Source organism: Phoenix dactylifera, unplaced genomic scaffold, assembly GCF_009389715.1.
Source record: "Phoenix dactylifera cultivar Barhee BC4 unplaced genomic scaffold, palm_55x_up_171113_PBpolish2nd_filt_p 000942F, whole genome shotgun sequence".
Taxonomy (NCBI): domain Eukaryota; kingdom Viridiplantae; phylum Streptophyta; class Magnoliopsida; order Arecales; family Arecaceae; genus Phoenix; species Phoenix dactylifera.
In genome coordinates this window covers 66,629-138,412 of record NW_024068301.1, presented here as the reverse complement: position 1 = coordinate 138,412, position 71,784 = coordinate 66,629, and the positions used below count along the sequence as shown (strand labels likewise).

The 71,784-nt window shown below is 40.2% G+C and overlaps 4 protein-coding genes and 1 non-coding gene across 6 annotated transcripts; 3 read left to right on the top strand and 2 right to left on the bottom strand.

Moving 5' to 3' along the window:
• The first annotated feature begins 13,927 nt into the window (after positions 1–13,927).
• TRNAR-CCG lies at positions 13,928–14,000 on the top strand. The gene has a single exon. It is a non-coding gene; the product is annotated as a tRNA-Arg (tRNA).
• Positions 14,001–33,317: 19,317 nt separating this feature from the next.
• Positions 33,318–35,270, top strand: LOC120107645 (glycine-rich protein DOT1-like). The gene is made up of 2 exons (XM_039120999.1): positions 33,318–33,751; positions 35,264–35,270. Exons 1-2 carry the CDS (start codon positions 33,318–33,320, stop codon positions 35,268–35,270), a joined length of 441 nt encoding a protein of 146 aa, XP_038976927.1.
• On the top strand, positions 34,401–52,881 carry LOC120103882 (dihydroceramide fatty acyl 2-hydroxylase FAH1-like). Of its 2 annotated transcripts, none has more exons than XM_039120994.1 (8): positions 34,401–34,600; positions 42,511–42,578; positions 51,260–51,352; positions 51,457–51,653; positions 51,768–51,873; positions 52,171–52,317; positions 52,404–52,565; positions 52,715–52,881. In XM_039120994.1, the coding sequence occupies exons 2-7, from the start codon at positions 42,528–42,530 to the stop codon at positions 52,521–52,523; spliced, it is 714 nt and encodes a 237-aa protein (XP_038976922.1). In that variant the 5' UTR covers positions 34,401–34,600; positions 42,511–42,527; the 3' UTR covers positions 52,524–52,565; positions 52,715–52,881. The 2 variants fall into 2 exon arrangements, with proteins under 2 accessions (XP_038976922.1, XP_038976923.1); XM_039120995.1 differs by having other exon boundaries at positions 52,667–52,881.
• LOC120107644 lies at positions 38,145–39,200 on the bottom strand. Its single transcript, XM_039120998.1, has 2 exons — positions 38,707–39,200; positions 38,145–38,640 (listed from the first exon to the last, which is right to left on the bottom strand). The coding sequence occupies exons 1-2, from the start codon at positions 39,198–39,200 to the stop codon at positions 38,145–38,147; spliced, it is 990 nt and encodes a 329-aa protein (XP_038976926.1).
• A 2,139-nt stretch (positions 52,882–55,020) lies between the features above and the next one.
• Positions 55,021–59,892, bottom strand: LOC103720544 (tubulin beta chain-like). Its single transcript, XM_039120997.1, has 4 exons — positions 59,360–59,892; positions 58,211–58,283; positions 57,413–57,681; positions 55,021–56,472 (listed from the first exon to the last, which is right to left on the bottom strand). Exons 1-4 carry the CDS (start codon positions 59,751–59,753, stop codon positions 55,802–55,804), a joined length of 1,407 nt encoding a protein of 468 aa, XP_038976925.1. The 5' UTR covers positions 59,754–59,892; the 3' UTR covers positions 55,021–55,801.
• Positions 59,893–71,784: the final 11,892 nt, after the last annotated feature.

Sequence of the window (71,784 nt, the reverse complement as noted above, 5' to 3'; positions counted from 1 at the left end):
AGGCGGATGCGGCCTGGGCGCGGGCGGAGATACGTGGACCTAGGGGTACAGGGCACCCGGAGTGTCCTGCACAAAAAATGCGATTAAGGAGAATGACGCTTAGGAAATCGCGGGAAGATACGCCTTAAGAGCCGGATCGGCTCCGGATTCAATGCGCCCGCATTTATTGGAGCCACCTGTATCGGAACGACCGGGGGGCCGCAGTTTGGCTATAAATATAGGTGCAGGTGCGATGGAGCCTGCCAAGTCGGAGCTGTTCAAGTTGCCATGGATCGTGGACCTTCTCTCTGGCGCATGGCTGAGAGACTCCTGCCGAAGGAACGGGAGGCGCGCCCCTCGCGACTTCAGCCAACTAGCCGTTTCATCTGGGATCAGCAAGGAGGGTCTCCCCGGTGGAACTCCGCTCTAGGCGTTTCATCCGGGATCACATCTCCCCTCCTTGAAGTTCAGCCTCCCGATTGAGCTCTGCACCAGACGCCTGATCCGGGACCGCGCCTCCATATGCTCTTCCCCCTCGTATTCCTTCTCTCCCCTAACACTGGGGAGGACCGGAATATCCCTTGGAGGTGGCGTTCCTCTGGAGGCAGTGGGAGCTTCGTCGGCGGCGGCTCCTCATCCTCTTCGTGGGGCGTGGATGGCGCCTCCGGTTGGAGGCAGTGTGGACTTCTCCTTCGTCCACTTCTTCTTCATCCGCGCCGGCTCTTCGTCTCTTTCGTGAGACGCCGATGGCGCCTCCGGTTGGAAGCACCCACTTCCGACGGGATTGCAACCGCTTCAGATGGAGGTTTCGGGATCCCAGATCTTCAGCTCCTCGGAGTCTCCACCTCTTCTTTACTTTCTTTACCCCCTAATTCTCTCCTGGGAATTCCTTGTAATCACACGAGCATGCCGTTGTAACCAGAAATTATTGAAATGCAAAGCGTTATACATTTTTGAACTGTCTTCCTGGCATCGTCGTTCTACTGGTAATACATCCGCAGGTTAGCGGAATTCCAGCTCCTTAGAATTTCTCGACCATCTAGGGCCTCCAGCTGGTAGGAGCCAGGTCGGTTTACCCAGCGAACCTTATATGGGCCTTCCCAATTTGGCGCTAGCTTTCCACCTTCCGCAGGTCGAGATGCTTTAGCTCGCCTTAGCACCAGATCTCCGATTCTGAAAAGCTTCGGTCGGACCTTGGAGTTGTAATATCGGGCCACCCTCCGCTGATACATCGCCATCCGAACCTGCGCCATTTCCCTCGCTTCTTCCAAGAGATCCAGGTTCCCTCGGAGTTGTTCCAAATTGGCCTCGGGTCGGTGCGCGGCCACCCGAGGTGAGGGGAGTCCGAGCTCCACGGGGACAACGGCTTCCGTGCCATAGGTTAGGCTGAAAGGCGTCTCCCCGGTAGGGGTCCGATGCGTGGTCCGATACGCCCAAAGGACATTCTCGAGTTCTTCGACCCAAGCTTGCCCCGTCCGACCGATTCGCGCTTTGATTCCTTGGAGGATTGTCCGATTTGTGACCTCGGCCTCGCCGTTGGTTTGGGGATGCGACACAGATGTGAACCGATGCTCGATCCCGAACTCCTCGCAGAAGTCACGGAAATGCTTGTTGTCGAACTGTCGCCCATTATCCGAGATGAGGACCCGAGGTACCCCAAATCGGACAATGATGTTCTTCTTCACGAACTTCCGGACTTGCACCTCCGTGATAGTGGCCAGCGGCTCTGCCTCCACCCACTTGGTGAAGTAGTCGATTGCAACAATCAAAAATTTCCGCTGAGCTGAAGCGACGGGGAATGGTCCGAGGATATCCATTCCCCACTGGGCGAAGGGCCAGGGTGCAGTGATTGGCGCCAAGGGGACAGAAGGGACTCTCTGGACGTTGGCGTGGCGCTGGCAGGCGTCGCATTTCCGCACATGATCCTTTGAGTCCTCCAACAAGGTAGGCCAATAATAGCCTTGCCTCATGATCTTATGCGCCAAGGACCTAGCCCCCAGGTGCGATCCGCAGATGCCTTCGTGGACTTCGCTGAGGGCGTAGGCCGCTTCCGAGGGGCGGAGGCACCTTAAGAGGGGGGCGGTGAACGAGGTCCGATACAGCCTCCCTTCATAGAGTACGTAGTGGGCGGACTTCATGACGAGTCGCCGAGCTTGATCTTCGTCCTCTGGGAGGATTCCTTCGGCGAGGTAGGCGACGAGCGGGTCCATCCAAGATGGCTCCGGATCAATCGCCATCACCGCTCCGGCCTCGCCGATGCTCGGGGCATCCAGGGTCTCCAGGTAGATCGCCCTCGACAAGTTGTGCGCGTTTGCGCCCACCAAGCGGGACAGCCTGTCGGCCCTGGCATTTTCGCTTCTCGGGACCTGCTGAATGTCAACACTGCCGAGGTCGGGAATGAGTGCTTGCACCTTCCAGACATAGCTCTGCATGGTCGGGCTCCGAGCCTCGAACTCCCCTCGGACCTGCCCGACCACCAGCTGGGAGTCGGTGAAGACCTTCAAACGCCGGATGCCGAGCTCCTTGGTGAGTTTGAGTCCTGTGACTAGGGCCTCGTATTCCACCTCATTGTTGGTCACTGGAAATCCGAACCTCAAGGCATACTCGGCTATCACTCCATCGGGACTGGTAAGGACCAGCCCGGCCCCTCCACCTTCGGGGTTCGACGACCCATCAATGTGAAGCGTCCAGATTGGGAGGTCGAGGCTGGGTGTTTCCGGCGGCCTAGGTTCCGCCTCCTGCACAGTGCACTCAGCGAGGAAGTCCGCGAGCACCTGGGCCTTGATGGCGGGTCGGGGCTGGTAGCGGATGTCGAACTCACCAAGTTCTACTGCCCACTTCACCAGCCGTCCCGCATTCTCAGGATTGCTGAGGATCTGCCGCAGTGGTTGATCGGTCAAGAGGGTGACAGGATGAGCCTGGAAATAGGGGCGAAGCCTCCTGGCCGCAGTGAGCAGCGCGAAGGCGATCTTTTCCGCCTTCGCATACCGCGTCTCGGCATCCCGTAGGATCCGGCTGATGTAGTACACAGGCTTCTGGAGCTTTGCCTCTTCCCGAACCAGTACTGCGCTGACTGCGGTTGGGGAGACCGCCAGATAGAGGTAGAGCATCTCCCCCTCTTGCGGCTTGGACAGCAGGGGAGGAGACGCCAAGTACTCCTTGAGTTGGTCGAATGCCACTTGACATTCGGCCGTCCAAAGGAAGTCTTTCGGACGCTTCAACACCTTGAAGAACGGTTGGCAGCGTTCGGCCGATTTTGCCACAAATCGTCCGAGCGCGGCGACCCTTCCAGCGAGCTCCTGAACCTCCTTCACTTTGGTCGGAGGGGACATATCTTGGATGGCCTTGATTTTGTCAGGGTTGGCTTCGATCCCTCGCTGGTTGACAATGAAACCGAGGAACCTCCCGGCCGAAGCGCCAAAGGCGCACTTCGCTGGGTTCAGCTTCATGCGAAACTTCCGCAGGGTGGCAAAAGTCTCCTCCAGATCCGCGATGTGCTGGTCGGCATGGCGGCTCTTCACCAGCATATCGTCCACGTACACCTCCATGTTCCGGCCGATTTGCCCTTTGAAGATTTTGTTGACGAGGCGCTGGTAAGTGGCGCCAGCATTCTTCAGACCAAAGGGCATTACCTTGTAACAGTACAGCCCCCGGTCTGTTATAAAGGCAGTTTTCTCCTCGTCCTGTGGAGCCATCATTATTTGGTTGTAGCCGGAGAAGGCGTCCATGAAAGACAGCAGCTGATATCCGGAAGTCGCGTCGACCAGTTGGTCTATCCGTGGAAGCGGAAAGCTATCCTTGGGGCACGCCTTGTTCAGGTCGGTGTAGTCGACGCACATCCTCCACTTTCCGTTCGCCTTCCGGACAAGTACGACATTTGCCAGCCATTCGGGGTAGCTGACCTCCCTTATGAATCCTGCCTCCAAGAGCTTGTCTACCTCCTGGTCGACCACTCGGATCCGATCCGGGGCACAGTGTCTCTTCTTCTGCTTTACTGGTCGGTGGGTTGGGTCGACGTTGAGGGCGTGAGAAATGACCTCTGGGTCGATCCCAGGTACATCGGCCGCCGACCAGGCAAATACATCAGCATTGGCTCGGAGGAATTCCACTAACCTGAGCCGAGCTTCCGAGTCGAGGTTGGCACCGACCCGGACCGTACGGTCCGGGCGACCCTCCTCAAGGGGAACTTCGATCACACCCTCGGCCGGCTCCCCGTGCCGCAAAGCCACCTTGTCTCTGGCGTCAAGGGACTCGACGCTTAGGGCCTCCACGGGCTTCTTCCCTTTGAGAGTTGCTAGGAAACATTGCCGTGCGGTCGGTTGGTCACCTCGGACCTCTCCAATCCCGGCCGCCGTGGGGAACCGCATTAGCAAATGGTATGTAGAGACTACCGCGCGAAGGGCGTTCAGTCCGGGTCGTCCGAGGATAGCGTTGTAGGCCGAGGGAACACGGACGACCAAGAATCCGAGCCGCACCGTGGCTTCTGCGGGTGCAACGCCCGCAGTCACAGGCAGCTCAACGACACCTTCGGCCGAGATAGCGTCTCCAGTGAATCCTATGAGGGGGGTGGATGTTTTGTGCAACACTTGTCGGGACAAGCTCATCTTTTGGAAGGCCTCGTAAAACAAAATATCAGCTGAGCTTCCACTATCCACAAGAACACGCCTTACATCATAGTTCGCCATAGTGAGGGAGATCACCATGGCATCATCATGGGGGGTCTGAACCCCCTTTACATCCTCATCACAAAAAGTGATTACATTTCCGACCCGCTGCCTCTTCGCGACGGCCACCCCTGATGCTTCCACCGAGCCTCCTGCGTTCCTCACAGGCCGAGAGCAGCCCCCAGTGATGGTGTGGATCACGCCCGCGACGGGTCAATTCTGCTCCCGAGGCTCCTGAGGGGCCGGGTCGGCCGGGCGCGGGTCTGCGGGGGGACGTCGGTCGTTTACATATCGACCGAGACGCCCTCGGCGGATGAGAGCCTCGATCTCGTCCCGAAGCTGGAAGCAGTCTTCGGTGTCGTGGCCGTGGTCTCGGTGGTACTCACAGTACGCTCGAGAGGGCCTCCTCCCAGGGATTTTCTTCATCTGCCTCGGGACCGGGAGGTTCTCCCGCCCCTTGACCTCCATAAGGATCTGGGCCCGGGGGGCCAGGAGTGGGGTGTACCGGTTGAAGCGTCGGTGCGGAGAACGAGGGCGTGGGGCGCCGTGGTTCCTCGCCGGTGACGGGCTTCTGCGCCGATGTTGAGGCGTCGGGCTCCTCCTCTGGGGTGCCTCTTTTCGCCTTTTCTTCCCGAGCTTTAGAGGGGCCTCGGCGGCCTCCTTGTTCCGGTGGGCGGCTGCCTCCTCGGCGTCTGCATACTGGTTCGCCCGAGACAACAGCTCCGGGAAGCTCCGCGGCAGGCGTTTGTCCAGGGAGAAGGTGAGTCTGCCCTTCCGGAAGCCACGCTTCAGGGCTGAGAGAGCCACCTCCTGGCTCAGGTTCCGGACCTCCAATGTAGCCTTGTTGAAGCGGGTAAGGTAATCCCGCAGGCTTTCTCCCTCGTTTTGCCGGACATCAAAGAGGGAGTCGGAAACCAATCGCCGCCGGCTACTGACGGCGAAATGGCTGATGAAGAGGCGAGTGAACTGGTCAAAGGACTGGATAGAGTCAGCCTCCAGGCCGGCGAACCACGCCCTGGCTGGGCCACGGAGGGTCGCCGGGAAGGCCTTGCAGAGGAGGGGATCTGATGCTCCATGGAGGAGCATAAGAGTCCTGAAACTCTCCACGTGATCCCGCGGGTCCGCCGCCCCGTCATAGGGCTCGATCGCCGGCATTTTGAATCCCGGCGGATTTGGGGTCCGCAGGATCCTCGAGGCAAGCGCCGGTTGGGAGGAGATCTCCAAGTCGGCGAAGAGATCTTTGGAGTGGCCCTTCAGGACCTGGAGTTGTCTGTGGAGATCGTCCACCCGCCGGTCCAGGGAGCGCGACCGGTGGGTGGGAGACAAGGAGCGGCGCGAGGGGGACCGACTGGAGTGCGGGCCCCTCGAGGACTGGGGGGTCGGAGAACGCGCCCGGGTCCGCCTCTCGTACCCCGCGCAGCTTCGATGAGAAGGTCCTGGCAGAATGGACCGTGCTCGAGAACCTTCCTCGCGCCGGCGCTCCTCCCCATGGGAGAGGAAGGAGCGCGGGTTGAGGAAGACAGGGGAGCGCTCGGGGGGCAGCGGCTCCTGGGCCCGCTGTGGCGCTCGAGACATCACACCCTGCAGGTTCTGCACTACCTCCGCGAGGGTGCGAACCTGCTGGGCTAACTGGTCGAACTGATCGGCTTCGACCATCTGAATGGGGGGTGGAATGGTGGAGTGTTGCTGAGAATGTGTTGGAGACGCAGCGGCCTCCCGGCCGGAGGCGCGAGAGGCCCCGCGACCGGAGGCATTGGAAGCTCCACGACCACCTCGCCGTGCCATTACGATCGCTCTGAGATCAGGGGCCCTTCCTCTAGCGCCAACTGTTGCTGGTGGTCCAAACCGAGAACGATTGATACAGCGGTGTGAACGGGGTTCCGTCTGAGTTGTCTTGGTTGGTGTTGGTTACGCTCCACCTTCCACCGGGAAACCTGCGAGCAAGCCTCGCACCACCACTGGGGTAGTGGGGGCCCTCCGACGATCAAGTCAGAGGAGATCGGAGGAGAAGGAGAGATAATCGCAAGCAAGAGAGTGCTCTGGAAGATATTGCTTACCCCCCCTCCTTCTCCCCCCAGCCGCATATATACCTGGCTGGGGGGTCTCTCAGGGGGGTTTGTCATCGTGGGGCGCGATGGAGTGGCCACTGACATGGCCGTTACAGGGCGTCGTGGAGCAGCGCTGGGTACGACCATGACAGGGCGTAGTGGAGTTCCGCTTTGTACGGCTGATACAGGAGATCGTGGAACAGCATCGGATACAGCCGTTGCAGGGAGTAGTGGAGCAGGAGGCCTCGGCGTGCCTCTGGGAAGCAGCCTGTCGTTATCAAGAGATCTCCGACTCGGGGTCGGAGTGCTGGATCAGGGGGCAGCCGACCCGGGGTCGGGCTGCGGTGCTGAGGATATCCGACTTGGGGTCGGATTGCTAGATTAAGGGGCAGCCGACTCGGGGTCGGGCCGCGAAGCCGAAGATGTCCGACTCGGGGCCGGACTGCTGGATCGAAGGGCAGCCGACTCGAGGTCGGGCCGCGAAGCCGAAGATGTCCGACTCGGGGTCGGATTGCTGGATCAAAGGACAGCCGTAGTCTTCATGGGCGCGCGTGCCGGTCACGTGGAGCATGGCGGCTTAGTTCCCCCGTAACAGTATGCAATAGTTCATTTTCTATTTTTCAGAAGATCAAAAGAAGTTTTCATCAAAAATAGATCTAATAGAAGTCATATGTATGACAAGCAGTGATGATAGCCCCAAAAAAAAATCATTTAAGTAGATGACTATCATACACAATTGCCTTTTTCATTTCTTCAAGAATTCTATTAACCCTATTTTACTTAAGGTGTCCTTGGTGCTGAAATAATTAATTTCTGTATAAACTTTATCAGGATTTTGGTTTTCAACACTGTGCCATGATACTCTTTATCTTCACAGTTTGGAAACCTTTATCATTTGAAACATTTTTACAAGATTTAGCAAATACAGAAAATATTTCAATTTTATTTGCCAAGAACACATCCAATGTAAGCTTTCGAAAACTTAGTGATGGAAACAACATCTTTAGATTTAGAAATTGATTTTTGTTTGTTTCCTTAGTTAGCATGCATAGTAAACTTTGACCTTCCAGAAGATAATCTAAGTAAGCCAATGGCAAGATCTTTTGAGATTAAATACATACTAGCATGAGTTAATTTTATATGCCAAAGATGGTTTCTTTAATCTTGGTATTCATAGTGCACATATTCAAAAGCACACCAAGTACACATTATCATATCTATGATCAATAAACAATAATGCCATGGATAAAAACTCTCAATCAAGCATATAGAGAATTCATAGAGTTATTCTTAATAAATTGATTAATCTTTTAGCAACTTATCCAATAGTGAGTAAAGTATACTATAAAATGAAGTGATTTGATTATATTTCCAAAAGTATTTTCTATATCACAAAATTGGTCAATACTTGCAATTCATATTTTAATCAAATACTAAAGCAAAAATAATGATGAAATGCACGGTTTACTGATTTCATTATTATTATTATTATTTTATTATTTAAAATTACTTTTCATAAGTATGGTTTAAGTTTCATTTTTTTTGACGTGTGTCTAGAACACCCATTTGTATGAAAGTTCTATTTATTCCATGGGTATCTTGGCACACCTATGTCTACATCCTCATATTTTCATTTTGGGTACCCAAGCTTGCTTGGGTCCTTGAGAGTTAGGACATATGGTTCCTTTTGGAACCCAAATTTGTTTAATTGTAATAACTTTACCACTTGATTTAATTATGTTAGAACGATAGGTAAAGTTGTTATGTCCATTCTTTTTATGTTTGAAATATGTTATCTTATTTAATGATTTGCTTGGTGAATTGATAATCTTTTTCTCTAGAGTTTTATTGTTAAGTAAAGGAGTCAAGCCAAGTTTTGATTTATCATAAGCAACATATTGGCTTTCAAACATCATTTTTAATCGCTCTGAACTTACAGTGAATCTGTTAATAAGAGATTTTGATTGGTTAATTTCTTCACTTAACTTTTGATTTTCTTTAATTAAATACTGGTTTTTCTGAATCAATTGTTCTGAATTTAACCTTAAACTTTCATTTTCAGAATTTAGTTTGTCTTGTATTTCAGCAATAGAATTTCTTTCTTTTGAAATTTGCAAATTTAGCTTTTTAAGATTTTTATTTTTCATAGCTAATTTTCTACATTCACCATACAAATCATGAAAAGCATTTAAGAGTTCATCATAAGAAAATTCTTCATGAAGTTCATTAGATTCAGATTCTACTTTATCTTCTAGTGCCATAAAACATAAGTTAGTTACCTCTTGTAGTTGATTGTTGCTTCTAGCTTTCAATTTCTTGCTTGACTCTTCCTTGGTCAAGACTTTCTTGCTTTTTATCTTTTTTCTCCTTTCTTCTTGCTTCCTCTTCTTCCTTGTCTTTAGGAAGCTTTTGAATCTTTCGGTGTTTGGGAATGGATCCTTGTTTCCATCACCGGACTCTTTGTTTTTTGAACTAATCTGCCTCAGAGTCGACTCGAGCCTTGTTGGAGTCGCCTCGGCTAACTTGGGAGTCGACTCAGAAATACTTGGAGTCGACTCGTTCACAGGGTCTTCAAGACTGTGTCTCTGCCTTTCAGACTGTTCTTCTCTAGGAGTCGACTCGGACAAACGGGGAGTCGACTCGGCTACTGTGGAGGATTCAACACCTTTTTCTGCAGTCTCATTGTTAGTATGTAATTGAAGCACATGTGAGCTAATCTGAGATTTATCATAAATATTTTCTAATGTATCCCAGATCTCCTTAGCAGATAAGCATGCAGAAATTTTATTAAACTTCGTTTCATGAATAGCACAATATAATATGTTCATAGCATTAGCATTCAATTGTGCTAAGTCCTTTTCATTAATAGTTTTAGAGAGTGTATGAAGGTCATTTATTATGATTTTCCATAAATAATAGTTTTGAGATTGAATAAAAATGCGCATGCGTGCTTTCCAATATGTGTAGTCTATGCCATTAAACAGTGGAGGCCTATTAATTAACTGTCCTTCTCCTAGAAAACTATCTATTTGAGTTGTCATGATCTTTGGCTCTAGTCGGTTAAGACTACAAATAATATTTGAGCACCTGCTCTGATACCACTTGTTGCCCAAGGTGACAACCCAAGAGGGGGGGGGGGGGGTGAATTGGGTCTTTTAAAAACTTTTAAACTACTTCTAATCTTTTAGATTAATTATGCTAAGTTGTATGGATGCTTAGTGAAGCTTAACCTTAGCAAGAGTATGATTCTAATCTAATCAACTATTAAGCAGTGGGTTCAATAAAAGATTAGTCTAATTTTGCCCTAGTATGCTATTCAATTTAATGATTGAGTAAATTGATTATGCTTGCAACTAAAGGATGCACGAAGAAGAGTTAAGCAAGCTTAATATCTAAGTAAGTGAGTGAGGAGGTCAGTTAACAAAGAGCATCACAAACACAAAAAAAATATAGTGGTTCGGTGCATCCCAGCACCTACATCCACTCCCCAAGACCTCTTGGGAATTTCACTATAATCCTACAGATTACAGCCGGTTGTTTTACAAGCTCACAACCCAACTTGTTGTTTTACGAGGTCACAACGAACTCGGTCGGTTTTTCCAGGCTCACCGACTAGAACCACCCCCGATTGTTTTCCCGGGATCACAATCGAACCCTTACACGTTGGTTTTACCCTCGGCTCACCAACAAACCTAAACTCCGTTGGTTTTCCCTTTGGCTCACCAACAAACCTTACACCGTTGGTTTTCCCTTTGGCTTACCAACAAACCTTTAACCCCTTGATTCAATCTCTTGATTGAATCAAGTTACAAGATATTAAAACAAAGAATAAAAACAAATCAAAGCTTCTTAAACAAGCAAATATAACAATATAAACAAATAGAGTAAAGAGAAGCCCTCAAACGAATTTTGAAGATGGAGGAGCTCGACTTCTTCTTTACTTGACCCTCTTCTGATTTGGCACGAAGTAGAGGATCACCGCGGCAGCACACGGATGGAGAGGAAGCTTTGGGATACACTTGGAAGCTCTTCTTCTCTCTATTTCACTTTGAATGGCCCTTATTGTGCTTATGGGAGATTTCCCTTGGAATCTCTTTCCTAAATGTTTTCTCCCACTTCCATCAGTTCTCTCCTAGCTCTCTTCTTGTTTTTATAGCTTTTAATAACGTGGAAACAAGAATATAGCCGTTAGAGACAAAAATAGAGCCGTTGGAACCAGTCTGCACCTCCTGACAATATGACCGTTGGGATCGGAGTCGACTCGCGCGATCAGGAGTCGGCTCGCCTGTTGCAGGAGTCGGCTCATGTTTTACCGGAGACGACTCGGCCACTGTTCCAAATTTGAATTAATGTGCTTGCCTCGACTGGGAGTCGACTCGACTTAACCCGGAGTCGACTCGCCAACTTCTGGAGCTGACTTGGCAATTCTGGAGTCGGCTCTTCCACTGAAGTCCGTGGATCCAATTTTGAATTTTGTCCACTCGAGTCGACTCGACTGTCCTGGGAGTCGACTCGAATCTCAGAGCCCGAACTCCCGATCCTCTGTCTTTTGGCTCGTCCAGTCTTGGAGTCGACTCGAACTTCCTTGGAGTCGACTCGGCTCTCAGTTTCCGAAAGTTGGTCTTTTGCCTATGACTCCTAGGAGTCGACTCATACTTCTCCGGAGTCGACTCATACTTCTCCGGAGTCGACTCGAATTCCACTGGAGTCGACTCAAAGACTGTTCTTTTGAGTTTTTCTTTTGATTTTACTCCTCCAATTTGAATCCTTTGAACTTTAAACTTTGGGCCAATAAATTGTAGCTTTCTTCCAACTTGAGAGCTTTGGAGGCCTTCTTGTGTTCTTCCAACTTGCTATGTTCCTTGCAAAATAAATATCTTTCTCCTTGCAACATAAACATTAGTATCTATACTTCAAGGTTTTGTGATCATCAAAATCAATCTATGAATCAATCTTTGGGTCATCACATGAAACGCAAGAAATAAGGCATCACAAACACAAAGATATATAGTGGTTCGGTGCACCCCAGCACCTACATCCACTCCCCAAGACCCCTTGGAAATTTCACTATAATCCCTCAGATTACAGTCGGTTGTTTTACAAGCTCACAACCCAACTTGTTGTTTTACGAGCGCACAACGAACTCGGTCGGTTTTCCCAGGCTCACCGACTAGAACCACCCCGATTGTTTTCCCAGGATCACAATCAAACCCTTACACCGTTGGTTTCGACCTAGGCTCACCAACAAACCTCTCACCGTTGGTTTTCCCTTTGGCTCACCAACAAACCTTAACCCCTTGATTCAATCCCTTGATTGAATCAAGTTACAAGATATTAAAAACAAAGTTTAAAACAAATCAAAGCTTCTTAAACAAGCAAATATAACAATATAAACAAATAGAGTAAAGAGAAGCCCTCAAACGAGTTTTGAAGATGAAGGAGCTCGGCTTCTTCTTTACTTGACCCTCTTCTGATTTGGCACGAAGTAGAGGATCACCGAGGCAGCACACGGATGGAGAGAAAGCTTTGGGATTCACTTGGATGCTCTTCTTCTCTCTATTTCACTTTGAATGGCCCTTTTGTGCTTATGGGAGATTTCCCTTGTAATCACTTTGAAATCTCTTTCCTAAATGTTCTCTCCCACTTCCATACCCTCTTCCCTAGCTCTCCTCTTGATTTTATAGCTTTAGAGGGAGTGGAAACAAAAATCTAGCCGTTAGAGACAAAAATAGAGCCGTTGGAATCAAGAAAAAACTAGCCGTTATGCCTCCCAGCGTGCTAGAGTCGACTCGGCTGAAGCAGGAGTCGACTCGGCTGAAGCAGGAGTCGACTCGGCTGAAATAGGAGTCGACTCGTGAATAGTAGTCTGCCAGCACCGTAGCTGGGAGTCGACTCCGCACTGTAGCACTGAAGTTGGAGTCGACTCGAGATCACTGTAGCGCTGAAAATCAACTCTCTGTCTTTTTGTTTGTTCTCAGTCGGAGTCGACTCGTAGAGTATCGGAGTCGACTCGAGCACTGTTTCTTGAAACTCTAGAGTGCCAGAGTCGACTCGAGGACTATTCTTTTGAATTTTTCTTTAAATTTGCTCCTCCAACTTGAATTCTTTAAACTTGAAGCTTGGGCCATAAATTGTAGCTTTCTTCCAACTTTTCTTGAGAGCTTTGGAGGCCTTCTTGTATTCTTCCAATCTTGCTATGTTCCTTGCAAAACAAATTCTTTCTCCTTGCAACACAAACATTAGTATTTATACTTCAAGGTTTTGTGATCATCAAAATCAATCTTTAAATCAATCTTTGGGTCATCATCAAGTATTGGGACTGGGCCGGTCAAGTGGACCGGGCCCAGTTCCAGGGTCTCACATACACCATGATTTTTCAGAAAGGCAGGAAGATGGGAAATCAAAAAGAGCCAATCAGGAACTCATTCAAGAAGAACAAGGTCTCGTGCCGATACAAGACCTTCATAATTTGTACAAGATCAAAGGTGAGAGTAAGATGAGAGTGTGGGGTATAGACTCATTCTTTTAGAAGAAATTATACCCTTCCATGTCATTGGTGCACCATAGGAACAAATTATGAGCGGGGCAGCAATCTGAGACGAGCGTACGGTAGATAATATGAGATGGTTTTGGCATGGTGCACTGCCGCATCATACATGTGGTGTAGAAGATAATATCTCTTCATTTAGGGTTGCTAGCACTAATTTTTTTTTTTTTTACTATCATTCTTATAGCAGGATCCTGTGAAGGTTTTGAAGCTTTGCTTCCAAATTTATTCTTGATAATATTACAGTAAAGTAACTTTCCTGACACTTGCAATAAATCAACAATTTTTCATTTGATACACCAATCTAAACACACCCAGGCCCAATCTGAACACTTATGCCAATGGGTCAGGTACGGAACAAAAGATAAATCCATCAAATTTGTAGATCTAGGCCTAGATTTTTTTTAAAGTTTAGCTAATCCGACCCCATCCAAGCTCAGTTTATTTCGAACCTGGACTGATCCAACATGGACTCAATCTCTACCCAACCAAATCCTACTCTTTCTGACCCAATCCAATTGCCAACCTCTTAATCGGTCAAGTTTGGGTTTGGCAATACTGATACCCAATCCATAAAATATTTAAGTTTTTGGACAGGCTAATCCAAACTTCAATATCTTGTTTCTTAATAATTAACGATAGAAATAAGATTTCAATTGGAGTTAATGAACTTTGATGCATTTGTGGATGATCGCGTGGCCTAATGGATAAGGCGCTCGCCTCCGGAGCGGGAGATTGTGGGTTCGAGTCCCATCGCGATCGACTGCATTTTTTTAACTCCATGTCCTCCTGCACTTACCTGATTACCTCCAAGCCCTCTTTCTTTTCAAAGTTCTACAATGGCAACTTCATGCTGACGAAACAAGAATTTGATTTTTTTTTGTCCAAATTTTTGCTTTATTTGTCTTCTAGGATCCAACAAGCCACCTTCTGTGAAAAACTAATATTGTTTTTCTTATCCCCAAAGTTCTAGGAATCAGGCTTCATACTCACAACACAAGAATTTGAATTTCTTTCTCAATTATTTTTGCTTTTTTTGTCCTCAGAGAACTAAGAAGCCACCTTCTTGGTGGCAGACAAAAAACGAATCCATTTTTAGATTTTAGTTTTTTTTACGGTTTTTTGTTCTGTCACACTTACTAATTGTCCTTTTTTTATTTTAATTTTAATCATAATAAGAATCACAGCCGTTCCCAGTGTAGTTGCTTAGCTCACCTCAACAATTGTTTAGACTTTGTTACTTTGATCTAGGGCTGTTAATGAGCCGAGCTGCTCGGGCTCGGCTCGATAAAAGCCCGGCTCGGGCTCGGCTCGTTAGTCAAATGAGCCCGAGCCCGAGCCCAATATGAGGCTCGTTTACATCCGAGCCCGAGCAGCTCACGAGCCCAAACGAGCTCTAGTCTCCCACTGAAAAATCTTATTTCAGCACTATAATTCATAAAAATCTGACCATATAGAGAAAAATAGCCTGTTATCGAGCCCGAGCCCGAGCTCGAGCCCGATTACGAGCCCGAGCTTGGGCTCGTTCTGGAGCTCGTAATTGAAACGAGCTTTACGAGCTCAAGCCCGAGCCTTTGCTTTGCCAAGCAAGCCCGAGCTCGAGCCCAATATAGAGCTCGTTACCGAGCCCGAGCCCGAGCTTCTATGAAACGAGCCGAGCCGAGCTCTCCCAGGCTCGGGCTCGGCTCGGCTCGTTAACAGCCCTACCTTGATCTCCATCCTCTCTTGGATTTTATTTGGAGGGCCAAACATTGACTTGTGTTTCAAGTTATATTAATTTCTAAAACCATACAAAACTTTTGATACACATTAAAAGACTCGACTCTCGAATCTAGTACTTGAAGATTCTTTATGCCCAATATTTTCTTTAATCTTCTAAATACATCATGCTTCAATAACCTGGTGAAGATATCTACTACTTGGTCTTGACATTTATCATGCACCAATTCCACTCTTTTCTCTGTTCACATGCTCTTGGTTAAAATGATAATAGGTGTCTGTATGCTTGCTTCTCTCATGAAACATCTGATTCTTAGCCAAAGTAATTGCCAATTAGTTATCCATAAAATTTTTCATGGCACTTTCTTGAGGAAACCCCAAGTACAACAAATTTCTCAACAAAATAACATAAAAAAACATAGAATTTGCCATTGATGAGAGCACAAAAGTGCGACCTACATGTTACTAAAATTAGTGTTATTGTTAACCGATAATAATAAATTCACTAGATTAATATTATATTTGAATTTAACATAGATTAGTATAAATTATAGATAAAATGCACATTGACTACAAATTTGACTTCAAATCGGGTCCGAGTCGGGTTCGGGTCCGAATCGGATCCATTTCTTTTGAGCCTTTGGAAAATAATTCCGGGCAAATCTAAATTTGCCATAAGGTGCTGGGTGACCCATGACTTGAAAGAATTGCACTTGACCTCCAGCCAGAATAGATGACCCATCCGTCTACAAGCAAAATTTCATATCATACTATATGACTAATCGGATGGAACTTGATGTCTCCCATATCCTCCCAGCCGTCCGCACGCATCACAAAGCTCCCGGCTCCTCCCTCCTTCCGCGTTCAAGATCCACCGCATCCGTGACACGCCTCTGCACCCACGGATCCATCTCATCCCGTGATCCCGTTCTTCTCGCGATCAGCCCAGAAGCAACCTTCCAGCATGCCAGCCCAGCTGCAAGGCGTCTCCAAATCCTCCACGCCATCAACGCGTTCACAGCCAGCCGTCCGTCCTCAGCGGAATCACAGCACAAAGCATCCAGATCAGCCTCTCCCGTGATCTAAGCCGGATTCCCAGCAAGCCCGTGATCCTTCCTTCCGCATCAGGCCGCCATCTTCAAGCATCCCTCGGCACCCTCCTGCGATCCCACGGAAATCAGCAACGATTCCGTAGCCAGCCCATCCTCCCAGCGGCATCGCGTGGCTGAAGAAGGAAGTCCACGTCCCCAAACCGTGATCGGCTCCTCCCAGCAATCACGGAAGATCCCAGCATCCGAAGAAGGAAGCCCCAGCCAAGATTGCTCCTCCTCCGCCTCGCAGCCGTCCATCTCACCGCATCCAGCTCCTCCCAGCAGCCGTCCACGAAGCTTCCGCCCGTGATCACCGCATCCAGCTCCTCACAGCGCCCGGATCACGCCAAGATCGACTCCTCCCCGCGTCCTCACCGCGTCTGCCATCTCCCTTCCGCATCAGGCATCCGTCCGCGGCTATAAGAGGAGAAGGAGGAAGAGGGAAAGGGGTGTGCTCGGTTGGGGATCGGCTCCAAAGAACAGAGGAGGGGGGAGAAGTCGAGCGAGAGGAAGAAGTTGAGTGCTCTGTTTTCAGATTTGAAAACAGAGCATTACATTTCCTTTGTTTTTTTTATTTGTTTTAGTTGTTTTTTTTTTTTTAAGGTTATATTTTTAATTGGTGTTTAATCGTTCTGTTTTGGGTATCATGTTGTTCTTATTTATTTATTTTTATTTTGATTGAGAGCAATGTTTTTAGTAAGAGTTTTATTTTGAGAGCATGTTGTCTTGGGATTTTTAGTTTTAGTTTAATAGAGAGATCTATTTATGCTAAAGTTTTTAATTTCTATTATTTTTAATTTCCGTTCTCCAAATTCTGTAATCTTTCTTCTTTGTTATGCAATACAATTAAATCTTCCTTCATGCAATTTGTGTTCGCTTCAATCTTCTTATTTTATCCATTTTAATTTATGCCAAAACTCTTCTTTGATTAATTAAATAAATGCTTTTTGAATTTAAATACCTGTCTTTTAGTTAATTTCAATAAAAAAATATTCTCCGGTAGACTAGAGAATCCATCAACATCCTCAAAATAATGTTTTTCTTCCATCGTTCAAAAGTCTATTTCGAATCCGAGTGAACGTTCTAATTTTTAAGCAACTCCAATCGCCTCCCTGTGGATCGACCTCTTACAACCGCTATTCTTCGAGTAAGGAAGGTAAGAGTAGAATTTAAATTAACTTTTGTTCGTCGGCTCTAACAACGATCTGTCTAGCATATTTTTAGGTAGACAGGAATCGGACGAACAGAATTTTGGCGCCGTTGCCGGGGAGGCAAATCGAGAAGCAAGAACGATCACGAAGATCAAATTGGATTTTGGATGCCCGGAGTGAACGCACTCCGGTAGTAAGTTTTTATTTTTATTAATTTTTCTTATTTTGATTATTTTTAGTTAGTAATTTCGTAGTTATTAAATTCTGAAATTTGAAATTCGAAATTAAAGTTTTCTAAAAAAAAAGTAAAAAAAAATTTTGAAAAAAATTTTAAAAAAAAATTCAAAAATTCAAAAAATTCAAAAATTCAAAAATTTAAATTCAAAATTTGAATTCTGTGATTCGAAATTTGAAATTTAAAAAAAAAGTTAAAAAAAAGTTAATTAAATTAAAAAAAATTCAAAAAATATTATTTTTGCTAGTAATTGATAGGGTGCAATCCCCCGAGGTGATCATACCTCTATTGGGGCTCCTCACAGAGTAATCTCCAGAGCTTATTCAACGGGCATTCGGAGATTGACTGACGCATAAGGATTAGTTTTAGTTTACATTCAAGTTATTCCTATATTAAAAATTAAAAAAAAAACATAAAATTAAAATTAAAAATAAAAAAAATAAATAAATAAAAAAAATTGCTTGCTCATTTAATCAATACAACCTAATGACATTGCATAAACTTTAAAAAATATTGATTATTTGCTGCATTTAGTATTAAGCATTTGCATGAAGTAATTAAGGGCAAAACCCATTAAAAGATAAGGTCGGGAAGTCATTACCTGTCCTTAGCCCAAAAATCACCACCTTGCATACTTATCCTAAGCCAAATTAAATTAAAATCAAATTAGACGTTGGCCTTAGGATTTTCGAGCTCAATTAGGCTCTTGGAAAGAAGCGGCTGAAAGCCACTCCAGTGAGGATTTAGTAATTGGTGATGTCTAGGAAAGTTTTACAACAGTGAGAACTGTTACGGGTATTGTGGTATCGGTGTATCCCTTCTGGCACCACTGCACACCCCGGGACTTTCCTAGTCACTGGTTACTGGATCACTTAACTGGTAAGCTCAAGCTTAATCTGAAAGGGAGATTAGGAGCTGTCTAATCTAGAGAGAATTTCAGGAACTTTTTAACCTGATAAATCTCTGTGCAACTAGATTTAAGAAGCTGCTAAACCTCACTTAGTTCTAAGACTAATAGGGTCAAATTGTTGTGTGGTGTTAGTTGTGGTCATCTGTGTCTAGCACTTCTCTTCTCTTAGGATTTCGTTCATTGTAGGAGTCGAATCTAATTAAGTTGTGGAAAATGTATGCATGGTAGAAGGTCATTAAGGGATAAGTTAACCCCATTTGATCCTGAGATTGAAAGAACTTTTCATCACAACCTGCGAACTGTAAACCAACCGTCGATCTCTACAATGGGTGAACACATTAGAACCCTAAATGAATTGTTTGCACCCGCATCCGCTAGTCCCCCTACTTGCATAGTATTACCAATTAATAATGCAGCCCAATTCGAGATTCGGGCTGCAACAATAAACATGTTACCCAAGTTTCATGGGTTCGAGAGTGAACAACCCTATATTCATCTAAACAAGTTTTTGACAATCTGTCAAACATTTAGAAATCAAAACTTAGATGAAGAGGGTATTAAATTAAGATTGTTTCCCATGACTTTAGAAGATCGTGCTGCTGCATGGCTGTATTCCCTTGCTTCAAATTCCATCACATCATGGGAACAGCTGTCTAGGAAGTTGTGGAGTGATTGATTAAAACCCCATTTGATTTTGATGAGCTCAAAGCATTTGAGTATATCTTGTGATTACTAATGAATTCAATTGAGTGTTTCAGTGAAAAACCTGTCCAAGTGTTTCTAGACTTGGTTCATAGTATTTTGGATAAGTTAAGAAGTCTGCATGAACCAATGTCTGAGACTCGAGTCGACTCCAGACTAGTACGAGTCGACTCCGACTGAGAACAGAAAGAAGAACAGAAAGCCTCATCTCAGAACCTGTCAACGAGTCGACTCCTGAAGTGCGCGAGTCGACTCCAATGTTCAACGAGTCGACTCCAGGTAGTAAGAGTCGACTCCAAGAGGTACACAAAGAAAAGTCAGAGAGCAGTTTTCGGGTCTGAGATTCGAGTCGACTCCAGTGGAACGCGAGTCGACTCCGATGGTTGGCAGGTCGACTCCAAAGAAGGTAAGAGTCGACTCTCAGAGGAACACAAGGAAAAAGTCAGAGAACGATTTTCGGACTCTGAGATTCGAGTCGACTCCCGCAGTACACGAGTCGACTCCGAGACTGAGCGACCATCAACAGACAGAAGACCATGTTACTGCCTCTGAGATTCGAGTCGACTCACAGACAGCTCGAGTCGACTCCAAGACAAGCTTCACGTCAAAAGGCAGAAGACCAACTTTCGGAAACTGAGAGCCGAGTCGACTCCAAGGAGGTTCGAGTCGACTCCAAGACTGGATGAGTCAAACGACAGAGAATCGAGAGTTCGGGCTCTGAGTTTCGAGTCGACTCCCAGGACAGTCGAGTCGACTCGAGTGGACAAAATTCAAATTTGGATCCACGGACTTCAGTGGATGAGCCGACTCCAAAAATTGCCAGGTCAACTCCAGAAGTTGGCGAGTCGACTCCAGGTCAAGACGAGTCGACTCCCAGTCAAGACGGCAACTTTAATTCAAATTTGGAACAGTTGTCGAGTCGACTCCGGAAAAGCGTGAGTCGACTCCTGCTACAGCCGAGTCGACTCCTGATCGCGCGAGTCGACTCCAACCCACCAACGGTCATATTGTCAGGCTGCGCAGAGTGTGCAGAACGGCCAGAAAAAGCAGAGTAACGGCTAGTTTCCGTGGGGGTTGGCATAAATAGCCACAGAGGACTGTAGCAAGGTAGTGAACAGATATTCCACTCCAAGCATTCAAGTTTTCAAGCTCTCCAAGTGCTCTTAAACGAAAAAGGGGAGATCTGCATTTACTGCTCCAACAACTTCTTCCCAACAATCAAAGCTTCCTCCTCCTGCATTCAAGTCGACCACTCTTTCAAGAGGAGACCGGAGTTCCAGAAGCCATACCTCTTCACCAGCTTAAAAGCGTTTGAGGGCTTCTAACTCCCTTACGATTATATTGTCTTAAATCTGCTTTTTGAGAAGCTATTTTCTGTTTTCTTCTATCTCTTGTATTTACTTGATTCAATCGGGGGATTGAATCAAGGGGTTTAAGGTTGGTTGGTGAGCCAAGTTAAAACCAACGTGTGTAAGGGTTTGATTGTGAGCCCGGGAAAACAATCGGAGTTGGTTCTAGTCGGTGAGCCTGGGAAAACCGACCGAGTTCGTTGTGAGCTCGTAAAACAACAAGTTTGGTTGTGAGCTTGCAAAACAACCGGCTGTAATCCAAGGGGGTTATAGTGAAATTCCCAAGTGAGACTTGGGGAGTGGACGTAGGAGCAAGGGTTAGCTCCGAACCACTATAAAACTTTGTGTTTGTAGTGCATTGTCTCTCATCTCCTTCCCCGCACATTACTCACAGCACTAGGCTTTAATTAAATAACTTGCTATAGTTTTTAATTAATCATCCACAAAGTTTTAATTAGTCAAATTATATTAAAAACCCAATTCACCCCCCCTCTTGGGTTGTCTATCTGGGCAACAGAAGTTCATGGCTAAGTTCTATCCCATGGTAAAAACTGAAAAAATTAAGGATGCCATCAGAACTTTTAGAGGAAAATCTGAAGAAGAATTCTTTCAAACTTGGGAACGATTCCATGACTTGTTGGTCAAATGCCCACACCATGGGCTTGATAAGGCTGATCTGGTCCACTTCTTTTATAAAGGACTAACTCCGGCACATAGAAATATGATTGAGTCCATGCACAAGGGTAGGTTCATGAACCAAACCCCGGATCAAGCCTATGAATTTCTTGTTGACTTAGCCGAGAACGCCCAAAATTGGAGTAGCTATGGTGAGGAAGTAAATAGAGATGAGTTCGGGTCTAGAAAACCAGGTAATTATGAAATGAAAACAGACCCAGAACTCAAAAATGTTATGTCCAACCTAGTGAATGGGATGAACAATTTAAGTAAAAAGTTTGATGCTTTTACTGTTTCCACTAGTTCGAGTTCATACAAAGAGTCAAATCCCATCATGAAAGTGGAACACGAGTCATATAGTTTGTGTGTCTTGTGTAACAGTCCGGAGCATCTAGTGGAGTGCTGCCCTAATCTGCCCACCATAAAGGCCGAGCAAGCAAATGCTCTAAATTCATATAGTGCCTTTAAGAAGCCCACTCCCAACTCGTTCAGCCCAGTTTATCACCCTGATAATAGGTTCCACCCAAATTTCTCATACAAGCAAAGTGAACCTATTCAGCATCAAGGTGGTCCACCAGGTTTTCAGAACAACTTCCCCAGGATAGGTCCACCACAAATGAACCAATCTTTGGTTCCATCTGTACCGCCTTATAATGCCCCTATCCCACAGCAACCTTCACAATTAGAAACCATGATGGCTAATATGATGAAACAACAACAAGATTTTATCAAGCAACAACAACAGACCAATACAGCCCAAGCCCAGACTAACCAATTCCATGCGCAAGCAATTGCAAAACTTGAGGTTAGTCTGAGCCAAATAGCTAACTCTTTAGGGGATAGGAAGAAAGGTGAACTACCTAGTCAACCAGTGCCTAACCCTAGTAGACAACAAAATCAAGGTCAGATAGGTCAGTATCAAATCAATTCTAATGGAAATCCGACCTATGAAGTCCAGGCAATTACCACTTTAAGGTCTGGCAAGCAAGTGGACAATAAAGTCCAACTTCCTGAACATGAAAAAGAAAATAAAACTGAATCCGATAAGAACCCTATTCAGAAGAGGGGTCAAGAACAGGACAAACCGGAAAAAAGGGAAGAACCCATAGAAATATACAAACCCAAGGTTCCCTTTCCCAGTAGACTTCAGGACTCCAAGAAACAATCTAACTTTGATGAAATCATGGAAGTCTTTAAAACTGTTCAAATAAATATACCTTTTCTCGATGCCATAAGACAAATTCCCTCCTATACAAAATTCTTGAAAGACCTCACCACGGTCAAAAGAAAAACCAGTATTCCTAGGCAAGCTGTTATGGCTGCACAAGCCTCATCTCTCATTCAACAACAGATTGCCCCGAAATTCAAAGACCCTGGTTGCCCAACTATTGAAATAAAAATAGGAGAGACGATCATCCAAAGAGCTCTATTAGATTTAGGAGCCAGTGTAAACCTACTTCCCTACTATGTGTACCAAAAATTAGGTTTGGGGGAATTAAAGCCTACAAATATTACCCTTTCCTTAGCAGATAGGACAGTGAAGTATCCCAAGGGGATTGTAGAGGATGTAATAGTGAAGGTAAACGAGTTTTACTATCCTGTGGACTTCGTTATCCTTGAGACCGAACCTGTAATACATCCAGACAATCACACACCTATAATTTTAGGTAGACCCTTCTTAGCCACAGCAAATGCTGTGATCAATTGTCGAAATGGGATGCTGAAGTTATCTTTTGGCAACATGAAAGTCGAGCTTAATGTCTTCAACATAAGTAAACAACCACCAGACGACAAAGAAATCAATGAAGTTGACATGATTGAAAGTCTGGTTCAGGAGACTTTCTTACAAACCTATAATAAGGACCCTTTAGAGGCTTACCTTGCCCATTCCGAGGAAGTGGTCGAGCATGCACCTCCTAGTTCTGTTCCCCTTATAAGCATAGATCGTCACCAGCCAACTGTTCTTCCTTGGACTCTTCCAAAACCATTCTTAGATAATGGTTGAAAAAAAAAGGGAGATTTACATTTTGTCTGGCTGAAGACATAAAACTTAGCGCTCTTGGGAGGCAACCCAACATATAAATATCTTCTATAAAAAAAAAAATAAAAAAAAAAGATTACTAACATACAGGTTTGGGGGATTTTGCCCCAATTTTCAATTTACCCACCCATATCAGGTAACCTCTCCTCTGTCCTCTTACTGCTTTAAATTTTCTTTAACATTGAGGACAATGTTAGATGTAGGTTTGGGGGTATTTTTAAGCATTGGAATTTTATAAAAAAAAAAAAAGTTTTTAGTTAAAATAAAAAAAATATACAACACACAAGGTATATAAAATCTAAGAGCCCAATGACTAGTTGGAAGTAGTGCAAAGTGAGTTCTTTTTATTAAGTTCCTTTTAGTGAGTTGTAAGCTAATTAGTGCTTTGAATTTCACAACACATCTGGCATGCATTTTCTAAGGTATAGGTTCGACATTGTGTTGAGAATATGGTAGCAACCTCGAATCCTGATGAACCATCTTTTTCTGATCCAAAAAAAAAAAAAAATGGTGGATTTAGTCAGGTACATCGAAAAGGGCTACCTATTGTCAAAGGTCAGCGGGCTTGTGATGAGGAACCCGAGCATAGGTCCGTAGGGGAGTCTTGATGCCCGACACCTCATGCCAACTGGTATGAGAATTGTCGACTAATTGCTCGCTACATGGAGGAATCATCACAGGAGTAAAAGTGCACAATATATATACTATCATTTCTCTTTAATGAAAAAAAAAAAACAAAAACAAAAAAACAAAAAAAAACAACAAAAAAAAATGATGAAAAAAAAATGTATATTGACCTTAAGAAAGACAATAGTGTGAAAGCCGTCGTTGTAAAAATTCGAGTAAACTGGAATATTACAGATAAAACCCATGAGGTATTAAAGTAAACATCCACAGCTCTCGAAATCCTGCAGATAAGATGATTTTGAATCAGCAAATAGGTCTTTTCCGACCAATTCTTGGAAACTACTAATATTAGCGATATTTTGGAGATCCGAAACCTTAGCTGGTGCATGGTCCAAACTTCACTGAGCACTCAAGTATAAATAAGTTTTACAACTTCCTAACGGAAAACTTAATGACTTCAACTTAAATTGCATACTAACCTAGAATTTGGGCTACTTAGTAATTAAAACCTTGTGTGCTTTTGAAATTCTTATCAGTTATGAAATAAGACTTTCATTTCACAAATCAAATTTTTTTTGGGATTGAAGTTTGTGGGTAACTTCACTGCAAACCCTCACGAGACAACACTCGTCCGCTAGGGTAACCTAGGGGTTTAACGGCTTGTTGCGCATGCTAAGTGCAATCGTAATGCTCTACGAAAGTGAGTATTTATCTTAGGATATTTATATAATAAATAACACTTTTGCTCTCTCATTTTATCATTTTCGCACTGAATTGCTAGAGACTAGCAATAAGCTAGTTGGGGGGTGTGATGAGAGCACAAAAGTGCGACCTACATGTTACTAAAATTAGTGTTATTGTTAACCGATAATAATAAATTCACTAGATTAATATTATATTTGGATTTAACATAGATTAGTATAAATTATAGATAAAATGCATATTGACTACAAATTTGACTTCAAATCGGGTCCGAGTCGGGTTCGGGTCCGAATCGGATCCATTTCTTTTGAGCCTTTGGAAAATAATTCCGGGCAAATCTAAATTTGCCATAAGGTGCTGGGTGACCCATGACTTGAAAGAATTGCACTTGACCTCCAGCCAGAATAGATGACCCATCCGTCTACAAGCAAAATTTCATATCATACTATATGACTAATCGGATGGAACTTGATGTCTCCCATATCCTCCCAGCCGTCCGCACGCATCACAAAGCTCCCGGCTCCTCCCTCCTTCCGCGTTCAAGATCCACCGCATCTGTGACACGCCTCTGCACCCACGGATCCATCTCATCCCGTGATCCCGTTCTTCTCGCGATCAGCCCAGAAGCAACCTTCCAGCATGCCAGCCCAGCTGCAAGGCGTCTCCAAATCCTCCACGCCATCAACGCGTTCACAGCCAGCCGTCCGTCCTCAGCGGAATCACAGCACAAAGCATCCAGATCAGCCTCTCCCGTGATCTAAGCCGGATTCCCAGCAAGCCCGTGATCCTTCCTTCCGCATCAGGCCGCCATCTTCAAGCATCCCTCGGCACCCTCCTGCGATCCCACGGAAATCAGCAACGATTCCGTAGCCAGCCCATCCTCCCAGCGGCATCGCGTGGCTGAAGAAGGAAGTCCACGTCCCCAAACCGTGATCGGCTCCTCCCAGCAATCACGGAAGATCCCAGCATCCGAAGAAGGAAGCCCCAGCCAAGATTGCTCCTCCTCCGCCTCGCAGCCGTCCATCTCACCGCATCCAGCTCCTCCCAGCAGCCGTCCACGAAGCTTCCGCCCGTGGTCACCGCATCCAGCTCCTCACAGCGCCCGGATCACGCCAAGATCGACTCCTCCCCGCGTCCTCACCGCGTCTGCCATCTCCCTTCCGCATCAGGCATCCGTCCGCGGCTATAAGAGGAGAAGGAGGAAGAGGGAAAGGGGTGTGCTCGGTTGGGGATCGGCTCCAAAGAACAGAGGAGGGGGGAGAAGTCGAGCGAGAGGAAGAAGTTGAGTGCTCTGTTTTCAGATTTGAAAACAGAGCATTACATTTCCTTTGTTTTTTTTATTTGTTTTAGTTGTTTTTTTTTTTTTAAGGTTATATTTTTAATTGGTGTTTAATCGTTCTGTTTTGGGTATCATGTTGTTCTTATTTATTTATTTTTATTTTGATTGAGAGCAATGTTTTTAGTAAGAGTTTTATTTTGAGAGCATGTTGTCTTGGGGTTTTTAGTTTTAGTTTAATAGAGAGATCTATTTATGCTAAAGTTTTTAATTTCTATTATTTTTAATTTCCGTTCTCCAAATTCTGTAATCTTTCTTCTTCGTTATGCAATACAATTAAATCTTCCTTCATGCAATTTGTGTTCGCTTCAATCTTCTTATTTTATCCATTTTAATTTATGCCAAAACTCTTCTTTGATTAATTAAATAAATGCTTTTTGAATTTAAATACCTGTCTTTTAGTTAATTTCAATAAAAAAACATTCTCCGGTAGACTAGAGAATCCATCAACATCCTCAAAATAATGTTTTTCTTCCATCGTTCAAAAGTCTATTTCGAATCCGAGTGAACGTTCTAATTTTTAAGCAACTCCAATCGCCTCCCTGTGGATCGACCTCTTACAACCGCTATTCTTCGAGTAAGGAAGGTAAGAGTAGAATTTAAATTAACTTTTGTTCGTCGGCTCTAACAACGATCTGTCTAGCATATTTTTAGGTAGACAGGAATCGGACGAACAGCCATCACATAAGTTGATAAAGTCACTATTAGTTGCTTTTTGGAGGATTAAATGAATGCAACATTTTCACAAAAAATATAACCGAAGGTGCTCTTTCTCTCATCCAAATCTCTTCCCCAAGCACTTTTGGAATAACCCACAAATCTAAAGTCATGTGAATGAGAGTAGAATAAGCCATTTGAGTGTACCTTTGATATCGTGTAGGATCCTCGTGGCAGCATTGAGATGTGAATGATCCAGTGCTTCTAAGCATTCACTAATCAACCCAACACCATAAAAAAATATCCAAGCTCATGCAAGTGAGATACTAGAGGCTTCCAACCAAGCTTTTGAAGTAAGTAGGATCAACAATGCTACTTCCAATGCTGTTTCTCAACTCCAAGCCACATTGAAAGAGGGTATTAATCAGATTGCAAGACTTTATTCTAAATCTCTTGAGAATCTCCTTTGCATAGCGACTTTGAGAAATGCAAATGTCATCTTTCATTTGCTCCACTTCAATGCCAAGAAAGTGAGACATCAATCTAATATCTATCATTTCAAATTTTTGGGTCTTGCCCTTGAATTCATTAAACAAAGTTGGATTATTATTGGCAAAGATCAAGCCATCAACATAAAAGCATACAATTAACACATCTTCATTAGTAGTCATCTTCATGTACATAGCATGATCATAAGGATATTTATCAAAACCATTGTCATGAAAATATTAGTCAATTCTTACATTCTATGCTCTTGATATTTGCTTCAACCCATAAAGTGCCTTTTCAGCTTGTACACTTTATTACCCACTTTAACATACCTCAAAACTTGTCCCACATAAATCTTCTCTTCAAGAAAATTATTTTTTTGCTACAACGGATGACTCATACAAGTCTAGTGTGAACACATCCAAAAACGTTAAGAGGTAAAAAGTTTTGGAGTGTTCTAGGCAGCTCTCTCTCACAAGTCTAGAGAACTCTCCAAGAGTAATTTGCTATAAATGAAGCCACCTAATCCATAGCTCCATTGGCCTTCCTATAGACATGCTTGGCCCAAAAGATGATGTCTCTGCTTACCATACCCCAAATATCTTGGAGTAGTGAATGGCAGCCACCCATGTCACTAGTGTATCTCTGGATCCAGCCGATCACCGTAGCTGAGTCACTTTCGAGCAGAATTGCTTTGACCTGCAGTACGCGTCAAGCATGATACAGACCAACCTAAGTAGCCCTTAGCTCCACCCCAAGAACAAAAATGTCTAAGATTTGGCACCCACCAGCTGCCACCATCCTAGAGCAGCATCCCTTCTGTCACCATCCAACATATATCTATCGAAGTTGAGCTTGAAGAAACTCGGAGATGGGGGTTCCCAAGTGATGAACACATCAAGTTGGTAAATCTTCTACTTATGTTGAGCTGCTAAAGAAATGACCAATCTAATAATCTCTAATGAGATAACAAGAGCAAATACTTAACCAAAGACAACTTCGGGTTGTTGCTTATAATCTTTTGCTACCAAATTTTTTTGTATCTTTGAACCTCCTCCTCTGTATCTTTCTTTGTCTTGTACACCTACTTCACACCAATAGCCTTTTTGCCTGATGGTAAGTTAGTCAAAGCCCTAGCATTTTTCTTAATTGTCTTGATCTTTTCATCCATTGCTTTCTTCAACTTGTCTTTTTGAATAACCTCTTCAAAGTATATTGGATCATAATTCATGAAGAAATAATAAAAATTGAGGTTGCTCTCTTCATTCTTTGTAACTTCATGGATTTCTTTTAAGCTTCTCATTTTAGATGGACTTTTACTAAAACTTTCTCCCGATGATGAGGATGATGGTGATGAGGAAGAACATCATTGAGGAGGTGATTGTGGTTCTTTCTCGACTTGCATTGACACTTTCTCTCGTTCAAGTTATAGCTCAACTAGAGTTTTATTTTGGTTTCCACATGCCTTCTTCCTCAAATACAACATCTCTACTTATGAACATATTCTTGATAATTGGATTGCACAACTTGTACCCATTGTTAGCCCACCATAGCCAAGACGGATGTAGTTTTCACCTTTGTCATCAAGCTTTATTCTTCCAGCCTCAAGAATTTTAACATAAGAAATGCACCCAAAAACTCTAAGACGAGAGTTATTTAGCTTGAAAGAGCTCTAAGCATCTTCTTGTGTCTTCAAGTGAACACTCTTCGTGAGATATTTATTCAACAAATAGATAACACATGCAACCATTTCAGCTTGAAATTCTTTAGGCATCTTTTGCCCTTTCAACATACTCGCCATGTCCAAGATTATCCAATTCTTTCTTGATGGAGTCACTTGATACATAATCCTATGCTTCTTGCAATAATTTTTAAAAAGATTGGTAGTGTACTCTCCACCTCTATTGGATCTTAGAATTTTTAATTGGTAGACTCTTTGCTTTTCAACAAAAACTTTGAACTCCTTTAAAGTATCCAATATATTGTATTTTCTCTTCAAGAAATACACCCAAGTCTTTTAGCTAAAGTCATCCATGAAAGTAAGAAAATATCGATTCTTGCCATTTGACATAGGCTTCAAAGGGTTGCAAATACCAGTGTGCATAAGCTTCAGTAGTTTTGATGCTCTCTACCTCATTTCTTTAGTGAATCTTGATCTGTTGCTAAGTATGCACCCCTCACACACTTGATATGGACGATCAATGAGTGGCAATCCTTTTACCTTATTTTTCATAGTTAAGAGCTTCAAGCCTCCAAAGTTAAGATGTCCATATCTCAAATGCCACAGTCAAGAATTGTCATATATAATAGAGCTAAAATACTTGAGTACATCATGATAAATATGCAAAGAAAATATTCTACAATGTAATATTTTTACATGAGTAATTAAATTATAATGACTATTTTACAAAGCAAGAAAGCTATTTTTCATACTAACATTATAATTTTTTTTTCCAAAAGTTGACCCAAGCTCAAAAGATATCTATGCAAGTTTGGAACATAACAAACATCAGAAATAAAATTATGATTGCTATTCTTGAGTTTGATGAGAATATAATTTTTATCTTGCATCAAAATTTTTGAGTTGTCACTGAAAGTAAATAGCCTTGCACACATTCATCTGAGTCAGTAAATAATTCCTTCTTCCCTATCATGTGGTTGCTTGCACTAGTAGTGAAAAAAAAATCATGCATTGCTTTCATTCTCCTCGTTCCTATTATGAGCCAACAATAAAGTAAAAGTCCGCCCATCAATACTCTCTTTCTCAATGAGATTAGCATGTTCTCTAACTTCATTGTCTTGTTTTGCCCAATATTCATTGTTATAGTTTCTATATCTGTGAAAATTGAAGTATTACACATTCTTCTTGTCAAAGCCTTGTTGATTAGAATGATAAGTGAAATTGCCTCTAGACCTCCTTCTTAGAGGGAATGAGAATTAGCTTCTTCTATGATACTTTTCACCTAAGAGTTGCCATATTGGTAGGTATCGTACCGTATCGGTACCGAACCAATATACAATCTTGTACTATATTGATTCTCGATATGCCTTATCATCTTGTATCGTACCATGTATTGATACTATAATAAGATGGTACCGGTACGAGATTTGGTATTGGGATGGTGAACCTTGCTTCTACCTCTTCCTCTATAATATGAACCTTTTCCTTGATTGCTAAAACCTTTTCTTTGGTTCCCATAACCTAGGCTTCACATCCTCTATAACCTCTTCCCCAGTTCTCATATCTTCTACCACTATCTCTTTGAGTACTAGAAATATAACATTCTTCCATAACATCTTGCAAGGAGAGCTTGGATTGTAGAGCTTGCTCTAAAGAGTTAGAAATCTTCTCAATTTCTACTCATGCTCTAAAGAGCTAGAATGAATTTGTAGCATTCTTATCAAGCGATCATTTGTTAGGATGATTAAGTCTTTGGTTTCTTCAATGACCACTATCACATGCTCAAATTTTGGAGTCAATGAATGCAAAATTTCCTTTATTACCCTAACATCATTAATCTTCTCTCCATTTTTTTATTTTATTTAAAATTGACAGCACTCCTAAAAAATAATCTAAAACGGACTCCGAATCATTCATGCTCAACTTCTCAAATTCACTTCTCAAGATTTGCAGCCTCAGTTTCATAACTTTCCCAACATCCCTATGGGCATTCTTTCGATTTTTCCATAACTCCTTTTTAGATTTGGCATCAGAAATTTTTCCAAATTAGCTTCATCAATGGCTTGGTAGAGAGCAAATAATGATTTTTATCTCTCTTCTTTGACTCTCTGAAAATATTTCTTTGATCTTCAGTGAGCCTCATTTCTTCTTGTGGTGAGCTAGTGATGCAGGAGCAGCGACGACATCAGCTAGATACCTTACACCCTAGTTCAAGTATCTCCCATAAACTTAGAGATTCTAACAAAACCTTGATTTGAATGCTCCAACGATCATAATTCTCCTTAGTTAATCTAAGGAGTTGAAGGGGAAGAACAATATTCTCAATTTTAATTAAAGATTGCACAAATTTCAAGCTCAAATTCAATGCTCTCCAAAAAATTCTAATTTTAAACCCTAGGTGCTAGCGGAATGCAAAAACAACCATCAAATAACCACACCTTGCAATGATACCAATTCTGTTGGAGCTAAATGGATAAAAGTTGCAAGCAAATGAGACTAAAAAGCAATGAAAAATATATCTGAATAGGGACACACAAGATTGGCTGAATCTCACTTTAAAATCACTTCATTTCCATAATAAAAACTGAAAAAATATGACTTACAAAGGTGCAGACAACTAGCAACTAGAAAATGATTTTTTCCTTAAAATCCTCTTTCTTTCATACATAAAATCAGCTGCTTGTGGGACATCTCCTACCAATCTCTCACCACTCTCTTTTCTATTTCAGAAACTCAACAGTACCCTCACCATACAAGAATCATAGGCTGGGCTCTCTCTCTTTTCGTTTCAATAAAACGGGACCAAAGCAAAAGAACTTTTAAGCACCTAAAAAGATGAAAGCATTACATAGGATGCTATAAAACAGAAAGACTAAAGCACCCATCAAATTGGATTTATATTTCCAACACTTCTGGGCCACAAGGGCGTGCAACAAAGCTTGCTTGCAAGTGGCAGCAAATGGCTTACAAGCTAAATGAGAGGCTATTCATTAGTGCAATCATACATGTCACAGGGGTGTGCCTGTGCGCGTGTGCATGTGCATGTGTGTGTTTGTGATGGGACGCATGACCAAGTTCATGTGACTGACTCATTAAGGAGATTAATATCTGGTTAAAGAATATTGATCCTGTTAAGATATATATTAGATGTGGCAATTATCTATTAGAGAGACCAACATTGAGCCATGGAAATAAACTAGCTTTGAATGTTAAATTGGAGTATTGTCTTTACTTCAGAAAATATCATCAACCAACTGCATCTTCAATCAAAAGCAATTTTAACCGGCCAGCACTGATTATAGCAGTAATTTAATAACATTCATTCAAAATTGGACTAGTTTCCTGCAGAAGGTGGTGATTGGTAGTACTCGGTGTGATATCGACTCAGATCCTCTATAATGAATATTTTGCAACATTAATGTTGGCGCATGCTTGGATGGATGACATGTCGCCCATCTTAGGGATAAATGGTTGTCGTTCATCTCTCAACTTATGTTATTTGGCACGCCACCTATATTTTGCAGGGTTGAAAAATGTGCGATAGCCGTTATGATGCGGTGAGAAGTGTGAAGAGCGATTTAGTTTAAATAGTAAAAACTGGATTGAGGAGTTTTCATTTAGCGAAGGAAGTTTTCTTCGACAAATTCTATTAATATATCAAAAAACTATCCATACAATATTTCAGACATATATATAGAGGATATGAGGTCTAACCGAATTCATGGATTAAATTTGGTATAAAATTATTCTTAAAATAGGAAAACAAGCTAGAATTATTTTATTATAAATAAAGAAATTGGACTATATTATCTCCAATGAAATTTTTTTGATAAAATATGATGAAAAATCAAATATTTATTTGTTGAAGTTTTTGCTTGTGAATCTGCTAGCTCCTACGAAATTTGGTATGATCTAACTGGTACCTACTGGCTACACCTTATATTGCATCATCTCCATCTTCAAGATAGATGATGTATCGTCCATTCGAGCATACACCATTCTCGATAATGCAAAACATGCATCTTAGTATACCATAGAGATCTGAACTCACCGATAGTATTTCTCATCATGCACAACATCGAGTGGCTGTTGATATTTTCAAAATTAAAAAAAATTATAAATTTATTTTAAATCAAAAATAGCCAAATCTTGTGGTGGTTGTTTGGTTGGCATGTTCAAACATTACGAGCTCAAGTCTGGATTTTACATGTTCATATTTCTAAATTTAGAGATGAATGGACCGGTGATATGTAGCAGTATTTAGGCTCCTTTTGGAGGAGCTTTTGGAGGGCCAAAAAGTACTTTCTGGCCCTCCAAAAGTACTTTCGGATTAAAAAAGGTATTTGGTAAAAATTTCGAAAAGCGGTTTTAGCTCTTCTAGAAAGCTAAAACCAGCTTTTTGGAAGAAGCTCCATTTTGGAGCTTTCTGAAAAAACTGTTTTGAACTTTGTCGGAAAGCTATTTTTTTGACCAAAATTTTTATATTTAAAAAGCCTTTTTTCCTTCCAAAACTCTCCATCCCGCTACCTCTTCCTTTCCCACCCATCCCCCTCCCTTCCCCTCTTCAATGCCACCCTCAAGGCCCTCTCCCTCTCCTCCGCCATCGCCCCCAACGCCCTTCATCTCTTCTCCCTCTTTCTTTCTCCCGATTCTTCACTTTGTAAAATTAAGAAAGAAATTAAATTAAAAGAAGGAAGGGAGAAGGGGGGAAGAAATGGGGCTCTCGAACCGACTCCACGACGCCTCCAGTGATTCCATCCCGATCCTTCTCGCTGTGGCGGCCACCGGGTGGGTCTCCTACCTTCGCTCCCTCCTCCTCTGCCTCCTCCACTCTCTCGGCCTCCTATGCCTCCACCCCTCCTTCGCCGCGGCCGACGGTCCCCTCTTCTCTGCTGCTGGGTTCGGCCTAGCTGGACTCGTCGTCGTGGCCTCCTCCGAACGCCCCTTCGCTTACGAGGCCTTGCCGTCGGCGGCCGCGGAGGGGGAACGAGAGCACGGAGAGGTTAGGGTTGGAGGATCGGGAGGAGAGCAGGGAGAGGGAGAGGGAGAGGGAGGCGACATTGGTGGCGGAGGGACAGAGGAGAATGGAGGTGGGCTGGGGGAGTACGGCGGGGTGGCGGTGGAATTTGGTGAGGTGGTTGGTGGCGGGTTTGGGGAGAAGCTTCGGAAAGGAAGAAGAAGAAAGAAGAGAAGGAAAAGAAAAGAAAAAGAAAAAAGAAAAAGAATAGAAAAATAGAAAAAAGAAAAAAAAAAGAAAAAAAGAAAAAATAATAAATAAATAAATAAAAATAAATATTATTAATTGTTTAACCAATTTTATCACCTAGTTAGAAAATTTGTTAGAAAGATAAATAGTCATCAGAAGCGAGAAAAATTAATTTACGCTAATAATTATAATATTTTATACTTTTATTATTGTATTATACTATAAATATAATATTATACTGCATTATATCATAATACATTGATATGTTATGTTAAATAATTTAATATTATATTAAATTATTATGCTATAGTATACAATGTTATATTACTATATTATAATAATATTATATTTCATTATTATGCTATAGTATACGAGGCCTTAATCACATTCATCCAAAAAATCAGATGTCCTCAAAACCGGAAATTTATCATCCGCTTGGAGCCTTCGGAAACATTATCTGCCCTTATATAACCGGTAATATATTACCCAATCGGGTCTCCCAAAAATCTTCGCTGACGTGGCAGCAGCATGTCCCCACGAGCGGCCCGGCGCTCACCCGTTCTTCCCGCTCCGATTGACGACAATCCCATTCGCTCGCCAGTTTTTAAATTCTACGGATATTGGCGGAAGAAACGGGAAGAAATTTTCTTTAATAAAAGAATTCCCTTGTCTCTCCTTTATCTCTCCCTCTCCTCTCCGCGCTCGCTCCGCCCACGGAGAGGAGGAGATCCCCTTCTGAGTTCGATCCCAGGGCTTCAGAGGGGGCCAAACCAATCGTGGGGAGCTTTCAGGTGCGAGGTTTTGGTCCTTGTTTAGTGAATTTCGTGCATTTTCTTTGCCTTTTCGGGATGATTCTGAGATCTGGTTGTGTATCTTTGGGGCTCGGAGCGGGTTGGTGTTTTTGGGATGGTTTTGCGGCGGAGATCTGTTGCTCTTGTTGGTTTCCTGGGCTTAATTGGTTTTTGATGCGCCATTGTTGCATTTGTTGAGTCTTTGATGTGATTAGGCTAGAATTACGCCAAAGTGGGTTATTTCTTGTTGATCTATGTTGGTCCTTGATGTAAAGAACGGATTTTTCGCAGGTTTTTTTTTTAACTATAAGCTTATCGAATACTTGCTTTTCTTGTAACAATGATTTTGTTTTCGTGATACTGTTCTGCTGTTTGGTTGAATTACATGATTTTCTGCATACATTTTGCTCGTTCTTCTAATTCTATTTTTATGTTGAAACATATATGAATGTCTGGAGAACTATTTATTGGATTTCGGGCCATTTTTTATGCCTTGGAAGGCGTCCCTCGTTGGCATTCTTAAATCTTATGTTAGAAATGCCTCTTTTCTAGTCGCTCTAAGTTGGATCCCAGGCTAAGTCTGGGTTTCGTAGCGAATTTTTTAGTTTTTTCTTGCATGCTGGATCAATTATCTAACTTTACATGTTTTAATGGTTTCTGTAGTGAATGAATATTGAAATATAGACTGTTTCTCCCATTTTCTGGATAAATTTGGTAGATTGAAAACCATACATACGGGGTGGAAGAGAAAAACAATCTATTAAAGTTCCATGAATGAGGATCACAAAAATGAAAATCTAAATCATTGGATATGATCTGCAAGGTATAAAATACAATGCGTATGCAAAAATCATATGATATTGAAGATTCTATGCCTATTCATCAAGTCATTCCGAAATTAGAATGTCATTGTCACGCCCCGAGCCCGAAGTGCGGTAGACGCCGCACGCCCGTACGGCGGGCCGCACAGGCGTGCAAGGCATCGGAACATATCGGAACAAATACAGATGTTCAAAACTTATTTAAGGGTTAAACACAAATGCTTAAAATGGACAAAAATACTTAAAGTCATTCAAAAGCAGTGTTACAAAATTTCAAAATAACATTTGCTAACATAATTCAAATGTCCAAACTAGTCTAACTGAAATGCCAATAACTGAAGAAATTATCGGAAAATCTAACACACTCCCCCAATCCCATACAATCAAGTCTTTGGATTCGAAAAATAGAGAAAAAAAATAATTAGCTACACTAGCCCAATAAGCAACAAAATACCCCAGAGTGGGGTCAAAGCATATCAGATCAAAATACAAAATAATGACTGGAAATAAATCATAAATAACATCAATTTTCTCTTTCCAAAACTTATTATTATTTTTACAAAAACTCTGATATCATAATCTCAACATAATAGGCTACGACCACGTAACCCAATAGCATGGGTTGCACAGAGTGCCAGAAACCACTATTGTTAGTCACTGGTGGCAACGGTGTCATGAAGTATTAAGTTACTTACCTCTTTTCGCTTAATCCCTACTTCAGATAGGCGGATCAGGTTCACCTGTTTAAATTTAATTAATTCCTTGTTAATTTCAGAGCTAATCAAAATCCAGAAATAATACTACTGGGCACGGCCCAACAGGGTCCAGAGTTGGTCCATAATGAACATGGCCCGATAGGGCCCACATCGGACACGGCCCAATGGGCCCGCATAGACTCGGCCCAATAGGGCCCTCCCAAGGTTGGCCTCTAATTTGTTCATTTATGCAATAAAAATTCGTTTCAGGGACCAATGTCTAATTACATAGCACCGTTCCATAATAAAAATCGAGAAAAAGGACCAAATAAATATATTTGAGGAGCTTTATGTAAAAAATCTTTCTTATAGGAATCAAACATAAATTGTAGAAGACCTTTTTGTGAAATAACATACTATCAAGGGCTTAATAGAAAAATTTCATTTATTAGCCAAACAACTTCGGGTTCCGGGTTCCGGGATTCGGATTTTAGGTCTGAACTGGTTTTTAGGTTCGGGTTTTAGATTTTGGATTCGGATCTGGGCCCAAGTTGAGCCCACAGTGAACCGGGCCTAAGTTGGCCCAGTTCGGCCCATGATAGGCCTTCATCTTCCCCAAACTCCCCATGGACAGGGGAGATGGAAACCAAAAGAAGGAAGAGAGGATAGGGGAGAGGGCTGGTTGGGTGGCCGGCATGGGTGGCCGGAGGCCACCCCTCAGTCGACGGCCAGCCGGCCGCTGTGGCAGCTGGCGGTTGCGGCAGTGACTGATGGGGAGGAAGAGACCGAGAGTGGTCTCGGTTTGGGGCCAAAACAAAGGGAGAAAAGCCATGCTTGATTCGACTAGATCGAAGAGCAAAAGGGCAGAGGGCTTACTGGTGAGTGGCGGAGAGGCAGATTCTGGCCACGGCTGCTCGATCCGGTGGACAAGCGGTGGCGGTTGCAATGCTCGGAACCGAGAGGATGGATCTCAGAACAGGGGAAGGCCGCAAGAGGAATCCGGACGATGCTCGGTCGAAAAGACACGCCAATCACTCTGAAGGTAAAAACAGAGGAAGGAGAGGGAGAGGAGAGGGAGGAGAGGAAAGAGAGGGGCTCGATGGTGATCTGGAAAGGAAAAGAGAAGTTTTTATCATCCCCTCTTAACGGCTCTCCACTGCGAAAATCGCGGCGGTTGAGCAAAATCCGCGGCCGTGGTTGGCCGCGGATTGATTGGAGGGGGGTGCCGCGGGATACCCGCAGCGCCCTTGCCCCGTTTGTCCCCGGAGGAGCCGGAGAGGATCGCTATTGCGATCCTCTGTTCTGGCTCTTCCCAAAAGAAGAGTCGGGCTGAAGTCGACTGGGGCTGCCGACTTCAGCCCGTATTCACATTCTCTCCCTCTTAGAAAAATTTCATCCTCGAAATTTAACATATCTCGGTTTGCAAAAAGATCTGGATATTTTGCCTTCATCTCGTCCTCAAGTTCCCACGTAGCATCGCGTTCTGAGTGATTGCTCCATTGGATCTTAGCATAGGGAATCGTGCGCCTCCTCAACGCTTGTTCTCTTCTATCAACTACACGTAGAGGCTGCTCAGGATATTTCAAATCTTCTCTAAGTTGCAGGAGAGTCACTTCTACCACATGGCTCATATCTGGAATATACTTTCTTAACATTAAAACATGAAAAACATTGTGAACTTCAGATAGTGAAGGTGGGAGTGCCAATTTGTATGCGACAGCTCCTACTCTTTTCAGGATCTCGAAAGGGCCCACATAGCGCAGACTGAGTTTTCCTATCGAAAACAATGGATACAGATATTTTCATTTACTACTGAAATATGTTCCAATCTTTGATCTGTCTAGTGTCAACTACTATGGCGATATACGCCATACTCCCCTTTTTGAGTAGCCACTTAAATTGCATAGCAGAGACAACTCAAGAAGAAGTATAAGCACCACTACCTACGAAGCTAAATTCAGTGTCTCCAGGGATCTGAAATTTTATCTGCTTTTCATTACAATTAATGATAGCAAAGTGTGATGCTAACTAGTCCATAACGAGAATTATGCCAAAGTCATGCATATCTGTAACTATCAAATCAGTAGGCAAGTCTCTACCTACCATCTGCGCTGGACAAGTTTTGCAGACCTGATTACCGATCATCCCATTCCCGGCGGGGGTGCTAACATGCAAATCATACTCTAATGGCACACAAAGCAGGTCATGTTTTCGCATAAATGTAGATGACACAAAGAAACGCGTAGCACCAGAATCATATAGTGTATGAGCATAAACAGAAGCAACTAGCAATGTACCTGACATCACAGTGTTGGATGCCTGAGCATCCTGCTGAGTCAGTACATAAATACAACCTGGTGTGCGTGGTCTCCCTCCTTTCTGCTGCTTAGGAGAAGAAGGCTGAGCTGACTGAGCTGGAGCAGGAGAAGCTTGCACTTGCTGGGTTCTTGTAGTTTGAGGCCTTTGAACTGATCGAAGGTCCTGTTGAGGATACTCAACTACCTTATGACCCCGCTGACCGCATCTGAAGCAAGCACCGGATAATCATCTACAGTGTTCAGTCTTATGCATACCACCGCATGCATCACACTTAGGCTTCTCTTGTTGAGTAGTCTTTCCATAAGATCCTTGCTTCCCTGATTGGCAAGATTGGTTATGAGATTTTGCAGTATTGCTAGAATTCTGTCCACTATGAGTATCATCATCTCTGCTCCTCTTCTTTTGTATTCTATCTTTTGACTCTTGTGTTTCCTTCCAGACAATTTTCATATTCTTGGCCCTATCTACCAAGTCATCATAGTTTGCTGAGTGCACTGCGGCCAAACCTCGACGTAAGTGAGGCTTCAATCCTTCTTCAAATCTCCACATTCGGGACTCTGCATCCATGACGAGGGTGGGAGCAAACCGAGATAGCCTGTCAAACTCGGCCTCATACTTATCCACAGTCATAGTTTCTTGATTCAGATTGAGAAATTTCCGCTCTAGCTCACTCATGGCGGAAAAATACTTGGAGTAGAATGCTGTGCGGAATCTCTGCCAGGTAAGTGCCTCCTGCTCAGGTGTCAATGTGCGCTCCACAGACATCCACCAATGATGAGCTCGGTCCTGGACCATATAGGTGGCAAATCTGACCTTTTCTTCATCAATGCATTCCATTGCCCTGAAGGCTTTCTCCATTTTATCTATCCAAGCTTGGGCCTCTTGAGGACTAGTGGTGCCCTTAAAAGCTGAAGGAGCCATTCTTTTGAATTCAGCTATAATCCTTCTTTGCTCAGGAGGAGCAACATCCTGCTGGACTAGTTGCTGAGGTTGTTGCCTTTGTTGGCGTACTAACCCGATGACCTCTTCGATCAGCTCGAGCACCCAAGTTTGATTTCCGGCAATAGTTTCTGGAGTTGATTGACCCCGGAGCCCTGAGCTATGCGATGCCTCGCCCGTTTGGTTAGTAGGGGCTCTTCCCCGAGAGCCCCCAGCCATCTGATTCAAGCTACGGACACGGCGAGGCAGCATTCTCTTTTGGTGAAAATATATAAATGTTTTAAATTTATCCAAACACAATAATAATACATAATAGTTAACAAAAACAAATAACATTATCCTCTTATTTAGTTCCTACCCATCTCTCAACCTTTCCAACGAATTCTAAGAATCCTAAAATTTAGGCTCAAATATGACTATTTCACTTATGGTCCCTAGTGATCTTAACCTGAGCTCTAATACCACCAAATCTGTCACGCCCCGAGCCCGGAGCTTGGCAGACGCCGCACGCCCGTACGGCGGGCCGCACAGGCGTGCAAGGCATCGGAACATATCGGAGCAAATACAGATGTTCAAAACTTATTTAAGGGTTAATCACAGATGCTTAAAATTGACAAAAATACTTAAAGTCATTCAAAAGCAGTCTTACAAAATTTCAAAATAACATTTGCTAACATAATTCAAATGTCCAAACTAATCTAACTGAAATGCCAATAACTGAAGAAATTATCGAAAAATCTAACGCACTCCCCCAATCCCGTACGATCAAGTCTCTAGATCTGAAAAATAGAGAAAAAAGAATAATGAGCTACACTAGCCCAATAAGCAACAAAATACCCCAGAGTGGGGTCAAATTATATCAGATCAAAATACAAAATAATGACTGGAAATAAATTACAAATAACATCATTTTTCTCTTTCCAAAATTTATTATCATTTTTACAAAAACTCTGATATCATAATCTCAACATAATAGGCTACGACCACGTAACCCAGTGGCATGGGTTGCACAGAGTGCTAGAAACCACTATTGTTAGTCACCGGTGGCAACAGTGTCCAGAAACCACTATTCTAATCACCGATGTCGCAGTGTCGAAACCGGTTCCTCACAGATTACAAGTCGACAGGTCCAACGTATAATCTTCATTGGCGGGGCCAGAGCAGAACAGAACAGGTCATAGCCATGCTGAGAATGCATATATACAAAAATATATTTCATAAACTGTCTAATCATATTTCACGGATTTCAGAGCATATAACATGATTTTCAAATAAAATTTAACATGCCTGACTCATTTTACTGAATACAAAATATATGTCAAAACTTAATCAGTTTATCAAATAATTTGAAAATCACACTTGAAGTATTAAGTTACTTACCTCTTCTCGCTTAATCCCTACTTCAGATAGGCGGATCATGTTCACCTGTTTAAATTTAATTAATTCCTTGTTAATTTCAGAGCTAATCAAAATCTAGAAATAATACTACTGGGCACGGCCCAACAGGGCCCAGAGTTGGTCCATAATGAACATAGCCCATAAGGCCCACATCGGACACGGCCCAATGGGCCCGCATAGACTCGGCCCAATAGGGTCCTCCCAAGGTTGGCCTCTAATTTGTTCATTTATGCAATAAAAATTCGTTTTAGGGACCAATGTCTAATTACATAGCACCGTTCTGTAATAAAATCTAGAAAAAGGACCAAATAAATATATTTGAGGAGTTTTATGTAATAAATCTTTCTTTTAGGAATCAAATATAAATTGCAGAAGACCTTTTTGTGAAATAACACACTATCAAGGGCTTAACTGCAAAATTTCATTTATTGGCCAAACAACTTTGGGTTTCGGATTCCGAGTTTCGGGTTCTGGATTCCGGGTTTCGGGTCTGAACTGGATTTTGGGTTCGGGTTTCAGATTTTGGATTCGGGTCTGGGCCCAAGTTGAGCCCACAGTGAACAGGGCCTAAGTTGGCCCAGTTCGGCCCACAATGGGCTTTCATCTTCCCCAAACTCCCCATGGACAGGGGAGATGGATACCGAAAGAAGGGAGAGGGGAGAGGGGAGAGGGGAGAGGGCTGGTTGGGTGGCCGGCATGGGTGGCCGGAGGCCACCCCTCAGTCGACGGCCAGCCGGCCGCTGCGGCGGCCGGCGGTTGCGGCGGTGACTGACAGGGAGGAAGAGACCGATAGTGGTCTCGGTTTGGGGCCAAAACAAAGGGAGAAAAGCCATGCTTGATTCGACTAGATCGAAGAGCAAAAGGGCAGAGGGCTTACCGGCGAGTGGCGGAAAGGCAGATCCTGGCCACGGCTGCTCGATCCGGTGGACAAGCGGCGGCGGTTGCAGTGCTCGGAACCGAGAGGATAGATCTCAGAACAGGGGAAGGCCGCAAGAGGAATCCAGATGACGCTCGGTCGGAAAGACACGCCAATCACTCGGGAGGTAAGAACAGAGGAAGGAGAGGGAGAGGAGAGGGAGGAGAGGAAGGAGAGAGGCTCGGTGGTGATCTGGGAAGGAAAAGAGGGATTTTTATCATCCCTTCGTAACGGCTCTCCGCCATGAAAATCGCGGCGGTCGAGCGAAATCCACGGCCGCGGTTGGCCGCGGATTGACCGGAGGGGGGGTGCCGTGGGATACCCGCGGCGCCCTTGCCCCGTTTGTCCCCGGAGGAGCCGGAGAGGGTCGCCATCGCAATCGTCTGTTCCGGCTCTTCCCAAAAGAAGAGTCGGGCTGAAGTCGGCTGGGCTGTCGACTTCAGCCCGCATCTCACAGTCCCCATTTGAACTATTAATTCAGACATACTTCATCCACAGGCATTCGGCCTCCAAATAGAATAGCTCTTTTGTTTACAAGTGTTTTACACCTTGGAGATCATATCAAACACTTAGATATTAGTTCTGTGACCCTCATCTATCTTTGACTCGGATAGTCTGCATAAATTCCTTTTTTTTTCTCATATCTTTTTCTGTTGAGATTTGTTCAAAAAAGATAATTGCCGAAACACAATATGTCAAAGCTTTTTGTCCTGTTGCTTGTAATTAGTTCTTTGGTTTGTAAGTCGGTTTCTTCATAATAATCTTTTATCAGCTTGCTATACATTTTCATGTTATTTACAATTTTGTTTTATGTAATTGCAGTTCATAAGAACACGAAGATGGTTGCACAAAAGTTCAATGTGGACTTGAGCAAGCCTCTTGTTTTTCAAGTAAGATTTCATGGTCGAACAAGCTTCTATGCTGATAACTTTGAGTTGCTGTACTTAGGAGACACAATGTCAACGATTTACATTGATTGATATTGTTGAGTAGTAAAAAGGGGTAGGAAGTGGCAATCAATGTCTCAGACATTTTTAAATAAATCAACATATATTTTTATCATGTATTCCTGTAGTATATATTTGCATCCAATTAAGGTAAGTTTCTTTCAACCTTTAATGGTACTAATAACAGATCGAACTTATTCAAATACTTTCATGCTACATTTCTTTTTCAAGCTATGTCAACCTGTACAAAAAAAATTCATGAGAGAAACAAAGAAAACAATTATTCAGAAAAACATTCATATATGAGAATGGCAAGACTGCCAAGCACATTATATTATATCTTCATGAGTTATTTTTGAAGTTGTTATGTCTACTTTTTCTCTTCTTTAGCTGATCATTTCTTTCCTGTTTATTGCATCAACTCCCACATTAAACGATGTAGATGAATGAACATTGTGACTGGTTGCGTAGCGTACTCATGCATTATTTTTATCAAGTTGATTTATAAATTGTGCTGTTGAATTAATGCTGTTTGCAATGGGGGTAATATAATATATTTATGGCACGGCAAGCAGTAGCTTGGAGGGTGGTGATTTACATGTGTTATGATTAGGGGTTTTCCTTTTTCTTATGAATTTAGAGTGTAGAATGGAAATTTTTTATGGTCTTTCTGTTTAGTAACATCCTTAATATTCATTCAGATGAACTTGTGGTAACTTTCCTGCTTGCTTTGCGTAGCACTGAATGAAATAACCATGCCCACAGAGCTACCTTTTGGTCAAGCTTCTGTTTGCAAAATTGTGTAGGTGCTTTCTGGAAATATTTTTTGTGAGACTCATGACATTAGGAGAAAACAGTGTTTGTTAGTCAAGTCCTATCTCCCTGTCAACTGGTCAATTGGTTTTGTCACTTTTTGGTTGATGATGGTGACAAATGTTTTACAGACCGGCGATTGGAATGGGTGGGAGGACCATAAAGGAAAGTTAGAATTTTAAATGGTGCCAAGAATTTGGAGAATGCACTGTTTGTATCAAAATCAGAGACCCTTGTTATTTGCTAATTCATCCTATTTTTACCAATTTTGAGAAATGATGGGCAGTAGATGTTTAGCTCCGAAATATTTTCCATGCAACATTTTCACATATACTAAATATTCAACATCGGACAGCCTTTTTGTACATGATATATGCATATATAGTTTTTGTTGCCTCTGATGTTTGCTTTTATCTATGTTTCTATACGTTGTATTTCTCCTTTATATTTATATATTCAATGAGTATAATCAATTTGATCCCACTGATTAGAAGTCTCCTGTGGATGAATTGTTATAAATCCAAAGACAGTTCATTATTATTAAAAACTGACAAGATATATACGTATATGTTTCAAGAAATGTAACGTTTATCTATTACTGGAGCGGGGTTTCAGCAAATGATGGATATGATTTTAAGAAAGCTTTGATAATGGCTGTCAAATGCACGCATTAGATGTGGGAGAAAAATGGATATGATATGCTTTTCTGACAGGGAAGAAGTAGTAGTTTCTGTTAGCCTAGACGCACAAATATAATTGATAAATTAAATATTTCTAATATTCAAAAACAGTAAATAAGAAAAATAAACTAGCAAATAATTAACTTGACAATATAATAATAAAATGAAGAAAGAGAGAGAAGATGGCCTGTGGATCGAAGCACGCTGATGCGTTGTCCCAGGAAAGTTTATGCCTCCCACGTACGGGTCTGCTGGCACAAATCTCCTAGAGATATGACGACCTAATACAGAACCACATCTTCCCCGTCAGTGCGCCTCCAGGGAAGAAAGAAGAGTACGTTCACACTTGCAGATAGCTCAAAAGAAACTTAGAAAAATTATGAGGAGAAGAAAAATTTTCTTTATTTCTTTTCTCTCCAATGATTCTTAGAGCACTTTTTATCTAGACTCTTGGAATAGGGAGAAGAGAAAATTTTGATTGTAGTTTGAAATGATCCCTAGAGCCTTTTATATAGGCTCAGTCGTGTCAAAAGAAGCAAATTCCCCTCCCGCGGATTGATGACGTGTCTTCTTTGCTCCTTTGATCCTTCGGCTTATTGCATCTTGGTCGTCCATATTTTCTTCCTTCTTTGAGGGGCCTTTCCATGCTTGCTCTTGCGCTAGATGCATGACACTTGTCATGGCCTACTTCTTTTGGGAATTTTTTCATGTTTGCTCCCTTATTTGTGTGCGGATGCTTGCCACTTGGCCGTTGACCAATTTGGTTTTCAAAATTTTAAAATATTTGATTTAATTCAACAATCCCCTACATAAATTAAATATTTAAAAAATTTAAAATTAAAATGAAATAAGAAAAATCAAATTAAAATGCTAAGTATCTTATATTATGTAATAGGTGTAGGCACCTTTCGGTTTGAACCTTCACTTAGTGACAATTGATTACCTCTGTGGAGCCAAGGTGGTCTATGCCTTAAACCTTGATCCATGCTTAAATTTCATCAACAGCACACATAATATAACGTGAACATGCTCAAAGCGGGTTTGCGCTTTATGGCCATGCGCAGGTATCTCTTCATGTGTGTTATCAGGAAATAGCCCACTTTCCACAGTCGCGGCCTCACGACTATATGCATATAGGTGAATCCTAAAAAGGGTACGAGCAAGTAGATACCCTGCCTCATGGGTCTCGGATTCATTAAGAGTAAAAACTCAACCTAACCCTTGCTTTTTATGAGCACTGTTGCCTTAGGGATGGGAAAAACAAATAGTGCTCTTCATTAGTCACCTATCTAGCTTGTTTTTACCCATTGAACCTTTTTAGGTTGGGTTACCATCATGGTGACTTTACTTATGGGCTTAGCCGCATCCCCCTCGACAACTTTAGAACCACTGCTCTAGACTGATCAGCTAGATTCCTTTCAAATCTTACAAAATTTAGTGCAATCAAGTTATTTTTTTAATTTGTATCTTAATGATTTATGAACACACTTTCAAGTGCCTATTCATTTTCACATTTGCATTTTTTTGATTGCATTTATCTATAGCAGATCTACAATCAAAATGAATATATATAGAAGGTAATGGTGAAGTCACAAAAGGTAAATCTATCAGTAGATCTTTAAGCCACTTAGCCTCAATGCTAATGGCATCTAGGGCAATCATTTAAGATTCCATGGTGCTCCTAGCCACCACAGTTTATTTGGTAGACTTCCATGATACAACTGCACCTCCTAAAAGGAAGACAAAATCAGTGATGGATTTGGTGTCAACTGTATCACTGATCCAGTTGGCATCACTATAGCCTTCCAAAGCAGCAAGATAACCATAATAGTGTAATCCCAGAGATATGGTACCTTTATAGCACCTGAGAATTCTTTCTAGAGCAATCCAATGATCATTATTAGGATTATGAGTATATCTACTCAGTCGGTTCACAGAGTATGCAATATCAGGTCTGGTATAATTTGCAAGAAATCCTAAAGAACCAATGATCTGGGCATACAAGCTTTGATTGACTGGATCACTTAAGTTCTTCTTTAGATGAAGAGATGGATTATAGGGAGTAGATACAGGATGACAATCAGAGTAGTGAAATTTTTTAAGAATCTTCTCCACATAGTGGCTTTGGGACAAAATTATTCCATATTCATTTCTTATGATTTTAGTATTTAGGATTAGGTCTGCTTCTCCTAAATCTTTCATGTTAAATTTTAGAGATAAAAATTGTTTTACTTCATTAATAATTTCTAAATCCGTTCCAAAAATTAAGATATCATCTACATATAGACATAAGATTATAATTTTGTTATTCTTCTTTTTATAATATATACATTCATCTATGTTATTAATTTTAAATCCATTAGTTAGGATTATTTCATCAAATTTAAAGTGCCATTGTTTGGGGGCTTGTTATAGACCATAAAAAGATTTAATCAACCTACATACCCTTTTCTCTTGACCTGGGACAATGAAATTTTCGGGTTGGTCCATGTAGATCTCTTCATCTAGGTTCCCATTCAAGAAAGCGGTTTTAACATCCATTTGATGTATAACCAGCTTCTGAATGGAAGCCAAGGCAACAAGGATCCTAATGGTAGTGATTCTAGCTACAGGGGCATAAACATCAAAGAAGTCAATCCCAAATTTTTGAATAATACCTTTGGCTACTAACCTAGCCTTATATTTGTCTACAGTTCCATATGGCCTAAGTTTCTTCTTAAAGATCCATTTACACCTTATGGATTTACTTCCTTGGGGTAGGTCTGCCAATTTCCAAGTGTGGTTTTGAATTATGGATTGCATTTCATTATCTATTGCTTCTTTCCAGAAGGGGGCGTCTAGAGATTTCAAGGCATCTTCTAAAGAAGTAGGAGAGTCTTCTATTAGGAATGTGTAGTAGTCTTCTCCAAAGTTCTTTTAACTCTAGTTCTTTTACTTCTTCTACATTCAGTTTCTTCTTCTTCTTTTTATCTAAATCTGGTTCTGCTAGACCTAGTCCCTAAATTATTATTGGTATTTATTTGATCATTTATCCTTGTTTTAAAGGAAAATATACTTTCAAAGTAGATTGCATTTCTTGCTTCCATTATGGTGTTGTTATTAATTTCATTTATTTGAGAGTTACACACTAAAAATCTATTAGCATTACTCTCAATTGCATGTCCTGTAATATTGCATCTACTGTTTTGGGTCCAATTTTCTTTCTTTTATTTTCTGAAATTTTTATTTTAGCTAAGCACCCCCACACTTTTAAGTATTTTAAGTTAGATTTTCTATGTTTTCAGATTTCATATGGAGTTTTATCATTATATTTAAATGAAATTCTATTCAAAATATAAGATGCAGTTACTAGAGCTTCTCCCCAAAGATTTTTTGATGCACCTGAACTAATTAACATAGAGTTAACCAAATCCATTAAGGTTCTATTCTTTCTCTCAGCTACTCCATTATATTGGGATGAATAAGGAGCTGTCACTTCATGAATTATCCCATGTTCTTCACACAACTGGGTCAGCTCAAATGAGGTATATTCACCTCCTCTATCAGACCTTAAGATTTTAATCTTTTTATCTAGTTGGTTTTTAGCCTCTGCTTTATAGACTTTGAATTTATTTAAAACCTCATTTTTAGCTTTGATAAGATAGAGGTAACAGTATCTAGAAAGGTCATTTATGAAAGTTACAAAATATTTGTTTCCACCCCTTGAGGTTCTCCCTGAGTCACATACATCACTATGTATGAGTTCAAAGAGATCAGAATTTCTACATATAGAGTGAAAGAGTCTTTTAGATAATTTAGCCTCTATACATATCTCACATTTGTCATTATTCTTAAGTTCTGATTGTGGGATTAAGTTCAAGTGCATTAAAGAGCAAATACCATGACCAAAGATATATCCTCACAAAAGGCCTATGACTCATGTGTCATACATGGCTTGTTGGCAGGATAATTGAAACTACTTCCTAATCAGCCGCATGGGGAAAAAATTCAAATTCAAATTTAAACTTCTCCCATGCGGGGCACATGCTGAAAATCAAATGGGGAAGGTGAGTAAATGGGTTAGACCCATTACTGACTTTAGTATTTTTATCACCAATGGCTGAAATCAAGCCTAGGGTGGTGAGCTAGAATCGCATTTGATTCTGCCATCTCCTAAAGTTTTTACCATTAACTTTTCTGGTTTAGTACTAAGATTTTCAGATGTGTAGGAAGCCATTAATTTGTAGCTTAACACAGTTTTGACATCCGTAAAAATGAAAAGGTTTATGTCAAATTATTGCACTGATATCTAATTTGAACTTTAGATTTCTAGTTGAAAAATTCAAAGAATAACAGCCAGATCAGCTCCTGATCGGTGGTGGAGCACTTGGCTCACTTAAATACTAGTCTTTCTTTAGCACGTATGCCTTTTTGACAAGCTTTTTTTAGACACCGTTATTCAATAGATAATTTCACTAGATATCGTTCAATTTCATCTTAAGTGCAATATTAAGCTAACTCATATGAATTAACCAATTTCCAAATTTTCGTTTGAATGGAATTTGGAAATTACTCAGTGAGGAGTCCAAATGGAGGTATTAATAAACCTCTTGGAGGTTAGGCAATCTAATATTTTGCTTGGAAAATTAAGTACTAAAGTAAAGCTAGCATAAATGTGTAACAACTAAAATATAACAATTTATAATTATGTAGCAAAATATATAATAAATATTGTAATTTAAAATCTAGTGCTAATAGTATATAAACTTTTCTGAATTGTTAGCTTAGATGTATAAATATAATTGATAAATTAAATATTTCTAATATTCAAAAATAGTAAATAAGAAAAATAAACTAGCAAATAATTAACTTGACAATATAATAATAAAATAAAGAAAGAGAGAGAAGATGGCCTGTGGATCGAAGCACGCTGATGCGTTGTCTCAGGAAAATTTATGCCTCCCACGTACGGGTCTGCTGGCACAAACCTCCTAGAGATACGACGATCTAATACAGAACCATATCTTCCCCGTCAGTGCGCCTCCAGGGAAGAAAGAAGATCACGTTCACGCTTGTAGATAGCTCAAAAGAAACTTAGAAAAATTATGTGGAGAAAAAAAAATTTCTTTATTTCTTTTCTCTCTAATGATTCTTAGAGCACTTTTTATCTAGACTCTTGGAATAGGGAGAAGAGAAAATTTTGATTGTAGTTTAAAATGATCCCTAGAGCCCTTTATATAGACTCAGACGCATCAAAAGAAGCAGATTCCCCTCCTGCGGATTGATGACGTGTCTTCTTGTGCTCCTTTGATCCTTCGGCTTATTGCATCTTGGTCGTCCATGTTTCCTTCCTTCTTCGAGGGGCCTTTCCATGCTTGCTCTTACGCTAGCTGGATGCATGACACTTGTCATGGCCTACTTCTTTTGAGAATTTTTCCATGTTTGCTCCCTTACTTGTGCGCGGATGCTTGCCACTTGACTATTCACCAATTTGGTTTTAAAAATTTTAAAATATTTGATTTAATTCAACAGTTTCTAATTGGGTTTGTTAAAAAGAAGAGCGGGTGGAGGAGGTAAGAAAATTCCGGAATAAGATAGGATTGAGACAGAGATCTTATTGACGAGAACAAATCACTGTGTTATTCCAGTTTTATCTACGAATGTAATCTACATAAATTAAAGTATTTCATGCTGACTGCAGACTAATTTTCTGTCATGACGGGCAAAACTGACAAGCCCGAAGACACCCAACTTGTGCTTTTAATACATGCATGTGGTGCGTGTACAATGGTTACCCTTGATGGTGGTGACAATTGGATGACAACACTTTTACAACCTTGATACAGCTATGAACCTCCATTTTCCTGTATAACCTCCATAGAACAGGAAGTGAGTTGAAAAGGAAAACAATCTTGTGCATGATCAAACAACTCAAGTCATTAGCTATCTCGTCAAAGAAATGATCAATTTTTTTACCCAACTTCTAGTCATTGAACTATTGTATGGGTCTAATCAATCAAAAACTTGGATATAATTATACAGGGTAGAGTTAGTCGGTGCATCACTTAGATGGTTTGAGATTGAGATCTCTTTCCTTCTTTGAGCCATGTCCCATCTCTAATCAGCTCCCTCTTAACGGTTTCAATCAAATTGTATTAATAGAACTGACACGAAAACAGAGAAAAAGAAAGCACTACCTTGTATCAATCAGCGATAAAACCACCACCACAACCACCACAAGAAAATAGGCAATCCCTCTTCTCCCTTCTCCTACGGCCCAAGAACATAAGAAGGCTATCAACAGAGCACCAACAAAGAAACCATAACCGGAGAGAGAGAGAAAGAAATAAAGAAGGAAATAGCAGGCCCCCATCCTTGGTTGGTCATGAACCATCAACGACTATACTAACCTCACCACTCTCCAGCAGGCCGTAGAACAAAGCATAACACATCCAAACATGAGAACAGAGCAAAAAGAAACCACCATGCATGCGAGATAAGCAGACTCCGAGGCATGACAAATAGATCGTGTCATAAATCATGGAGGAGGGACGAGAGGAGGGGGATAGGGCAGTACCTCTTTCTCGGGAAGAGGAGAATGGGGTCGGCCGGTTGGCACCGCAGAGGAGGGAGGAGGAGAGAAGGTTGCGCTGCCGAGGAGGGAAGACTAGAGGAGGTCGTTCGGCGCCGGAGAGGAGGGGAATGAGGTTGACCGGTCGGCGCCGCAAATCCGTGTCCGCGGGTTTTGATGGGAATTCGATTTTCAACGACGTGAATAAGCGTCGCCTTAGGCCGAATCTACGATGACGCTAATAAGCGTCGTATATTGCCGACACTTTTAAAATGCGTCAGCTATTTTTGGCGCTATGCCGAAAATTGCCGATGCTTGAAGAAAGCGTCGGCAAAAAAGCATGGGTAAAACTCTTTTTTCCTATAGTGATGAAACCATGTTTATATTCTCGTTTGTCCTTTAAGATCAAACATCAGTTTCTTTCTTGTTTTCATTTGTTATTTCTCCTTTCTAAGTCTATACTCTTGCTCTCCAGCTTTGATTTCTGGTTTTTCCAATCATTAAGGTTGTTACTTATATTTTGTTATTAATCACTTAGATTCTCTTCTGTTCTATGACACGACAAATGAAAATTCTTTTAGGTTGGCCATCTTGGGGAAGATTACGAGGAATGGGTTCACCAGCCCATTGTGAGCAAGGAAGGTCCACGCTTTTTTGAAAATGACTTCTTGGAGGTAATTAGCCAATTTTTTGTGCTCCAATACAGAATTTATGGAAAAAAGATTCATAATATCGTTCTGATTCACTTGTGATTCATATTTTGATTCACATTTATCAGATGTTCACCCGTACTAAATGGTGGGTGATTCCAGTCGTATGGATCCCAGTTGTCTGTTGGCTCGTGACCATGTCTATCCGCATGGGACATGCAGTTCCTCAGGCAGCTCTAATGGTTGTGGGTGGTATTCTTTTGTGGACGCTGATTGAGTATGCATTGCACCGCTTCCTTTTCCATATTAGAACATCAAGTTACTGGTATGTTTTTTTCCTTTTGTTACTTATATTTAAGGTTTCTATTGTGAACCAGTATGCTCGTTTCTTTTTGAACAACAAAAATAAATAAAAAATGTTAATTGAAATTACACTCAGGGCAAACACCTTGCATTATCTTCTTCATGGATGCCATCATAAGCACCCGATGGATGGACTGCGCCTTGTTTTCCCACCAGCTGCAACAGCTATTCTTTGTGTGCCTGTATGCATTTATTTTCCTCATCATTTCCATTCTACTTCATAATAAGAATCGATTTACCAATCACGCTATGGCTTTCTTTATGTCATTCATGATTTAATAAATGTGACATGTCTAGTTACTCTATGGAGTGAGATTTTCTAATCTGGTAAGTTGTTGACATAATTCCTTCCTGCATGGACAATAGGATCAAATTTAGAAGGGAATATGTTGTTCAGAACTTGCTATCTTTATTTGTCCAACATGTCAGTTTTGAATCCTGATGCTACTTTTGCTCATTCTTTATGGACTGTCTTCTAGATCTGGTGTCTGATTAGGCTCTTAACAACTCCTACTACTGCACCTGCCATATTTGGAGGGGGCTTGTTGGGTTATGTGATGTATGACTGCACCCACTATTACCTGCACCATGGACAACCATCCAAAGATACAGCTCGAGATATGAAGGTAAGAAGAGATTGAGTTACTAAGAACCATGGTAAGAATTCCGGACCTTTATATTGTAGTGCTTATGACCCTTGCTTTTGTTTCAGAAATATCATTTGAATCATCACTACAGAATACAAAACAAGGGTTTTGGCATAACTTCTCCACTTTGGGACATCGTCTTTGGTACATTACCCCCTCCAATGCCATCAAGGAAGAGCAGCTGATTTTATTAGTCCAGAGTTTAGAAGTGGATGTAATCTATTAAGGTATTTTTCCTATTCTTCCTAAGCATTCTGGCTAATGTGAAAATCTTGGGGCTTAAGATGGTGATATTGTTAACAATGTTTTTGGTCTTTACTGGTTTAAGGAGAGTAGCCCAGCTAGCCTTACTTCAGCCTCTCTGTGATTTTCGCAGCATCCCGAATCTATAATTGGCGTAATCTGTTTAAGTGGAAGCAGGGAAAGCAACTTGTAATTTTGTTTGAAGTCAAGAAATTTGCCTCCTTGAATTTGTATGAGGAAGGAAAGAAAGATCAAAGAAATACACTACAATTGGGTTAAACACATTCAATTGATACACGATATGGATGTCAACTGCTCTGGCACATGCTATTGTCACACCTCGAACCCAACACCCAAGCCCAGGCGCGTGACACGGCCGCACACTTCATAAGGTAGAACCCTAGAGACTATGCTGGAGCTAAAAAATTTATCACAACCTCAATATCCGTGAACAATAATGATCTCTTTTCATAACAAATAACAAAATTGGTCCATTTACAAAATTTAATCATCCAACCAATATCAGTGATATTCTATTTATTCATCTCTTTTTCATGTGATCTCAATTATAACCAAGCAACCCACTTGCAACCTGCAACTCTAAAAGAGGAAGGAGGTTGTGAGCTTTACAACCCAGTAAGAATTCCGAACTGCTACACCATAAATAATAAGAAAACAATCAATTAGCAATACTAGATAAAATAAATATCGTATCAATACTCGAAAATCTCATACAAATAACATACACATAAGTTTTTATTATCATCTTATCAAAAAAACATATATATACAAATAAATAAATATAAATATATATCTCAAATGTAACCAATTATTCAATAACAGTGTCTTATATCATGCTATCTATTTCTCATTAACTTGATTTTTAGATTTTTTATCAATTAACTTCCGACTGTGGACTAACCAAAATTATGACTCAGTTTAAGATTAACAAAATTCCATGAGTCAGCCCGTGAACGCTATCCTACGCATAAGTTCATGGAGGTTATCCCCATGCATCAACTCATGAGCACTATCTTACATGTAAGCCCGTGGAGGCTATCCCATGCCTAAGCTCATGGAGGCTATCTCCATGCGTCAGCTCATAAGTGCTATTCCATGCGTAACCTATGGAAGCTATTACATGTATAAGCCCATGGAGGCTATCCCCATGCATCAACCCATGGGCGCTATCTCATGATGAGATTAATCCAAATCATATCTTGTCTGTTTAATTTATATGTTACTTTTGTCAAATTAGTTTCACTTATACAATAATTTTTTCTCAAATTTAAGGTATTTTTGTTCATATATTTATATTATTAATATTTGATACGTATAATAACTTTACGAATAAATTTATACAAAAAATCATATAAAACATGCCATCACATGCCAAACCAAATCTATCGATGCAAATCTATCGATGCAAATCTCATGATACAAATCCAGTGGTACAAACCAATATATACAAATATATGGAGACCGAGTATAGAGATTTTTATATCTAACATGTCAAGTCAATTTAATATCAATATAACACCAACTTATCTCTTATCAATCACTCATTTTATCAATGAATCAATTATTCAGTAATTATCTAAGTTTAAGGTTCTAATATTTGAATTACTCATATTCTCTATTCTCCTCTAATTAAAAATTAAATATAAATAAAAAGTTAGGGCCTTACCTCAATTTAGAAATTAGAGTATAAGATCTTGTTGGCTTTTTTCTATCCGAATAACTACAGTCTTGGACAATACTAGGGCTGACTATAAAAATAGATTTATATAGAAAGATATAGGAGGACAGCTAGATAACAATGCCCAATTTTTTGAATCAGTCAATATAGTGTAACTCAATCCATTTTATCAAGAAACATATATCCAACCATGAAAAAGATAATAGATTTGGGGTTATCAATTATGGATCTAATAGTAGCTGACAACAGTCGGGTGTAGGACAGATAAAATCGACTAGGTAGCAGCATCTGATAATCGGAGTAGGTCCGCTCTGGCCAATCAAACCAGTCAACTTATGAAACAAGAATTAGATTATGGTACAAATAATACAATAGGGATTCATGATAATAGAGTCCAACGGTACTCAGTGATGATCGGGCTAAAGCTAGTACAACGGATGGTCGCAACCATACTAGATCAGAAGTAAAGAGAGAGAATTAGAGGAAGAGAGCATTTTAACATTGTAGTCAAGGAAAAGCGACACGTGCGACAATATTTGTAGAGACTGGTTTTGAAAAGGGGACATTGAATGACCCAGGAATCGAAAGTCCCAATATGTGCATCCAAAAAAAAAAAATCCACTATAATTACATGCGAAACAAAAAGACAATCAGGGCATGCAAAGGGACGGTAGGTAGCTTTCTTCGTCTTCGGTCTCACTGTTCATGATTCATAAGAACATACACGGTTCCAATACTCCTATACCAGATAACGATTTCCGTTTCATTTGCAGACTGCTTATAACTGATGTGGAACCAACCTGAATGAGGAATGGGTTCTTGGACTGGACAAAAAAAATGGAAGAATTTTGAAATAGAAACGATCCAAACCCTGAAGTTTTCCACCGAAAATTTGTCTCACTCCTTTCCTCCAAAAAATAAAATGATCACAAGACTTCCAAGAGATACGGGCGAGAGACTGGGAAGGAGACGTGGCAAACCCATTTCTGGAAATATAAGGCAAGGTCCAGTTCGCATGCAAAGGTTTGGGCTTCGCGAATGAAAAGCGCACGGGCGCACCAAGCGCCAGCACGGCAAGAAGCTGCCATAAAGAATGACATCCAGACCCGTTCTAAACCCCATTTTGCTTAGGGCAAGTGCAAGAGAGTAGATAAATTTAGCGACCATGACGAAGCCTGCGCCCTCCAAACAACAAAATATCCTTGCACGGACACCCTATGAATCTCTCTCCCTCACAACCTTCGAAATCAAACTATAACCAGTCTTCATCTTTTACCATTCGGTAAGAAGCCCAGCAAAAGCACCGATGTCGATAAAACAAAATCACCGGAGCCTAAACAGCTAATGGCAGCCAAATCAAGGAGAGAATCCATAACGTTCATTCCATCACCCTTGCTTGACATTCTAAACAATCACAACCACTCATTGCTCCGAACATCACAAACATGTCTAATATTGAAGGAAGCGACCCCTCTCACAGCAGCAGGATACGGAAAATCTTGGTCACAGGGGGAATGTACCTCAGGCTTCAATCTCCTCATCCTCTTCCTCGTACTCTTCCTCATCTGCTGTTGCATCCTGGTACTGCTGGTCCTCTGCCACCAGATCATTCATGTTGCTCTCAGCCTCGGTGAACTCCATCTCATCCATTCCTTCACCTGTGTACCAGTGCAAGAAAGCCTTCCTCCTGAACATGGCTGTGAACTGCTCGCTGACCCTCCGGAACATCTCCTGAATGGAGGTTGAGTTACCAATAAAGGTAGATGCCATCTTTAGCCCCTTCGGAGGGATGTCACACACGCTGGACTTGACATTGTTTGGGATCCACTCAACAAAGTAGGAAGAGTTTTTGTTTTGGACGTTAATCATCTGTTCATCTACTTCCTTTGTGCTCATCTTCCCACGGAACATGGCAGAAGCAGTGAGGTAGCGGCCATGCCGGGGGTCGGCAGCACACATCATGTTCTTGGCATCCCACATCTGTTGGGTGAGCTCAGGCACAGTGAGCGCCCTGTACTGCTGGGAACCCCTTGAGGTAAGAGGAGCAAAGCCAACCATGAAGAAGTGAAGCCGGGGGAAGGGAATCAGGTTGACTGCAAGCTTCCTGAGGTCAGAGTTCAGCTGACCAGGGAACCGGAGACAACATGTGACACCGCTCATCGTGGCAGAAATTAGGTGATTAAGATCACCAACTGTGGTGAAAAGAAACAAAACAAAAATGTTAGAAATAAGAGCTCAAGAAGCAAATTTGAAACAACAGATATTACTGGATTAACATTTTGATTCGTCGTGAACTTCCAAAGGACCTAGGACCCAACATCAACAGTCTCAACAGCATATATTAGAAATAAAAAAACAGTTCTTCCTTTCTCATTTCTCCTTTTATATAGACTAACAAAATAGTTACCAGTAAATCTGGAAAATTTTGATTTTCTCAAACATAAAACACAAGGAGTAGAAAACATCAATGATATGACTCTGGGTTAACCTAGGAAGAAAAAAAAAAAAGGGCAACTGCATACACAGAAGCATTCTTGGATGATCAAGATTACTTCAGCATGACATCAAAGGATAAGAAATCATATTTCATGATCTAAAATATTACATTATAAATAGGATCCCTAAAGTGAACAGTAAAATGAGTTGCGAATCATTCATTTACGAGATGCACATCATTTCAAAAGCATGAAACAGCTCAAATTAAAAGAGACCTAGAAAAGAATGGCTTGATTTTGTTAGTATGATATACAAGGAAGACCAAAAACTAACAGAAGCTGGATCAATATTGTCAAAAAGGCTAGAAACATGCTTCTACTGAGCATTTAGCCCTGAATTTAAAAGAAGAAAAAAGTTCATGACAAAAAGTTGCAAGTAAAATAGTATTATCAAAACAGAGTTGGTCAATTTTCCAGTATCAACAACACAAGTATTGCTGATTAACTATCAAAGTTTGAGTCCGCATGCTTAAATCAGTATGTGACATAAAACAAATAGGGTACAACATATTGAATCTGAAATCAAACACATGAAACCCTCAATCGTTTGTAAATTTCAATTATTTCTTTTACCTAATGAAACAAAAAAAAAATTACATTCTTCAATAATGTATAATAAAGTAATATAAAAACTTACAGGTAGGGGTTGCAAGCTTTAGGGTGCGGAAGCAGATATCGTAGAGAGCTTCATTGTCAAGAACCATACATTCATCGGCATTCTCAACAAGCTGATGAACGGATAGAGTGGCATTGTATGGCTCCACAACAGTGTCAGACACCTTTGGAGATGGAAAAACAGAGAATGTTAACATCATGCGATCTGGATACTCCTCCCTGATCTTAGAGATGAGAAGAGTTCCCATGCCGGATCCAGTTCCTCCTCCCAAAGAGTGGCAACTTGGAATCCTGCACATAAATGAATTAAAAGGTTCTTTGTTATAGCAATAAAAAAAAAGCTAAAATTTAGACCACATGAAATGAATAACAAATTGAGAAATTTAACATAAATGCATATACAAGGAGGGTAGCTCATTTGCAAGATAGAGTTGAGTGCTTTTGCCTTTCTCTGAGAAGGACCACAAAATAAGATCAAAGAGAAAATAGATATCACACAATATTTGGAAAGTACTATTCAACTAGACAACTTAGCAGACAACTACCCACTTAAATACAAACAGGAATAGAAAAAAGAGTAAAATCTAAAAACTCATACACAATTCATTTCAACTATCAGTTTGATAGTGAATTTCAAAAGCAATTTTCACCTTTATGTAATGTCAAGTTTATACAATTCACTGTTTTCCTGGTTAAAAATTCAAAACTGTTCAAGCCCCAAATTTGACCTTGGATTTAAAACTTTGGTTTCAGCTTTATCTCAACTTGCAATATCATAGATTTCGTGGTGCAAAAAGTGCTAAGAGTTCGAAATACAAACCTGTACAACCGCACAAAAAGGTGAGCAATAACAAAAAATCTTACAATCACAAATACAAAATCCTTAAACTGCCCTGATAAAAAGAAGTAAGAAGTCCACGATATTCAAACCAAGCAAGACTGGAGACCCTTCTGTTACACCAAAAAATGACTCCTGGTACAACAATATAAGTGCATTTAAACATTATCCTGACTTGCAACAAGAAACCATATAACAATGGCAGTCACACATGCATGCATATCTATCTAAACCAAACCATCAATGCTTTGGGGCCTAAACCTGGTACCCAAATAAAGCTTCAAGCCATGTCATAAAAGCATTGATACTTTGTGCACCTACCATGTAATCCACCAATCCTGTGAATGACACAAATGCCTTGTGCCACAAGGCATAGAGCTTTCCTTTTTCTTTTCCTATTTTGGCACCATAGTTGAACACCACAGCATTACTCACAACCTAATGATAATAGTATAAAAGTAATAAATATAGATTATGAAATCCAACAAGCAAGCCTATCTACCAAAGCTAGATAATATAAACATATAAAGGAGGTGTATATTTCTATAGGTAATTAGACATTATTTAGAAAAGAAAGAAAAATTTAAAGTATGTTAACATCTGTCTCAGCCGGAAAAGGAGCAAAGGGGAATATAAACAGAATGAACCATGTAACTGAGAAGAAACAAAATCCACTTATTCCCATAAGCAAATGCAGACAATAGAAACAAACAAAACATCCCCAACAGGCAGAGGAGATACTTTCAAGAAAAAAGGATGACAAAAAAAAAAATAATAAATTTCATCAGAACAAAGTATCAAAAAATAAAATAAAATTCAAGAGAGAAGGAATGCTAAATGCCCTATAATTCCTAAACTAAAATCGATTAATTTTACGCTAAAAGCGTTCAAAAAAAGGCATTTGATCTAAGATTCCTAACGATCAGCAGCAAGAAGAAGAGGAAGCATCCCATATACCATGAGTTTCCTGGAAAACAAGTTTAAATCACTAGAATGAAACCCACAATAAAAGGAAGAAATTTCAACACACGAACTAGTAATGTCCACTTAAAAATTCATTCGATCAATTCTTATAGGAAACGGAAAGAAATTGAACTGAAACTCCAATTTCTACCCCCAAATCCAGTATACCTTGCAAGCAATCGCAATTCTCTGCCTCCTTCCGCACCACATCAAGAACCGAGTCGATGAGCTCCGCGCCCTCGGTGTAGTGGCCTTTGGCCCAGTTGTTCCCAGCCCCGGACTGCCCAAAGACAAAGTTATCCGGGCGGAAGATCTGGCCGAATGGCCCGGATCTCACGGAATCCATGGTCCCTGGCTCCAGATCCATGAGCACCGCCCGCGGGACGTAGCGACAGCCGCTGGCCTCATTGTAATAGACGTTGATCCGCTCGAGCTGGAGGTCGGAATCGCCGGAATACTTCCCGGTGTGGTCGATCCCGTGCTCGTCGCAAATCACCTCCCAGAACTTGGCCCCGATCTGGTTGCCACATTGGCCTCCCTGGATATGGAGGATCTCCCTCATCTTCGCCGGACCTGCCTTTCCTCTCGAGCTAGGGTTAGGGTTTCGGGGATCGCCGGCGGCGATCGAACAGAAGAAATGGTGGAGGGGAGCAAATGAGGGCGTGGGCAAAGGAAAGCTTTGAGATTTGGGGGCTTTTATCGTAGGCTGTCTCGAATCCAGTAACTCTCAACAGGTTTACCACCTCCTTCTTCCTAGGAGGGATAACAGAAAGATGCCATATTTTTTCGGTACAACAAAACGGTGCCGCTTGTTTCCGGTGGTGACCACAACCAAGATCTTTACAACCTGGGGAATGATAAACCTTATAGACACTTGTATAAAATATTTATGTGGAAGGATCATCTGTCCGTCCGCCCATAGTGTCGAGATTAAGAAGAATTGACGATCTTTCGACGCAATCTATAGGCGGTGGATGTGTCTTTGGGTAGAGGAATGGACGCGAAATGATTTGATTGTATAGAAAATTTTATGCGGCGCGGTGTGAGTAGCGTGTTGTCCGGGCGACATTTCGACCGTCACAAATTGTGTCGATTAATTTTTATAAATGGTGTGGCGACAAAGTTGTACTGTTTTATACGGCGTCTCGACGTCCCTGAACCGGGTTCCTCTCCGATTTTAAAACGGCGTTTTCCTATTATAACGCCCAACTCCGAAGTGCCAAAAAAGTGCCATTGGCTATTGACTGCTGCTTGCCAGGTCAACACTTTGTCCAGGCTTTTGTAAAGGGAAATGGGGTTGTTATGATGGTAGCGGTTTTATGGCTTAATAATTATTTCTTATAGTTGCTAAATCTTCTTTTCCCGCGCTTAGTTTTGCTTATGCTAAAGAATAATAGTTGAAATTAATTTATGATATGATATTTATCAATACTATGTGGGGGTACGATGATTAATGTGCACTTTTAATTAACAAAAGTTAGTTTTATTTTCTAATTAAATCTTTAACCATGAATAATAAAGACTTGGTGTGTGCTTTTAACTAACCGAGGTTAGTTTTATTTTCTAATTAAATCTTTATCAATGAATAATAGAGATTATCTCATGACTTATGTTTCTTTTTTGATTAATATAGACTTTTAATTAATTTTAAATGTATTTTTTTGTAATGTAATACTGCTTTGTTACTAGTATTGTGCAGCTTATATTACTTAATATTAGATAATTGAATAATATCTTATTTATTAGTTAATGGGCTCAATTTATTCTAAATAAGAGATATTGCTTGGAGACGTTATGTTTATTAAAACCAAAAATAATTAATTTGTAATATATAATATTATAAAGTGACATGGTTTATAGTTAATGATAATGTATATATAAATAATATGATAAGGGATACATAATGTTGCTTCCTATTTCATTGACAACCGATAATATCGTATAGAATTAAAAGCAAGAAAATTCTTTGTTTCTTTCCCACAAGGTAGCATATACTTGTGTGGTTAATAATTACTTATATATTTTATGTACTCTCATCTATAATAGTATTTACAAATTGATAATCAATCATGCTTTCTTGATCTAAAGACTTTTTATGACATTGTACAACATATTCCAAGGGCAAATTTTTGGAGTTGAAATAACTAAAGAACAAAATATGAATAGAAAGCCATGATAAGTAAAGATGATTTGTATTCATCCAAGTGCCATCTCGATAATCTAAGTTCAATATATATTAGATCATTGGTGCACCACATACATAGAATATCAATAGTGATACCATAATATGGAATATAATTCTAACATAAAAAAGTTATCTCAGTATCATTACTCATCCATTATAATCTAACTCATGAAAAGTACTGAGACGAGTACAAACTGTCAAGAAGTTATCTAGTACAAGAGTTACATAGCAACCATATAATGTTTTCATATGAAATTTTCTTGTAACTTTATCATTTTCTATTATTATTAGAAACAAAGGAAGAACAAACCGAACCTATTATTTCTAAAACATGTAAACTTGAAAATCCCAATATTGTAATGCTAGTAGTCTATAAACTAACCAAGTATTCACTACTTATCTTAAAAAAATATTTCAATATTAGAATTTGTTTGTAGTCTTGTATTTTTACCAAAGACAATGGTTTTAAATTTTTAATCTTGCAATAAAATAAATTGATACACAAATTGGCATCAATTCAAATAATAAAATAATTTGTAGCAAAATAGCAATATGTTTATCATTTATGATCCAAATCAGGACAAGCCATAAGAGCATATCCTGGATATATGTATGACCATTTAATCATATAAATAAATTCAGAAGTATGAATATCATATTTGAACACATATTCATAAATGACCACTAAATATTGATTAATTTATCCCATTTTTATTTCAAATTTTATAATTAGTGGAAAGTATACTTTTGGCTAAATAAACTATTATTGGATTATTTCTATAACTATATGAAAATAAAATATTATTACAGTCGATATAATAAAAACAAAGGTGAATACTAGCTATTTAAATACGTAATTATATATACATGGTATTGCATAAATAATAAGTTGAACAAGAATTATTATTTTTACAAGAACCAAAAGTCGTCATATATTAATCATATGTATTGAACTATAAAATCTTTGTCATTAAGTAATGATATATTTACCCATATTTGATTCATGTGATTAGGTTGAGTTACAAGCAAAGAGTTTACTTTTGGTCCTATATGATCATTTAATCTTGCGAGTAATAAATCAACAAGGATCAATATTTTATTTTTAAGAGGAAATATCCAAATTATAAGGATATATAGTAATGAAAAAGATACCACAATATGGATAAAGATTTAAAGATAATGGCTAATTCGTTCCAATTTTGGACATAAGAACTATGCCAAATGTGAGGATTTGAATAATCGAGTAGTAATTTAATTAAATAGATAATTTGTAAGCAATATAAATAATACTTTAGGAAAAATGCAAGATAGCTAATTAAATAAGAACTATTGCATACGCTACAATACAAACAATATACTTGAGGAAAAAAATTATCGCCAGAAAAATCAATTTATCATAAAAATCTTTTGGTGATGAAAAAAATCGTCATGATGCTCGTAGAAAAAGTATTTCGCTAAGGTGTATAGTGATGATAGAAATATTTCATCAATAAATATATATTAATTGTGACAAAAATATATTCATCACCAAATAGTATAGTATTTGATAATGATATTTTTCATCACAAGAAATTGATAGTCTCATCATGATATGATATATTTTTCATGACCAACGATTAATCTATGGTAATCTATGGTGACGTAAAATAACTCATCATCAAAGATATTATATTTTTGTGACAATATTATTTGTCACAAAAAGTAAAGACTTTCATCAAGACTGGATATTCTTCATCACTAAAGATTAATCTATATTGACGTAAACAAACTTGTCATCAAAAAGGTTTATATTTTGTGATAATATCATTCATCACAAAAAGTAATAAAATTTCATCACTAAAAGATTTGATAAATCTTGAAGTTGAAAATAAATTGGATATTATTCAATCAAGAAAAGAAAATTCATTTATGGCTATATAAGAAATCAAACCCAAGATCTCTTGAATTATTGTATGCTACTTAGCCACTATAACAATATTGGATTCTAATATATAATTATGGTTTATTATACTTATTCAATTTTTTTCATATAGAAAAAATGCTCATTTCAAATATATTATAGTAATTCATATTTTAACAATTATTTTTTTCACAAAAATCCAATCCCCTTCATTTTGAAAAAAATGATTAACTTTATTTTATTCTTTATAATATTTTCAAAAAATTTTATTTAATATATTTTGAAATATCAATAATTCATGTATTCCAATATATATATTTAAAGCTCTTTAAAAATATATAATTTTTGATTATTTTTATTCATGTTGCAATTAAAAAGTAATAATGTAATTTAATATACAAAACTTGACATAAAATAGTTTAATTTTTAATATATTTTTAATTCAAATCAAGTTAGATCAGTGATCCAAATCTTAGTTGAATCAGACTCAATACAAGTTTAATATTTAACACTTAGACTCTTATCTAGTTGCTACAATTTTTGGTATCATACTTATGGTGATAAAATTTTTTGATGTATATAAATTTTGTTGTTAAAAAAATTAGTAACATTAATTTGATGGAAAACCTTAGTTTTCGTCAATAAAATTGCAGTTATTGGTGATGTAATTTTATTGTCACCAACAATAGTTATAGATAATTAATATATTTTGAATGATAATTATAAAAAAATTTAGTAGTATGATAGCTTTTATCAAGAATTGTGTGCTGTTAGTGAATAATTTTTTGTTACCGTATATATAGTAAAAACTTTTATATAAAATTTTTCTCAAAATTGTGCGAACTTCATGTCCCACGTGTAATGATGAATTTTTTTTAATGAAAATAATTTTCATTAGGAAAAATCATTAACTATAGTTTGGTGACAAAACTTTACTATCGTCATGAAATTTACAATTATTGGAGATGTTATTATTTTCGACATGAACGGTAGGCGTAGTTAATTTCTAGATCTTAAAATAAAATAAGTATAGATGACAAGAAATTTAGATCATCGAAAGGATAAATATTTAGCAACTGAAGATATTTTATAAAATTTGTGAACTCTTAATAACAATTAACTTTGTCATGAAATAGTAATTTAAGAATTGTCATAAAATTTTTTTTCTTCGTATGGAAGGATTTGGTGTGTGATGTTTGGTGACATTATTATTTTTATCATCAAAGTAATCATAGATTATATTTATTTTTTATAAATGAAACAAGAATAGGTGACGAGAATTTTAAGTCACCAAAAGCAAACTTATTTAGTGATTCAAGATATTTCGTCAAGAAATATACTAATTCTTCGTGATGATATAATTTGTTACGATATAGTAAAAGTCATCACACAAAAAATCCCTCCATATGGTGGAAATTAGTGTCAAATATTTGGTGACATAAAAATATTTTTCGTCATAAAAAAATTACTAACTCTAGTAGTGTGACAAAAGTTAATTTTCGTCACCAAAGTTAAACTTTTATTGATAAAATTTCTTTTCTCGTCAAATTTTTGGCATTAATAATCACTTTCGTTATAGTGATATTATCACATAAATAATAACCTAAATGAGCATTATTACAATATATAAGAGAGTGTGAGTAAGAGATTATATTTTTGTAAAATATAAAAATGCAAATAGTTTAAGCTTTCAACAAAAATGTAAGGAACGTAAGCCTTAAGATGTTTTGCATGGAGGAACTTTTTAAAAATTATGGACAATAGAAAAGAGAAAGTGCTACCAAAAGAGATCTTTAGATAAAGAAAAAGCTCTGAAATATGGAGAAAAATGCGCTGGAAAAGATTTTAGATGGGCTTTGGCTCTAAAATAATAGAGAAAGGATAGCAGAAAGGGGATGTTGCTAGGATGGGTCAAGATATACAGAATTCACCGTTGAATGCCTTGGTGAGTACATTAGAACCATTTAGGGATAACTATAGTGGGAGAGTGAGCAAGAGAAAGCAATATTCTATAGATGTAAATAGACTTTAAGCTTGTAGTTAAAAATGTAAGAAAAGTGTCTAAGTGGTTTTGGATGGGAGCCCTATTTTATAAATTTTGAAACACCAGGAAGAGAGAGTTACAGGAGGTTCTAAATAAAGAAAATAGTTTAAAAATATGAAGAGAATTGCACTTCAAGAGATTCTATAGGAGAACTGTGCTATTAAAATATCAGGAAAAGAGTACTAGAAGGGTAGTTTCTAGGTTAAGTGAATATAGAAGGCACTATCGAGAACGATAAATATGGTACAGACCATAGGTGGGTATTGAATGGCTATCCTCCTTCAAGAAAATTTAAAAAAAGTGTTTACTGGTGAAAAATAAATAAAATAATAGTCGCAGGCAATGTTATAATGAGCTATTATAGCAGACAAAACTATGTTATAATGGTTCTTATTTTCATAGTTAAAAGAATGGTAAATAACAATTGTTGTTCTTGTTTTATAATGTTTGTTGCAACAACTTTTCTAAAAGATATAATAAAATATAATTTATTATTTTTGATAAAGCAGAAAAGTCAAAAAAATGATCTTAGAAATGCATAACTCATTGCATTAGTCTCAGTAAGAAATGAAAATAATTCAAGATAACATTTAGACTAGATCATTTGCATTTGGTTTGCATTAAAATCCATGAATAGCCAACTAATGTACTAGTAGGTTCCCTTCATGGTAAATATGGAATGTCCAGAAAAAAAAAACATAAAGGTATCCATTATCATCAAAACATTAGGAATGTCCTATTATTTTAGGCCCCATTTTTATATGTGTAACACAAAGTGAGTAATGAAGAGCATTAATTATAATAATAGTTATATTATTGTAATAGCTATTATTTTAATCATATTTACAACGTCGACTCTTCCCAATTTTTTTTTTCTTATGGAAAGGGCATGGTTGTTTTTTAAAAATTAGGTAGCTAGCCTTGTGGAGAAAGATTGCTTGTTAGATGAGTTCTTTAGACTATATTGGAAGAGCAGCTTATAAACTAGCAACTTAGCTTTTATAATCAGCAAAAACGAAATTTCTACTTGTCACATAACCTTTAAAAACAACTTTGAGACGTATACGACACAATATTGATCACATTAGATAGACTAGTTTAAGATGTGTGCTGTTGTTAATAATTCATGTCTCAAAGAACAAACAAGCTAGATTTTTGTATCAGTAAATAACACTTTTTACCCCCATATATACACTTTGATAATTGAAATCCATGGTGATATTTATGTCATTTATTTGACAGATATAAACTATGCAGTTTTTTCAGTGTCGATTATTTCCATTTTGTGCATTGATTGCATCTATCAATTGACCACATAATCCCATGCATATATGACTATCTAGTGCAATTCATAGACGGTAAAGTCTCATTTAACCTGGGATGAACAACTAGCCTAATTATTCCCTAGATATTAAAAGCCATCCCCTATACATATTTTATATAAATTTAAAGTATTTTTGTTATTTGATAGATGCGATCAATGCAAAAATACATATAATTGGATGGCTTATTAGTTTGTAAAGAACAACTACTAGTTGTTGCTGCGGACAAACCACACTCACTACAAGAAAATACGGTTTTGCCGACTCTTCCTCGCTGACGCTAACAAAAAACGTTGGCAAATTTCGAGCGGGGGCTGAAATTGGATGACGCTTTTGTATAGCGTCGATGAAATTTAGATACGACGATGCTTTAAAGCGTCATCGGAGGCCAAAAGGGGCCCCAACCCGCGGATCCCTCCTTTTTCCACCCCGATCCCCTGCCTTTTCTCTCTCTCTCTCTCTCTCTCTCTCTCGCACGCGGAGAACAAACCCTAACCCTTTCACCCAGCCGCCATCCCCCCCTCCTTCCTCCCCGATCCAACTTGGCTACCCCTCTGCTTCGGATCCCCCTCCCCCTCCGAGCTTCGAGGACGACGGTGGCCGTCGAGAAAGGTGTTCTACCCCTCCGAGCTGAGGATATGGCGGTGGCGGCGGGCGGGCTGTGGTCCGACGAGATGAGCAGCCATGGATGCAGGCAGATGGAGGCCGGGTTCATGAGTTTCAAAGCCCCCGTCCATCTCGTAAGTTTCATCTCCCCCTCACCTCTCTATCCACCCTTGCAGCCCCATCTCCCTCCAAGAACTCCTCCTCCTCTCACCCTCCCCTCATCGGAGGCCCAGGCCGCGGCTTGTGGCAGAGGGGAAATTGGATCAGGCCCCGAGGAACGTTCGAAGGCTCGGAGGCGGCTGGAGAAGGAGATCGTGAGAGAGAAGTATGTTTTGATTCTTTAATTTTTTCGGTATGTTCTTTCTAGTTCTTTTTGGCATCCAAAGATTCATTTTAATTGTTAATGTTTTTTTGTTTTTCATTTTCTTGATTGTGGAACCCTGCAGATCGGCGCATCTGAGGGCGATGGAGGTGGCCAAGGAAGTTGGTGTTCTGCTCTCCTATGACCCCAATCTCCGGCTGCCCTTTTGGCCGTCGCCCGCGGTGGCCAGAGAGTAGATCATGAGCATCTGGGACCAGGCCGACATAGTTAAGATCAGCGACGCCGAGCTGGAGTTCCTGACCGGCGAGGACTCTATGGAAGATGAGGTTGCCATGAAGCTTCTCCTGGCCACCATCGGGGACAAGGGATGCAACTACTACACCAAGGTATTTGCAATTCCCAATAATTAGAATCAAGCTGGCTCTTCAATCGCGGGTTTTGTTGGTGACATCTGCTGTCGATCTTGATTTGCAATTCTCAATAATCTCCTGCCATGAAGCTCTGGCGGCCCACCTTGAAGCTTAAGCCAACAACCATCAGGGACACCAAGTCCCCGATGAAAAGTATTTTTTTTAAAAAAAATTAAGGCGAAAACCGACACTTATAACCGTCGGCTTTGGCCATTTTAGTGATGCTTTTAAGCGTTGCTAAAAAGCGGCGCTAAAAACCGACCTTTTACAACACTTTTCAAGAGCGTCGGGAAAAACTTTTCCTACTCAGGTATCGCCGACGCTTTGGCGACGCTTTGAGTAGCGTCGGTCGGATCTTTACCGACGCTTATAAGCGTCGGTAAAGGATGTAAAAGCGCCGGGAAAGATTGCTTTTTTTGTAGTGACTTCACCCTGTACATTGGGTTTGATGGTTGTAAATATTTTATTATTTGATAAGTGTTATCAGTGCACTTTTCAACATTGTTTATTTCACTTTTTGTGCATTAATTATATTTGCTAAGTGATATAAATATCTCTATGCATGTACAACTATCTACTGCAATAGATGGATGCTAAGGATATGTTTCGTTATACATGAGCAGGCATTCAAACTCAGTGGGGCCTAACATGAATTGAAGCAATGGTGGGTTCCCAGATAGCCCACGAAGGAAAATATTGGCTTGAAGTGATTTCGGCCTAGGAAAACAATTGGACTACCTTTTAACCCACTTACACCATACCAAACTTTCTTAGGAATGGCTTGCTTAGTTGTTCCTTGCATTGATTGCGCCTATCAAATGCTAAAAATATCCCATGCATGCAATTTGTAAAGGATAAAAGTATCATTTATTGATGTGAATAATTAGCTAACATGTGGTGATAACTTGGGTCTTATATTAGGGATGGAAGTTTAAATCAGATCATCTCACTTAATATAGACCTGGTCCTATAATACTTTACCAAATAAAGCCAAATATGGAGATAATGAGATAAATTAATTGCAGTATCTCCTTATCGACCTATTTGAACTTGAGTTTTTATTTTTTATTAACAACCTATTATTTTAGGAAAGCTCAAATTTAAACTTCAATGCTTACTAGAGATGAGATATGAAGCTCCTAAACCCTCCCTATTTTCTTCTATTGAGCCATTGCTAGTCAGATTTCATCAAGAAATCACCGGAAATCATTGTGAAGCCCTCTCCCATGTTCCGTGATGTACCAACCTTTTCCTTTTTGTTTTCTCCTTGTTCAGCCACCATCGCCATTGCTCCCTGCTCATGGACACTTGGCCGAGATCCCTCTTTCTCTCGATGACCTCCATGGCCGCTATTGAGCACTAATGCCTAAATGAAGCCAAAAGAAAAATCCCCTATTTTTTGGCCCATTTTTCTTGTTTTGTTCCTGTGGGCTGGTCTCCATTATCAGCTACTTCTGCCGCCTGCCACCACCATATGCTGCCGCCGCTTGACAAGCACCTCTAGTCTTCCCTCTCACCTTTCAAAGAAGGATGCCCTCCTCTGTTTTGATTAAAAAGAGAGAGAGAAAAGAAAAAGATGCCCCTCTCATTCTCTCTCTAATATTTCTCTCTCTACCTACTTTCTCCATCTATTAGACTCATGACCCCAGTAGAGCTCCCGTCTCTCTTTTCCTATAGACCTAAGTTGACCTCAGAGAAGAGGCTCTGAGCCACCTTAGTACCCAGGCGGCATGTCAGACCAATCACTCTGGCCCTTATTGAGTAGCCATGAAACCCATTATTGATGATCCCTATCAAACAATCTTAGTCTTGATTGAGTCCATGCTTTATGACTCATTAATTCGGTCACTTAGATCTGACCTACCCAATGCCGCCGAATGTCGTCACCTAGCCAACCATTCTTTTTTTTCTCTTTTTACTTTTTAATACCAATGAAATTGTTAAGTATCAATTAATTGAGCTTTGCATGACATTGAATAGATTCGATGATTCACTTAGTTAAATTTTGAGAGTTTAAAGTGGAAAGAGGTATGTAACCCCATCACTATTTACTAGTTTTCGAATTATTAGTTGTTTTCAATGTTTACAACTTTATAAAATATAAGACAAATATTCAACATTTATGATTCTGATTTTTTTAAAAAAATTAAGGATCAAGAATATGATGTTAAATCGTGTATTTGATGAATATAATAGTTTCATAGATATTTTAATATTAAAAGTTTGTTTATGAACTATAAACTCCATATTTATATAAATGTGTATATTTATTAAAAATGTTGATTCATGATTGTTTCATTGTTAGTAATTTCTTTATGGACTATGAACAATATAAAGTCATTTAATATATTTTAATTTATTTATTTGTTTAAGATTTTAGAACATATTAAAAAATATGACCTAAGAATATGACTTAAGAAACATAACTAAAGGCTCTCAGATAGCTATATTTCGCTCCTAAAAATAGGATAGATCGACATTCGGAGCTAGTTCTATACGATCCTACCAGTGAGTAATAGTAGTTGGCATATGACCCTGCTAGCTGGTAGTAGTAGTTGGTGAACCTTTCTACCAGCAAGTAATAGTAGCTATAGGACCCTCACCAACGGATAATGGTGCTTGGTTTGTTGTTGATTATGGTTTTGTCACGCATATAATAGTGAACTTAGTAATTAGTTAGAGGAATGTAATTTGGACTATGGCATGATTAAATGGTAAATAATTTATGACTTTATTTATGTTGTACATTTGGAATCATGTTCATGAAATATTCATCATTTATGTATGCAAGGTTGGCTTTATGACTTCCTTTATAACATGGTGCTATGAAGTATTTTATTTTGCAATGATTGTTATTTTTTTCTAAATGATACATTGTTCATATAAAAACATATGCTTGATCTGGTAAGATAGTGTAAGGTTTATTTACTGGGAGGACCTGTGTGGGCGTGTGTTTAGTCCCACATCAGTTATTCGTTGGGTAGATCTGGGTACTTATACAGAATCAAGAAACCTAAATAATACCTTCCGGCTAGTCATTTTGGGTGAGGTCCTAGATTGTTACAAATGGTATTAGGTTAGACTCAACCCATAACCCATGTGGATTAGAAGACACCATAGCATGGATCCATTGGGGCTGATTACGGGCAGATCGTGGTGCTTGTGATTAGATTTGAATAAATTCGAATCCTTAGCCTGACGAAGATGTTAGGGTTTAAATAGAGAGAATATGTGAGGACTTGTGTGGGCGTGTATTTAGGCCCATATCGCTTATTTGCTAGGTAGGTCTTAGGTACTTACGCAGAATTAAGCAACTTAAATAATACCTTCTGGCTAGCCATTTTGGATGAGGTCCTCGATTGTTACATTTACTGAGCTATGTAGCTCACTCCCCCTTTCTATCATTTCAGACAAGTAAGGTCGCTTGGAGAAGGAATTGATTCAGGTAGAGGGTTCGAGCTATCTAGTTCGGAGGCTTTTAAGTAGAATTTTTAAGTTTATTAATTGATTATAGACTTGTAGTTGGTGACTTTATGAATTTTGAGGTTACGGATTTTGGTATTTAAATTTAGATTTAGTTGATCTGAACCAACATTTATTTAATTATTTAATAGATTTGGATTTGGATTTGGACCCTTTGTTATATTCTATTTGAGATAAATTTGAATGCAAGATTACTATGGTTGGCTTCGTATTTTCATGCATGGTATTACATGGTAGCATGGTTGTATTACTTTCCGAATTTGGGGCATGACAATAGTTTTCACAAGATTCAAAAACTCATGCATAAAAATCAATCCAATA

What these genes read in the sequence shown, in the direction of transcription:
- LOC120107645 (XM_039120999.1), top strand. Translation starts at nt 33,318, where the DNA reads ATGGGGCTCTCGAACCGACTCCACGACGCCTCCAGTGATTCCATCCCG.
- LOC120107644 (XM_039120998.1), bottom strand. Translation starts at nt 39,200, where the DNA reads ATGTCTGTGGAGCGCACATTGACACCTGAGCAGGAGGCACTTACCTGG. An exon ending in ACTCAACAAGAGAAGCCTAA is followed by an intron (nt 38,641 to 38,706) that starts GTGTGATGCATG and finishes TGCTTGCTTCAG; the next exon opens with ATGCGGTCAGCGGGGTCATA.
- LOC103720544 (XM_039120997.1), bottom strand. Translation starts at nt 59,753, where the DNA reads ATGAGGGAGATCCTCCATATCCAGGGAGGCCAATGTGGCAACCAGATC. An exon ending in CTTTTTGTGCGGTTGTACAG is followed by an intron (nt 57,682 to 58,210) that starts GTTTGTATTTCG and finishes ATTTATGTGCAG; the next exon opens with GATTCCAAGTTGCCACTCTT. An exon ending in AAAGCTTGCAACCCCTACCT is followed by an intron (nt 56,473 to 57,412) that starts GTAAGTTTTTAT and finishes TTTTCACCACAG; the next exon opens with TTGGTGATCTTAATCACCTA.
- LOC120103882 (XM_039120994.1), top strand. Translation starts at nt 42,528, where the DNA reads ATGGTTGCACAAAAGTTCAATGTGGACTTGAGCAAGCCTCTTGTTTTT. An exon ending in CAGCTATTCTTTGTGTGCCT is followed by an intron (nt 51,874 to 52,170) that starts GTATGCATTTAT and finishes ACTGTCTTCTAG; the next exon opens with ATCTGGTGTCTGATTAGGCT. An exon ending in ATACAGCTCGAGATATGAAG is followed by an intron (nt 52,318 to 52,403) that starts GTAAGAAGAGAT and finishes CTTTTGTTTCAG; the next exon opens with AAATATCATTTGAATCATCA.